The 72,089-nt window shown below is 39.8% G+C and overlaps 1 protein-coding gene, 3 long non-coding RNA genes and 1 pseudogene across 8 annotated transcripts; 3 read left to right on the plus strand and 2 right to left on the minus strand.

Moving 5' to 3' along the window:
- The first annotated feature begins 626 nt into the window (after positions 1-626).
- On the plus strand, positions 627-2,689 carry LOC102956584 (annotated as a pseudogene).
- A 13,786-nt stretch (positions 2,690-16,475) lies between these two features.
- LOC102956400 lies at positions 16,476-35,552 on the plus strand. Of its 5 annotated transcripts, none has more exons than XR_006219783.1 (5): positions 16,476-16,638; positions 16,775-17,178; positions 29,396-29,864; positions 30,301-30,463; positions 35,468-35,552. It is a non-coding gene; the product is annotated as an uncharacterized LOC102956400 (long non-coding RNA). The 5 variants fall into 5 exon arrangements; XR_006219781.1 differs by having other exon boundaries at positions 16,480-17,178; positions 29,396-29,494; positions 29,616-29,864; XR_006219780.1 differs by having other exon boundaries at positions 16,478-17,178.
- Positions 18,896-23,213, minus strand: LOC122240295. The gene is made up of 2 exons (XR_006219785.1): positions 21,308-23,213; positions 18,896-19,420 (listed from the first exon to the last, which is right to left on the minus strand). It is a non-coding gene; the product is annotated as an uncharacterized LOC122240295 (long non-coding RNA).
- LOC122240294 lies at positions 33,132-42,589 on the minus strand. Its single transcript, XR_006219784.1, has 3 exons — positions 42,519-42,589; positions 35,434-36,528; positions 33,132-33,220 (listed from the first exon to the last, which is right to left on the minus strand). It is a non-coding gene; the product is annotated as an uncharacterized LOC122240294 (long non-coding RNA).
- Positions 42,579-58,517, plus strand: LOC102955934 (C-type lectin domain family 2 member D). The gene is made up of 5 exons (XM_007090565.3): positions 42,579-42,738; positions 45,579-45,689; positions 52,247-52,431; positions 56,451-56,554; positions 58,110-58,517. The coding sequence occupies exons 1-5, from the start codon at positions 42,678-42,680 to the stop codon at positions 58,246-58,248; spliced, it is 600 nt and encodes a 199-aa protein (XP_007090627.1). The 5' UTR covers positions 42,579-42,677; the 3' UTR covers positions 58,249-58,517.
- The last annotated feature ends 13,572 nt before the right edge of the window (positions 58,518-72,089 follow it).

Below are 72,089 nucleotides of genomic sequence, written 5' to 3' on the forward strand. Positions count from 1 at the left end.
ATTGAAGTACCCTGGAAAAAAATTAAAAAGGGGGGGGAGGTGGCAGAAAAAGCCTTATCCCCTACAAAGAGAGAAATGACAGGGGTGGGGAAAGAGAGAAGAGGAAAAAACATATTGACCAGGCAGAGAATTAGAAGAACTATATGGCTTAATCCAGAGAGAGAGGAAAATAAAGGAGGAGATACAGAAGTGGTGCAAAACAATAGATCAAAAATGTCTGCTTAAACAAACCACAACTAGAATAGAGAAGGGAAGAAACAAGAGGAAGAAAAGGAAATATATACATATATATGTATATATAAAGAATTGACCGAGAATCAAATCAGAAAATGCAAAACCATTGGACCAATATCTGATGGTGACTTGGAACAAGTGGCTGCTCTGGTCTAGAGGAGGGGCCATCTGGCTGGGTCAGGGTCAGTCTTTCTCCATTAGATACGCAGGTTACCAGAAGGGGCATGGTTTGTGTAGGTTGGCCCCGCCTCCACTGTGGACCCTCTGTCCCATTCCCTGAAGCCCCACTTTGTTGGTGATGGGGAGAAAAATCGTGACACCCCCGTCTCTCCTCCCCTGACCGGGTGTCCCAGACCACTCTGTTCAGGCCGTCCTCACAGTGCCTCGTGGGCATGAATCAGGTGGTTTATCCTGCTCCACAGTCTCCCATGCCTCCCAGGTGCTTGGTTGGATTGCAAACCCCAGTGTCTTAAAGGATCCTGATCTGTGTGCCCCTGTTCCAGGGTAGTGCCACTCCACCCAGCAAGCTGACAAAGGGCCTCTGGCTGGTGGGCTGGTGAGTGGCTACATGTTTTTTCCCCATAGCACTTAAGGGAGAGGACTGCTCTGTCCAACTATACCTCTGAGCTCACTACAGATCCCAGAGCTGGTCCTTCTTCTCCCATAGGCACGCATACAGGATGGCAGGCCCCAGTTCGGAGAAAGTCCTGCAACCCTGGATCATGTTAGAAATTGGTTCTCTCTCTCTCTCTCTCTCTCTCTCTCTCTCTCTCTCTCTCTTTTTTTCCGTTCCCTGTTCCATGATTTTTCTCTTGTCCAAATACAATCCTACACTTCCACAGCCTTTTTTTCTCTTCCTTGTGTCTCTCCACAGAAGGGGATCCCTCCTCTCTGTGCCTACACCACCCATTTTATTTTTCCCAACTTGCAATCATGCACCTATGGACCGCCAAGGTGTTCCCGTGGGCCCCTGGAGATGTTTCTGTCACTCTGTAGCCTGGATGCCCAGAATTCCAAGTCTTCTGGCCTCTATACTGCTGTGTTTGAGGGATGAGGAAACTTCGGGTCCCCCTATTTTTCTACCATGTTGACTCCTCACCTCACGATCTATTTCCCCTTCAGCTGTCTTTTTCTTCCCTGCATCTTGTCAGACACGTCAGGTCCTATGCTTGTCCGAAGGGTGTTTTTGCTTGCATCACACCTTCCTTAAAATTTTTAAGTGAAACTACCATATGACATCTTAACCCCACTTCTGGGGATACATTCAAAAAAATTGAAAGCAGAGGCCCAAAGAGATATTTGCATAATCATGTTCAGAACAACCCTACTCACAATAACCAAGAGTTGGAAGCAACCCATAGAGTCATTGAGAGATGAATGGATAAAGAAAATATGATACATTGACACCTTGAATGGTTAGAATCAAAAAGATAAGAAATAGCAAATGTTGGTGAGGATGTAGAGGGGAAAAAAAAAAGCAAAACTTCATGTGAGATGGGTGGGAAGGTAAATTGGTGCAGCCACTGTGGGAAACTGGGTTTTTTATGGAGGTTCCTCAAAAAATTAAAAACAGAAATACCATACGATCCAGTAATCCTACTACTGGGTATTTACCCAAAGAAAACAAAAGCACTAATTTGAAAAGATACATGCCTTCCTACATTTATAGCAGCATCATTTACAAGACCCAAGATATGGAAGCAACCCAAGAAGTAGCCATAGATAGATGAATGGATAAAGATATTAATCAGCCATAAGAAAGAATGAGGGCTTGCTGTTTTCAACAACATTGATGGTCCTGGAGGGCTGGAGGGTATTATGCTAAGTGAAATGAGTCAGTCAGAGAAAGACAAATACTACCTGATTTCACCCATATGTGGGCCCTAAAAAACAAAACAAAAAAATAAATGAATAAAAAAACACTGTTCAAGAACTGGGTCCTATGAGGCCAGGAGTGAGGATTTCGCCACGGATGAGGACAGTGAGGAAAGCATTCACAAACTGAAAGAAAAGGTGAAGAAATGGAAGGGACATGGCTTTGGCTTCAAAGAAGGGTCTCAAGCACGGACGTGGGAGGATTATGACAGTGTGGAACAGGATGGCCATGAACCTGGACCACAGCACTCTATTGAAAGCTGAATTCTATTTGTCACTGGAGTCCAGGAGGAAGCCACCGGAGAAGACACCCATGACAAATTTGGAGAGTGTGCGGAAATAAAAAAACATCCACCTCAACGTGGACAGGCACACAGGATACCTGAAGGGGTATATTCTAGTTGAGTAAGAAACATTCAAGGAGACCCAGGTTGCTATGGAGGAACTCAGTGGCCAGCATTTTATGGGACAGCATTTATGTGCCACCAGTGTGGACTGGTGTTTTGTTCAAGGTCCACCCAAGGGCAAGGGGAGAGGTGACCGAAGACGCAGCAGGAGTCCAGACTAGAGGCAGCACTGACTGCAACTCTGTTGTCCAGATATTCTCTCCAGAGATTCTATTTGACCATGGAGGCTTGGAGAAATAAGGGTGGGGTGGAACTTGCTGTGTTTATATTTCATCTCTCACTCTGTGTGTTTGGAGGGTTTTTTTTGTTTTTGTTTTGTTTTTGTTTTAGTTATAAATAAATGTCCCATTTTTGTTTCGTAAAAACAAAAGAAACAACAACCACAAAAAAACCCACTCTTAAACACAGAACAAATTGATGGTTGCCAGAGGGAAGATGGGTGGGGGAATGGGTAAAATAGATAAAGGGATTAAGAGGCATAAACTTCTAGTTATAAAATAAAGAGTCATGAAGACAAAAAGTACACCATAGGGGATATAGTCAAGAATATTGTAATAATGTTATATGGTGACCACACTTACCGTGGTTAAGCACCAAGTAATGTAGGAAATCGTTGAATCAATATGTTGTATTCCTGAAATGAATATAACATTGTATGTTAACTACACTTCAATTAAAAGAAAGAAAAAAAGAAAGGACCTCAACATATGGTATATACATGCAATAGAATATTATGCAACCTTGCAAAGGAAGGGCGTTCTGGCACATAGCACAACACCGTATGGTAAATCTTAAGGATGTTATGTTAAGTGAAGTAAGCCAGTTTCAAAAAAGACAAATAGTGTATTGGCTCACTTATATGAATTATCTAAAGTAGTAAAGTTCACGGAAACAGCAAGGAGACCACTTGGTTACCAGTGGCTGGAGGTGGGCGGGGGGGGGGGGCAGTGGGCAGTACTTTGTTTAATGGGTTTGGAGTTGCAGATTTGCAAGATGAAATGATTCACAATGCAAATATAGTTAACAGACACTACCGAACCATATGCTTAAAAACTGTTAAGAAGGTAAATTTTTGGTGTTATTACCACAATAGAAAAAAAAAAAAATTTCTGACCTGGTGTTCAGTAATGAGAAACAGGGGAACAGAGGTGACCTTATCCAAAAATCCTCAAGATGCAAGGACGGTGTTTTCAGTAGAGTGTCTTCCCCCTTCCCTCCCAGAGAATTGGAGAATGGTCGATTGTTGGAGGAATGCAGAGGGGTATTGGAAGGTGAGAGAGAAGTGAAGAGTGCAGCACTATCACCCCACTCACGTTCCCCTCATTTAACAATGACACATGGGCCTGTACGCACCATTCACTAGCTTTTTTCAGATACGGAAATGTGAACAAAATGATTCCTGCCGGATTCAAACAGTTAAACCTATTGCCTTTTGAGAATGTTTTAAGATATTAAGAGCGTTAGGCATGGTTTCAGAGAACTGAGAGAAATAAATGCTAACCACTAAACAACTTATCAGTTGGCTGTGGGTTGTCATCGCTTTGCTTTGCTTTCTCGCTCATTCCTGTCCGGCTGCCCTGCTTAAGTAGCAATTTTGTTCTTGTTGTTGTGTAAGTCTCAGGACTTCAGTGTTCCATGAAAACAGGTACACTTGGTGTCTTCTTCTGTGTGCCTGCAGAGTTTGCATGCAAAGCACATTTATAATTTATTTGCAATATGGTAGTATCTATGTTTTGGCTGTTAGATTGAAATTTTCCCTTGAACCATGACTGTTTTGTAATGCCAGAGGATAACTACATGCGTACATACTGAAGGGATGAATGAATGCATGATGCACTTGTTGTGATTGTCCTGTGCTGTGTATTTGCAGTGGGGATTAGATGCATAACACTGCCTGTATTGGTTGCTAGGGCTGCACTAAAAAGGTGCCACAGACCGGAAGGCTTAGTTCTGGCAGCTGGATGTCCAAGATCAAGATGTCAGCAGGGTTCATTTCTTCTAAGGCCGCTCTCCTTGGGTTGGAAACGGCTGTCTTTTCTCCATTTCTTCACGTGATCTCCTCTCTGCATCTATGTCCTAATCTCCTCTATTGACAACAACACCAGTCATTGGAAACAGGCTCACCCTAAAAGCCTCATTTTAACTTAATTATTTCTTTAAAGACCATTTTTCCAAACAGTCACAACTGGGGCGCTAGGGCTAGGATTTGAATATATGGATATTTTGGCAGGGAGGGGAGTATAGTTCAGCTCATAAAATATCCTAATAAGTTTTGCACTTTTAAATCAGGGTAATGGTTATATTTGACTGTAGATGGTTTGTGTGTGTGTGTGTGACTAAATTTGGAATTATTAATATAAGCTGATCATCCTGCAAAAATTAAAGATATCTAAACACCAACTGAACCTACTGATTAACCCAAGGCAAAATACAAACTCTTCCAAATTGTTCATGCACTGTCTATAGCTCGTTTCATAAGGAGTTACGCCAATGCTGAGAATGTTTTCAACATTATAATGAAATAATGATACTGCACACAAATGATTTCTGTTCGAGGTTCAGAAATTTCCACTGCGAACAAAATTAGGCCAGTTGCCTTGATGCACAGGAAATACATACCACAAATAACTTCCTAGAAACATTTACACATTTTACCCTTCAAAAAAATGTTTGTTTATTTTTGAGAGAGTGAGAGTGCATGCGCAGAGAGGGGCAGAGAGAGAGGGGGACAGAGGATTTGAAGCAGGCTCTGTGCTGATCCAGACAGACCAATGTGGGGCTCAAACTCAAGAGCTGTGAGATCATGACCTGAGCCAAAGTCAGACGCTTAACTGACTAGGGCCACTCAGGTGCCCTGAAACATTTACGTTGTTTTTTTTTTTTTTATTTAGTTTTTTAATGTTTATTTAATTTTGAGAGAGAGAATGAGAGAGAGACAGAGCAGGAGCAGGGGAGGAGGAGAGAGAGAGGGAGAGACAAAATCTGAAGCAGGCTCCAGGCTCCAGTTGTCAGCACAGAGCCCGAAGTGGGGCTCGAACCAATAAACTGTGGGATCATGACCTGAGCCGAAGTCGGACGCTTAACTGACTGAGCCACCCAGGCGCTGCCCATTCACTTTATTTATTTATTTATTTATTTACTTACTTACTTATTTATTTATTTAAATATAATTGGCTGTCAGGTTAGCTAACCTACAGTGTATACAGTGTGCTCTTGACTTTGGGAGTAGATTCCCATGATTCATTGCTTACATACAACATCCAGTGCTCATCCTGACAAGTGCCCTCCTCAATGCCCATCACCCATTTTTCCCCTCCCCTGCACCCCGCCCAAAAAAAAAGTCAGTTTATTCTCTGTATTTAAGAGACTCTTATGGGTTTGCTTCCTTCTCTGTTTGAAACTATTTCTTCCCCTTCCCTTCCTCCATTGTCTTCTAAGTTTCTGAGATTCCACATATGAGTGGAAACATATGATATTTGTCTTTTTCTGACTGACTTATTTCACTTACCATAATAGGCTCCAGTTCCATCCACATTGTTGCAAATGGCAGGATTTCATTCTTTCTCACGGCCAAATTGTATCCCATTGTATATATATACCACCTCTTCATTATGCATTCATCAGTTGAAGGACATTTGGGTTCTTTCCATGATTTGGCTGTTGTTGAAAGCGCTGCTATAAACAATGGGGTACATGTGCCTCTATGCATTGGCACTCCTGTATCCCTTGGGTAAATTCCTAGCAGTGCTCTTGCTGGGTCATAGGGTAATTCTATTTTTGAATTTTTGAGGAACCTCTACCTTGTTTTCCAGAGTGGCTGCACCAGTTTGCATTCCCACCAACAGTGCAAGAGGGTTTCCGTTTCTTCACATCCTTGCCAACATCTGTTGTTTCCTGAGTTGATAATTTCAGCCACTCTGACCAGTGTGAAGTGGTATCTCAATGTGGTTTTGGTTTGTATTTCCTTGATGATGAGTGATGTTGAGCATCTTTTCATGTGTCTGTTGGCCACCTGGATATTTTCTTTGGAAAATGTCTATTCATGTCTTTTGCTCATTTTGTCACTGGGTTATTTGTTTTTCAGGTGTTGAGCTTGGTAAGTTCTTTATATACTTTGGATGCTAACCCTTTATCTGATCTTTCATTTGCAAATATCATCTCCCATTTCATTGGTTGCCTTTTAGTTTTGTTGATAGTTTCTTTTGCAATGCAGAAGTTTTTAATCTTGATGAGGTCCCAATAGCTCATTTTTGCTTTTACTTCCCTTGCCTTTGGAGATGTGTCAAGTAAGATGTTGCTGTGGCTGAGGTCAAACAGGTTGTTGCCTGTTTTCTCCACTAGGGTTTTGATGGTTTCCTGTATCACAGTTAGGTCTTTCATCCATTTTGAGTTATTTTTGTGTGTGGTGTAAGAAAGTGGTCCAATTTCATTCTTCTGCATGTTGCTGTCCCAACCTCCCAACACCATTTGCCAAAGAGACTGTCTTTTTTCCATTGGATACTCTCTCCTGCTTTGTCAAAGAGTAGTTGGCCATACCTCTGTGGGTCCATTTCTGGGTTCTCTATTCTATTCCATTGGTCTGTGTGTCTGTTCATGTGCCAATAGCATACTGTCTTGGTGATTACAGCTTTGTAGTAGAGGTTAAAGTCCAGGATTGTGATGCCTCCCACTTTGGTTTTCTTTTTCAACATAACTTTGGCTATTTGGGGTCTTTTGTCATTCCATGCAAATTTTAGGATTGTTTGTTCTAGCTCTGAGAAGAAGGCTGGTGCAATTTGGATTGGGATTGCATTGAATGTGTAGATTGCTTTGGTAGTATTGACATTTTAACGCTACTTGTGCTTCCAACCCATGAACACGGAATGTTTTTCCATTTCTTTGCGTCTTCTTCAATTTCTTTCATAAGTTTTCTATAGTTTTCAGCATATGGATCTTTTACATCGTTGCTTAGGTTGATTCCTAGGTATCTCATGGTTCTTGGTGCAATTGTAAATGGGATCGATTTCTTGATTGCTCTTTGTGCTGTTTCATTAATTGTGTATAGAAATGCAACTGACTTCTGTACATTGCTTTTGTATCCTTCAACTTTGCTGAATTCATGTATCGGTCCTAGCAGCTTTTTGGTGGAGTCTTTTGGGTTTTCCATGGAGAGTATCATGTCGTCTGTGGAAAGTGAAAGTTTGACTTCTTTGCCAAACTGGATGTGTTTTATTTCATTTTGTTGTCTGATTGCTGAGGCTAGGACTTTCCAACACTATGTGAAACAAGGGTGGTGACAGTGCACATCCCTGTCGTGTTCCTAATCTCAGGGAAAAGGTCTCAGTTTTTCCTGTTTGAAGATGATATGAGCTGTGGGCTTTTCATATATGGCTATTATGATATTAAGGTATGTTCCTTCTATCGTGACTTTTTTTTTAGTAAGAAAGGATTCTATGTTTTGTCAAATGCTTTTTTTTGCATCTATTGACAGGATCCTATGGTTCTTATCCTCTCTTCTATTAAAGTGTTGTATCGCATTGATTGATTTGCAAATATGGAACCAGTCCTGCAGCCCAAGAATGAATCCCGCTTGATCATGTGAAAAATTCTTTTATTATGCTGTTGAATTTGATTTGCTAGTATCTTGTTGAGAATTTCTGCATCCTTGTTCATCAGTGATATTGGCCTGTAAGTCTCCTTTTTGATGGGGTCTCTATCTGGTTTGGGAATCAAGGAAATGCTGGTTTCATAGAATGAGCCCAGAAGCTTTCCTTCCATGTCTATTTTTGGAAGAGCTCGAGAAAGATAGGTATGAACTCTGCTCTAAATGTCTGGTAGGATTCCCCTGGGAAGCCATCTGGCTCAGGACTCTTATTTGTTGGGAGATTTTTGCTCCGTCATTCAATTTCTTCACTTGGTCTGTTATGGGTTATGGGTCTGTTCAAATTTTCTATTTCTTGACATTTGAGTTTTGGGAGTGTGTAGGTGTGTAGGAATTTGTCCATTTCCTCCAGGTTGTCCAGTTTGTTGGCATATAATTTTTCATAGGATTCTCTAATCATTGTTTGTATTTCTGTGGTGTTGGTTTTGATCTCTCCTCTATCATTCATGATTTTATCTGTTTGGGTTCTCTCTCTTTTCCCAGACTTGAGAGATGTCTGGCTAGTGGGTTATCAATTTTGTTTATTTTTCAAAAAGAAAAATCAGCTGTTACATTCATTGATTTGTTCTAATGGTCTTTTTTTATTAATCTATATTGTTTATTTCTGCTCTAGTCTTTATTATTTCTCTTCTTCTGCAGGCTTTGCAGTTTCTTTGCTGTTCTGCTGCTAGTTCCGTTAGGTGTGTGGTTAGGTTTTGTATTTGGGATTTTTCTTGTTTCCTGAGCTAGGCCTGGATTGCAATGTATTTTCTTTTGATGACTGTCTTTGCTGCATCCCAGAGTTTGGACTGTCGTGTTTTCATTTCATTTGCTTCCATATATTTTAAATTTTCTTCTTTAATTGCCTGGTTGACTCATTCATTCTTTAGTAAGATGTTCCTTAGCCTCCATGCATTTGGAGGCCTTCCAAATTTTTCCTTGTGACTGGTTTCAAGTTTCATAGCATTATGATCTGGTATGCAGACTCCTTTATCCAGCAAGGCTGTTATTCAGAATAGAAGGAGAGATAAAGACTTTCCCGGACAAACAAAAACTAAAGGATAAGCCAGCCCTACAAGAGATTCTACAGGGGGCTCTGTGAGTGGAACACTGCAAAGACTACAAAGGACCAGAGACATCATCACATGCATGAAACCTACAGATAACACAAGGACATTAAATCCATAGCTTTCAATAATTACTCTGAATTTAAATGGATTACCAAATTCTCAAAGTCTTTTTTAAAAATATTTATTTATTTTGAGAGAGGGAGAGAGAGAGAGAACAGGGAAGGGACAGAGGGAGAGCAAGAGAGAGAATCTCAAACAGGCTCCGTTCTGTCAGTGCAGAGCTGGATGCAGGTCTCGAACTCACCAACCATGAGATCATGACCTGAGCCAAAATCAAGATGGATGCTTAACTGCCTGAACCACCGAGGCACCCCACAAATTCTTTCTTTTATAAAGTTATATGATCCCCTTGTCATGTGAATCCTTCTACTGGTATTTGGTCCATATTCATGAAGGATTTACTATGTTATGCTTCATGTTATTTGCTTGGAGGGTTATATAAGTAAAATTTAAATATAAAATACAAATACACAATACAAAGTTAGCAACAGCAAATGTTAAGCACAATTTAGGTTTTCAAAAAAAAAAAGAAATAAAAGCGTTGGGTAAATTCACAGCTGATGTTGGGTAAATTCGCAGCTGATGTTGGGTGGGTGGTTGTGGTATAGGAAATGGTGGTGAAAGTAAGAGAATTTATCTGAAGAAAAAAAGTCTTAAAATAAAAGAGCCTTGGGTTTTGAACACGATGCAATGTAAAAAAATACATAAAATGGTTTTCTGTGTTATTTATTAATAAATATTTATGGTAAATGCATAAAAAACATGCCTGCAAATTATCTGCACCAACCTCAGTTTAGATGGTAACTTTGGGAGAAAGAAAAGGAAAAACAAATCGCTTTAGTGGTATCTGTAAATTTTGTTCAGTTTTTAACTTGACGCAAGTGAACTGTGTGCAAAAGTGTTGATTTCTTACATATGCGAGGCATTATTTTATTGAATCACTAATTTATTTAATTTTTTTACTATAAATCCCAAACAGGTATTGGCCATATTTTTATTTTCAATATCATTAGTCATTTTGCTTACATGCATTTCATAATCAGCAATTTTTATTTTATACAAGCAGCAACTTCAACGGATGCTTTATCCCATTTATTTTTGTTGATGTAACAGCTTACCCATAATTTCATCTCCTTATTTTGTGTGTGTATTTGTGCATATGTGTTTTATGATTATTTTTTGCTATATGATCTATGTTTTCTTTGTTTGTCTAGGACATAGGTGCACATCTTTTGGAAATTTGAAAGTTTTATAATGTTATTAAGGTCTTTAGTGGTAATATTGAATCTATTTATTTTATTTATTTTGTTAAGTTTACGTTGCTTTTATTCTGAGGGAGCTGAGTATCTGCTCAATGCTTTAGAGCCATTTGTAGATCCTTCTGGTAAATGTTCTGTTTTGGTCATTTGACTATTTCTATATTGAATTACTAGAGGTTTCCTCAGTGAATATTTAAGGCTCTTAATATATTAAAGAAATGAACCCATTTAACCCAGATTGATATGTAACAGTTATTCTGTTTGTACTCAAACAGTTAAGGGACATGATAATGTGGGTGTCCATTTTTTCCCCATACCATTTATTGAACAGAATATTGTTTCCCCATTGCATCTTCTTGGCTACCTCACTTTGTTCAAGCTCTTCTAATTTATAACTTTTATATCAGGAATCAAGGAATGTGTCAAATCTTCCTGCCACCTGCTTTTTTATAGCCAGCAAACTGGAAACATTTTTTATTTTTACCTTTTTCATTGCTGAAAAAAATTTTTAAAGAATGTTTCGTGGTATATGACTTTCATACTTAATTCACATTTAAATATCTGGAAATAAAGAGCTTTTTATTTGAGTTTTTTTTTTAATTGAGATAAGATCAACATATAACACTGTGTAAGTTTAAAGCGTAAAACATGCTGATTTGATACATTTATATATTGCAATATGATTACCTCATAGCATTTCTGACATATCATATGATTATTATTACTTTTGTGTAGTGAGAATTTTTAAGATTTAGTCTCTTAACAGCTTTAAACTACATAATACAGCATTGGCTATAAGTGCTATGCTGTGCTTTGATCTCCATAGTGAATTCATTTTCTAACTGCAGGTTTGAAACCCAATTTCCTGAAACCCAGCCCTTGATAACCACCATTCTATTCTCTGTTTCTACAAGTTTGACTTCTTTAGATTCCACATAGGGATTGCTATCATATAGTATTTGTCTTTCTGTGTGATTTACCTTACTTATCATAAGGTCCATCCATGCTGTCGCAAGGGGCAGGATTTCCTTCTTTCTCCTGGCCGACTAATAAATCCCATCTTAAATACCACATCTTGTGTATCCATTCATCCATTGATGGACATTTAGGTTATTTCCATAGCTTGGCTTTTGTGAATAAGGCTGCAATAAACATGGGCCTGCAGCTATCTTGTCTTTTTTCTCCCCACTTTTCTTGAGATATAATGGGTATATAACATTGTATTACTTTAGGTATCCAACATAATGAGTTCATAAATGTATCTATTTTGAAATGATTACCATGATGGATCTAGTTAATGTATATCACCTCATGTGGTTGTAACTTTTGTCCTGTGGTTAAATCTTTTACCTTAGCAACTGTCAAATGTATATTATTGTTAACTGTAGTCACCATGCTGTGCATTATATATCCAGAACCTACTTATTTTGTAACTGTTAGTTTGTATCTTTTTGACCACCTTCCCTCGTTTCTCTCAACCCACATTTCCTGCCTCTGGGAACCACCAGTATATTATCTGTTTCTATGAATTCAGTTTTTTTTAGATTGTACATATAAGTAATATCATACAGTATTTGTCTTTCACTGTTTGACTTAACTCCTTTGCATACTGCCCTTAAGTTTCATTCATGTTGTCACAAATGGTAGGATTTCCGTATTTTCGTGGCTGAATAATATATTCCATTAGGTAGGTAGATAGATGGATAGAGAGGTAGATAGATAGATAGATAGATGGTTAGATAGGTAATAGTTGGATAGATAAATGATAGATAGATACATCTACCTGTCTATATAATATCATTTATAATATCTGTCTACTTCATATTTCTTTACCCATTCATCTGTTGACGGACAGTTAGTTTGTTTCTATACCATGGCTATTGTGAATAATGCTACAGTGAACATTGGAGTGCAGATATCTCTTCAACATAATGATTTTGGGGTGCCTGGGTGGCTCAGTCAGTTGAGCTTCCGACTTCAGCTTAGGTCATGATCTCATGGTTCTTGGGTTCGGGCCCCTTATCAGGCTGTGTTGACCACTTGTTCAGAGCCTGGAGGCTGCTTCAGATTCTGTGTCTGCTTCTCTCTCTGCCCCTCCCCTGCTCACGCTCTGTCTCACTCTGTCTCTTAAAAATAAATAAATGTAAAAAAAAAATAAAAATTAAAGATAATGATTTCTTTTCCTTGGATATATAACTCAAAATGGGATTCCTGGATCATATGGTAGTTCTATCTTTAATTGTTTGAGGAACCTCCATACTGTTTTCCATAGTGGCTAAACCATTAGTTTACATTTCCAACAATAGGGCACAAGTGTTCCCTTTTCTCCACATCCTCACTAAAACTTGTTATTTCTTGGCCTTTTGATGGTATCCATTCTAACAGGTCTGAGGCGATATCTTATTGTAGTTTTCATTTGCATTACTCTGATGATTAGTGACATTGAATATCTTTTCACTGACCTGTTGGCCATGTGTATGTCTTCTTTGGAAAAAAAAAAAAATTCTATCCAGATCCTCTCCCCATTTTGTTTGCTTGTTTTCATTTTGTATTGAGTTGTATGAGTTTTTTTTTAAATATATTTTGAATACTAACCCCTTATCAGCTAGATGGTTTACAAATATTTTCTCTAGTTCTATAGGTTGCTTTTCATTTTGTTGATCATTACTTTTGCTCTATAGGAACTTTTGATAGCACCAAGCCCCATTCAGGGCTTGAACCCATGAACCATGAGATCATGATCCAAGCTGAAGTTGGATGCTCAACCGACTTGAGCCACCCAGGTGCCCCTGTACAGGAACTTTTTAATTTGCTGTAGTCTTGCTTGTTGATTTCTCTTTGGTTGCTCGTGCTTTTGGTGTCATATCCAAAATACTATTTTGAAGACCAATGTAAAGGAGATTCTTCCCTATGTTTTCTTTTAGATGTTTTATAGTTAGGGGTCTTATGTTTAAGCCCTTTATCCATTTTTAGTTAACTGTTGAGAGGTATAAGTGTTTACCTAATTTTATTTCCTGCATGTGGGTATCCATTTTCTCCCCATACTATTCATTGAAAAGAATATTGTTTCCCCACTGGATCTTCTTGGCTACCTTGTCAAATATTGGTAGACATTAATTGGAGGGTTATTTCTGAGCCTCCATTCTGTTCCATTGGTCTATGTCTCCATATTATGCTGGTAGCACGTCATTTTGATTATTATTGCATTACAGTATACTTTTAAATAAGAAATGTGATACCTCCAGTTTTGTTCTTTCTGAAGATTACTTTGGCTATTTGGCTAGCCATACAAATTCTAGGATTTTTTTTTCTGTTTCTTTGGAAAATGCCCCTTGGAATTTTAATAGGGATGGCATAGAATCTATAGGTGACTTTGGGTATTATGGACATTTTGACAATATTAATTCTTTCAATCCATGAACACGGGATATCTTTCCATTTGTTTGTGACTTCTTCAATTTGTTTCATTAAAGTCTTGTAGTTTTCATTGGGCAGGTCTTTTATTTTTTGGTTAAATTTATTCCTAAGTACTTTATGTTTTCGATGTTATTATACATGGGATTGTTTTCCTGATTTCTTTTTCACACATTTCATTGTTGGTAGATAGAAATGCAACTAATTTCTTTATGTTAATTTTATATCCTATGACTTTACCGAATTTGTTGATCAGTTCCAACAGTTTTTTCGGTTGAGTCTTTAGGATTTTCTGTATATAATAAGATCATATGATCTGCAAATAGAGACAGTTTTGCTTTTCCCTTTCTGTTGTGGATACTTTTTATTTCTTTATCTTACCTGATTGCTCTAGCCAGTACTTGTGGTACTATGTTGAGTGAGTGGTGAGAATGACACCCTTGTATTCTTTCTGATCTTAGAGGAAAAGCTTTTAACCTTTCACCATAGACTATGATGCTAGCTCTGGGATTGCTGCATATGGCCTTTATTATATTGAGATACCTTCTTTCTATGCCCAATTGTTGAGTCTTTTTATGGAATGATGTTGTATTGTGTCAAATGCTTTTTCTGCCTCTATTGAGATGATCATATAATTTTTAAAATTATTATATTAGTGTGGGGTATCACATTTATTGATTTACTTATGTTAGACCATTCTTGCATCTCAGGAATAAATCCCACTTGATCATGCCATGGGATCCTTTTCATGTGCTGTTGATCATGTTTTGCTAATATTTTGTTGAGAGAGTTTGTATCTATATTCATCAGGGATGTTGGTCAGTTTTCATCAGGGTAATGCTGGATTTGTGAAGAGAATTTGGGAGTAGTCTCTCCTGACCAATTTTTAAAAAAAAGTTTGAGAAAGATTGGTATTAATTCTTCTTTACTTTTTTTTTAACGTTTATTTATTTTTGAGAGAGAGAGAGACAGAGTGTGAGCAGGGGAGGGACAGAGAGAGAAGGAGGCACAGAATCGGAAGCAGGCTCCGAGATGTCAGCACAGAACCCAACGCGGGGCTCGAACTCACAGACTGTGAGATCATGACCCGAGCTGAAGTCAGACACGCAACCGACTGAGCCACTCAGGCATCCCGGTATTAACTTTTTTTTAAATGTTTGGTAGAATTCACCAGTGCGATCATCTGGTCTTCGGCTTTCCTGTGTTGGGAAGCTTTTGATTCCTGATATTCTCTTTACTTGCTATTGGTCTGTTCAGACATTCTAATTTTTTGTGCTTCATTTCTGGTAGAAAGGAATTTATCCATTTCTTCCTTGTTATCCAGCTTGCTAGCATATAATTGTTCATAGTAGTCTTTTAGGATTCTTGTATTTCTGTGCTATCAGAAGCTGAAGTGAATCTCGTACAGCATATTGTTGGGTCGTCTTTTTTTTTTTTTTTCCATCTAGCCACTCTGTATCTTTTAATTGGAGAATGAAATCCATTTATTTTTAAAGTAAATATTGATATGTTAGGACTTCATAATGCCATCTTATTAACTGCTTTCTATTTTGTAGTTCCAAAATATTTTGTTCTTCTTTTTTCTCACCTGCTGCTTACCTTGGTGAAATGGTGATTTTCTATGGCAGCGTGCTCTGATTTCCTTCTCTTTGTTTTTTGTGAATCTACTATAGTTTTTTTTTTTTTTTTTTTTTTTTTGCTTTGTAGTTACTATGAGACTTAAATAAAATGTCTTACAGATATAATAGTCCATCTTATGCTGATAGCAACTTAACTTAGATTGCATACAGAAACTCTACCCTTTCAGCTCTCCTTTTTTGTTTTTAATGTCACAATTTGCCTCTTTTTACATTTTGTATTTAAGTAAGTATAGTAGCTCTAATTGATTTTAATACTCTTTTGCTTTGACTTTTGTAATGTAGTTAAGTGATTAACACACTATCATGTTACAGAATTGAAGTTTTCTGAATCTGATTACACATTTACCTTTACCAGTGAGTTGTATAACTTAGTATATTTTCATGGTACTAATTAGCATCTTTTCATTTTCAGTTTGAAGAACTCCTTTCAGCATTTTTTATGAGGTAGTTTTAATGGTGATGAACTGCCTTAGTTTTTGTTTGCCTAAAAAATCTCGATTTCTCCATTTCTAAAGGACAGTTTAGCCAGCTTGTGTATTCTTGGTTGGCAACTTTTTTTTTCAGCACTTTGTTTGTTTTTTTAACTGTTTATTTATTGAGAGAGAGAGAGAGCACAAGCAGGGGAGGGGCAGAGAGAGATCGAGAGAGAGAATCCCAAGCCCACTGCATGCTCACCATGGAGCCCAACACGGGGCTCAATCTCACGAACCATGGGGATCATGACCTGAGCCAAAATCAAGAGTCCGGGGCTTAAGGGACTGAGCCACCCAGGCGCTCCTAGTTTGGCAAAATTCTTAAATTTGTATATCTTCTTTTCACCTTATAACAAACAGAGCAAGCTGGCTTTGGTAACCTTTCTTTTCTTTTCCTGAAGGTGGTGCTACAGCTGAAGCTTGTGTTTCCTCCCTTGCGTCAAACTCTGGCTTGTTTTCTGCACATCCTCTCTTTGTCTATTTAGCTGCCTCTTGCTTCCACCCTGGGAAGTGCACACACAATGCCAGTCACGGAGTGGGATGAAGTGTGAGTTTGGTACTTAGGGCCAGCTCGGGGAGTGCCCAGGTGAGGTTTTCCCAGCTCTTGGCCAGATGTCCTGCTGGAGCCTCGAAGGCAATTGGCAAGATCAGTGTCACTTTAAGATCAGTGTCTCTGATATTCTCATCTCCCTCTCTCCCAATCTCCCTTCTCGGACTCACAGAATTCGTACGTTTATGCTCTGGGTTGTGTGGGAGAGAAGGCCTTCTCTAGCAGTGTCCTGCATAAATTGGGTAAGCCAGGCGCTCACTTGGTCTTCCTTTTTTTCTCATGGGAGGAATACCAGCTTTCTTTTTTTTCTCTAAAGTGTGCCACCTTCTGGGAGGAATAATGCTTGCAAAGTTCCTCCCACCCACTCCAAGGCATCCAAACTCTTCTGGGTTGTTTTTTGTTTTTTCGCGCTGGAACTTTTCCTCCATAAACCTGAACTTTCACGAAGGCACTCTTGTCTGTAAATATCTGCCCAAGTCTGTGTTTTCCAGGCACCACGACCAAAAGGGATTGGATCTGGTTCACAGGATCCTGCTGGTTCCACTGGGGTCTATCTGCCTATTATCCTGTTCACAGGTGAGTAAGGCTTCTCCTAAATCCCTTGGCATGTGGTGCTAGGTAACACAGGCCCCCACGGAAGCACTTTCGTTCCTGGATAGATGCCCAATTTTAGATGTTGAGAGAGGGCAAATGAGGAATGTCTTACGCTGCTATGATGTTGCTCTGTAACTTTTATGATTTAAATTGATTTTCTTAATTTCATATTTGTTGGCTGACCAAACGTCTATCCCACGAATTTCTACCTTTGCCAGAAGAAGAATTTAGCCACATTTACAATATATATTATCTATCTATCTATCTATCATCTATATATATTTAGGTCACGATAATTTCAATTGTAGCTCAGCCTTAGTTCTTACTTCATCATACATAGTGTTGATATTCGTTATACAGCACCTACTTGAAACTTCATATTAAATACAGTCATTAACCCCAGTGAACAATTTGCATTTCCAGTCATTTCATACGACGTCTTTATCCTTTCTGAGATCCTTAGTTTTAATCATCCGTTAGTTGGCTGGGCTTATTCATCAAGTTGTTTATTTTTAGAACGATATATGTTATATTTATCATATTCAATAAGTTCTTAATGTTAAGTTTTGGTTTTAATTTGCATGACAACTCAATGGATATAAGCACTTGCCTCTTTCGCTGTTTTTCTCAGACAGTGTAGACATTATTCTTCTATTTCCCGCCATTGATGGGCCTGCGGCAAAGTCTAGGGTGGGGTTCACATTCTGCATTATAAACAACAGATTTTTCTTTGTACCGAAAAATAAGAAACTTTACCCAGACTGCTTTATTTATTTATTCAATGCTCGGATTTAGTTGTCTTCTTATTTCAATGAAGTTTTCTTCTATTAATGCTTAGCCGTTTTCCATTGTAGGCTGGTCTTCAGGAACACCGATTCTATGCATGTCAGAACTGCTTACTCTTTCTTAACAACCATTTTCTCATTGCTTTGACTTGGTTCACAGAGTCACTTTGACATCATGATATCTCTAACGTAGTTTCCCTTTATGAGATATCAGAAGGCATTCTTATCTTTCTGATAAAAATATCAGAGGTATTTTTCACCTCCCTTTTCTGTGCTGACTGCCTCCAGCTCATGTTTCGTCTCTCTGTTATGTCTTTACCCTTTCCATTTTACCTGTTAGAGGAGTTCTATTTCCAGTCTGAGTTGTCCATAATTTCTTCAAGTATGAAAAAGTATTTCTATGCAATTACCTAATTTCTCCCGAAACATGGATTCTCATACAAAGTGTTCACCTGCTTTTCTATGCTAATTTTAGTGGGGACAGCAATAAAACAGGTGAAGAGGGTGTCTATGCATGGATCCCCTGGAACTTCTTTCTGGACATTGTTCATGTTGTATGGGGTAGCTTGGCTTGAAAAGATTTGTTCAAAGATAGTTTTGGAAGGGATGGGTATAATAATATAGACGATCTGGAAATTTCCAATTTTATACCAGGGATGGTATGAAACCATCAAAAGATTTTAGTAAAGAGGGAAATCATATAGACACACATTAAGAACAATGCAAGCAGAATTTGTGTGGAATAGAGAAGGAAAAAACATATAAATAAATATGATACCATTTTGAAACAACTGATAGGGAAAAAAATCCATTGTTTGTCTCTAAATACCTATGGAGAGCTCTTAAAATCAGCTCATTTTCCAAACTTTTCAACCACCCCCCACCATTTTCTGATGGTATTCAAATGGTCTTCACCTCCAGAACCCTGAGTGAATTCTTTTATTTTATTCCAACTAGTTATTTCATTGAGATATAGTGGACATACCCAAGTGATTTCTTTAACACTTAATGTCTCATTTATGAGAAAAGTATTTTAAGTATTAATAATAATACTATTCGAATTTGGAAACTTTGGCAGTCCATAACCTACATTTAATCCTCTCCTAACCCACTTCACATTTTCTATTTCTTGACTCCTCTTTGATGGGTTTTTTGGTTTCCTTGTTGTTTAACAAATCACCTCCAAAATTTAGCCTCTTAAAACAACAAACATTTATTATATTGCAGTCTTTCTAGATCAAGAACCTGAGTGTCCCTCAGTGAGATGCTCTGCCTGAGAGTTTCCCAAGATGTTGGACAGGGCGACAGGCATGTCAAGGTTCAACTGGAGGACGTTCTGTTTCCAACCTCATTCACATGGCTGCTAGCTGGCTTCCGATCTTCAATGCCTTTTGGCTGTAGATATCAGTTGTTTGACATGTGGATCTCTCCATAGGGTCCTAGCAATAAAGAGGAAGAAAGTTTATGGCACACAGAATTCAGTTTTTTGTAGCCTAATGTCAAAAGTGACATTCCATCATTTTGTTGTATTCTGTGCATTAGAAGTTAGTTACCAGGTCCAGCCCATGCTCCTACGTGCAAAATACATTCACCCTCCCAAGAGCCCCAAACATCTAATCCCACTAAAATATCAGCTCCTAGTGTGGAATCTTATCAGATAAATCAGGTTCTTAGGTGGATGTTTCTTTGGACATAGTTCTTTTTTTTTTTTCTTTTTTTTTTTTAACGTTTATTTATTTTTGAGACAGAGAGAGACAGAGCATGAATGGGGGAGGGGCAGAGAGAGAGGGAGACACAGAACCGGAAGCAGGCTCCAGGCTCTGAGCCATCAGCCCAGAGCCCGATGCGGGGCTCAAACTCACAGACCGCGAGATCGTGACCTGAGCTGAAGTCGGCGCTTAACCGACTGAGCCACCCAGGCGCCCCATGGACATAGTTCTTTAAGTACAGTTTCTCTAGGTATACAGATCTGAGAAATTAAGGAGACAAGCTTCCCATAAACAAAATGTACACTGTCATACAAATGAGGAGAGATGGATTTTTGTCCACACTGTTTATCTTCGGGTCTTTAAGGTCTCAAAAATTTTAAGATCCTCGATCTCTTGCCAATTGTTTTCTACAAAGGTTGTGTCAATTAAATTCCATGCTGATTAAGCATAACAGTGCCACTTCTCATTCTTAACATCCCCAAGAACTTTCCTTTCATTTCTCTAATATTTGCCAGCTTAATAGGTGAAAATGGTACTCACTTATTTGGTACTTTATTCTAGTCATTTTGTTGTCATAGGGATCATTCATTCATACTTTTAGCTTGAATGTACCTTAGTAGAGTGTAAAGGATTGAGCCTAGTTGTGGTTCAGACCCACAGAATTGTGCCTGACTTAGGTTTCACTTAGTAGTTACAACATACTAGGTCTTTCAACTGTCAGTTTGTATAAACCCTAGAATCAAATTGTGAGGATTCACGCCCTCCCTTTCCTGTTTACTTATTTTGTTGCCTTGGACAAGATATAGTAATCTTTTCAGACCTATTTCTTAGTACGATGAGGAGATTTCTTAGTACAACCAGTACAATCGGGAGATAAGGGTGCTTTGTGGAGACTGAGACCACATGTGTAATGGGTTTAAGAAAGTTTCTGGGGGGTGCCTGGGTGGCTCGGTTGGTTGAACGTCCGACTTCAGCTCAGGTCATGATCTCACAGTTTGTGGGTTCGAGCCCCGCATCGGGCTCTGTGCTGCCGGCTCGGAGCCCGGAGCCTGCTTCAAATTCTGTGTCTCCCTCTCTCTCTGCCCCTTCCCCGCTCATGATCTGTCTCTCAAAAATGAATAAACGTTAAAAAAAAAATAAAAAAAAAAATAAAAAGAAAGTTTCTGGCTGGTGGTAGGTTCACTCCTCTGTTGGCCTAATATATGTTGCCTATGCTAAGTTACAGTCTCTACAAAAATAAACACACACACACACACACACACACACACACACACACACAAATTATCCATAAAAGTATATATAACGTCCTTTGATCATTCAAAAAAAGTCATGGAAAAGGGTGTTATTGTTATCTTTTAAGTAATTTGTGAAGTAGGGAGGAAAGTCATTATTGTGCATATCGGATTTTTAATCTGCAAAGGCTTCTTTGCAGTTTTGCACAGGAAGCACTAAACTTTATCACAGGGTGTAGCCCTCATCTGCACAGTCAACAACACAGTTATTGGTGCATCAAACTAAATAATGTGGATTTAGGCACTTGGCAGGTAGCTTTAACTTTCTTACTTCGGTATACAGCTATGCAAAACTCAGGTACAAGGAGGGATGCAGATTACTTACCTAACAAAGATTTCAGAGTCAGTTTCAGACTTCTTTAAAGCCCAAGAAGTTTTTTCTCTTTAAAACTACACTTCTTTCTGTGCCTGGCAATGGGGAAAGAGGGAAAGAGCAACTGAATGGTTTTGAAGGTGATGGAGACAGACGTGGGAAGCAACTTTCTCACTGGGTGAGGAGTCTATAAGGAAAGTGAGTTAAGGGAGGAGGTATGGTTGGCAGTTATGGGTACTCCCCCCCTGCCTCTGGGCTATCTGGGACGCGCATAAAGGGAAATTTACTTCAAGAGTATGTGGAAAGAATTAGAGGTTTATGGAATGGCATTCGTGGTGTTAAGAACAAAACAACAGGTCCCAAATGGAGTCACTTGTGTTAAGCTCCACATTACCGAAAAGACTTAATTATAATTTCAGATTTCCCAGAAATGGCATATTAAGCCAGGCAATCAGAAATCGCCTGATCAGTGCTAGCGAGGTTATTTGCCTGATAGACCCCTGCGATCCCCTAAAGGAAGGTAACTTTGTGAAGATCGACCTAACTTTTTTTCCTAATACAACTTCCTTGATGCTACTCCCTTCTTTTATCTTGTAGAGTCTTTCATTTTGTAAAACTCTTCAAAGCTTCCTTCCGTCTGCTAGACTGGATGCTGCTGACTCGAATCCATTTTCGTTCAAATAAACCCTCAGCATTTTAAATATGTTTCAGTTTACCTTTCAACAATGGGGTGATATCTCCAGGGAGCCGGTCATAGGAGAAGGTCGGAGTTTTAGAGGTCAGGGTATGTCCACTTACCAACCTACGTCCACATAGTAACAGATGAAAATAAGTTCCCATATGCCAACTTTCCCCTCCCTTCCCATTTTCCCCTCTTACTGACATCTTGCATTAGCGTGGTGCATTTGTTGCCAAAAAAATCCATACTTTCCATTAAGGCTGTCTCTATTTATATATTCTCTGTGTTTTGACAAATCTATAAGAACATGTCCAGCATTACAGTATCAGAATAGTTTCACTGCCCTGAAAATCCCGTGGGTTCTGCCTCTTTATCCCTCCCTTCTCTTACCCCTCAGCCTTGTGAATCACAGATCTTTTCACTGTCTCCATAGTTCTGCCTTTTCCAGGATGCCAAATTGTTGGGGTTTTATAGTATGTAGCCTTGTCAGATCGTCTTCTTTCACTTAGCAACATGCATTACAGTTTCTTTTAGGTCTTTTCTTGACCTAAGGACTGCCCCCCCCCCCCCCCACTCCTTATTTAAGTCCCTAGATAATATGCCATTGTTTGGATGTTCCACACTGCTTATCCATCCATCTACTGACAGACATGGTGGCTGTGGGACAGACAGACAAACAAGCTGCTACAAACAAGCTTGGGCAGGTATTTCGTGGACATCGGTTTTCAACTCCATTTTCAACTCATTTGTGAAATGCCCAGAGAATGAAACTCATTTGTGAAATGCCGAGGTCTGGATCCTAAGATAAGCATATTTAGTTTCTTAAGAAACTGCTGCCTTTCACAGTCAAGTGCTTTGTTATTATCATCACCTGCTGAAACTTCTAAAATGTATCAGAAATTAAAACAGTCCACGGAGGGGAAAAGTGTTGAAACTAAGACCGATTTCCTCAGTTACTGTCTTGTTTTAATAGAAACACGTGTCATTGCTGCTCCAACTGGACAAATCTCACTGTGGACCATCGTCGGCTTTGAAATCTAATCCCCCCCCCCCAAGAAAATCCAAGAGAGGGTGATGGAGACAGACTTAACCCAAAGAGGCAGAGCCCTGTCGCCATCTTTGCTAGGCCAGGCCACGCCCACGATGTAGAGTCCGGAGCAGACTTTTCCCCTGCAGTGAGTGGCCCAGCAGGGCATGGCAGGGGCCTTGGGAGGAGCTCCGTCCCCACTCAGGACAAGGGTAAAGGCGTCCCCACAGTTGTCCACCAGGACCCCAAACAGCAGGTCGAGCGGCCCAGCTGGATGTGGCAAGGAGCCAGTGAACCGCTTTGGCTTCCTGTTTACAGGCTTGCGCGGCTCCGTTCTTCCTCTTTGTCTATTTCAAAACTCGTCGCAGCGAATAGAAACACAAAGAAGTGAAACTGAGAGTAAGAACCCGACCAAGTGGCAGTCAGGCCCCGTTCGTGGTTTGGGCGGCTGCCGGCGCCACCTGGCACGGCCCTGGACAGGCCTGTGCGGCCTAGAAGCTGGGGCGCGGAGCACAGGGCTTCTGCAGACGCCAAGGCAAGGCCTGCCGAGGTGGGCAGCCCTAAGACTCCTCCGTCCCCACTTTTCCTCTTTCTCCGGAGTTCCCAGAGAGTGAAGGAGGAACCAGCATCGGGAGCCAAAAAAGGCGGAAGAAGAAAAGGCTACCCGGGTTTCTCCCAGGGTGTGACCTCGGAGGGCCTTCTTAGCCTGGTGAACATGCCTTGGCCAGGCCACTTGAAAAAATACGACCTAAGACCCCCACCCCAGACGTCCTGAGCCCCTGACCTATTCTGTTCATCAGAGTTTGCAGAACTTAGGGGCGGGGTGGGGGGGGGGGGCGAGTAACGGAGTCCCTGGGACAGACCCCATGGGCTGAGGCTTCAGGACTTTTGGAAAGGCTGCAGGGGGAAACAAGTGTTTAGTGTTCCAGTTCAGGGTCCCTGCCCTTCTTATTTCTCAATATCGTCCTCCCCCCACTTGTCCCCAACTCCTTGGCCTTCCTGGGTGGAAAATCTGTGAAAGCTGCTCAAGAAGCGTTGGTATTTTAAGTGGAAGGTAGAGATCCACTTGGAACTGGTCCCTGTCTCCTTTTCCACGAACACAAATACCCTAACTTTTGGGGGGAGACTTGTTTTTAAAGTGGGTCTTGGGGCGCCTGGGTGGCTCAGTCGGTTAAGCGTCCGACTTCGGCTCAGGTCATGATCTCACGGTCCCTGAGTTCAAGTCCCGCATGGGGCTCTGTGCTGACAGCTCAGAGCCTGGAGCCTGCTTCAGATTCTGTGTCTCCCTCTCTCTCTGACCCTCCCCCGTTCATGCTCTGTGTCTCTCTGTCTCAAAAATAAATAAACATTAAAAAAATAATAATAAAAATAAAGTGGGTCTGGGTGTCCTCAAGCCCCTGGTGGCAGAGCAGGGGTGTGTTAAAAAAAAAAAAGTTCCTTTATCAGGCAGCTTATCTGTGCCACTGTTTTCCTAACGTATTGCTCTTGGCTTTGCCATGGTTTTCAGGGTACGATCTAATCATGACCTTTTGAGATATCCTTCTCTTGACTAGACACCACCCACCTTGCCTGGCTCATTCTGGAAAATCTGTCCAGCCCTCTCTTGCAGAGGTCAAAGGTGCTTGCTCCCCTTCTCTCCCCGCCCCCCTCAGAGTATGCAAAACTTTCCTTTCTCAAGCCACAACAGTAAACATTCTACAAATATTTGGTGATTGGATAAGAAATGACCAGTTGCAACTTGTTTTTAAATCCTTTTTAGCGACTCTGTGCCTTTTGATTGGAGAATTAAAGTAATTACTGATAAGTAAGGGCTTGCTAACACCGTCCTGTTGTTTTCTGACTGTTTTTGGAGTTCTGTGTTCCTTTCTTTGTCTTTTGTTGGCTTTCTTTGTAGGTGATTGATTTTCTCTAGGGGTATGCAGTGGATTTGGTCTGTTTATGCTTGATGAATTTACCATGGGTTTGGGTCTGTGGTTACCATGAAGGTTACATAACATGTGTTGCATATAAAACAGAGCATTTTATGCTGAAAACTTGGCTCGCTCACAAAAACTTTACCCTTTTACTTACCCCTCAATGATTTGTGTTCTCAGTGTCCTAATTTATTTCTTTTTATGATGTGGGTCCATGAAAACAGTCTCGTAACTATAGTTATTTCTTAACAGTTTTGCCCATTAAGCCTTTATGCTAAAGCCATGGTTACATAGCACCATAGTACAGTATTTGAATATTCTGAACTTGACTATATATATTTACTGTATATGTCTTTACCAGGATGTTTTACAATTTCATGTTTTCTTGTTACTAATTAGCATCCTTTTGTTTCATCCTGAGGAACTCTTTTTTCAGCATTTCTTGTGAGGTAGGTCCAGTGGTGGTGAACACCACCAGTTTATGATGGTTTGGGAAAGTCTTTATCTCTCCTTTATTCCTGAAAGACAAATTTGCCCTGTAAAGTAATTTTGGTTTGCAGGTTTTTTCTTTTGCTCTTTAAATATGTCATCGCAGTCTCTCTTGGCTCGCAAGGCGTTTGATGAGAAATCTAATAACGTTATGGGGGTTACTTTATTTGTGAAAAACTCATTTTCTCTTGCTCCTTTAAAGATTCTCTCTTTGTGATTTTATACCGTTTTGTTATTTTGTGGTTTGGAGAAGATTGTTTTAGGTTGAAAGTGTGGGGTGACTTAATTGCTTCGTGAACTTGGATATCTAAGTTCCTCCCCATATTTGGGAAGTTCTCAGATGTTCTTTCTTTAAACAAACTTTCTGGGGTGCCTGGGTGGCTCAGTCGGTTAAGTGTCCGACTTTGGCTCAGGTCATGATCTCACGGTCCGTGAGTTCGAGCCCCGCATCAGGCTCTGTGCTGATAGCTCAGAGCCTGGAGCCTGTTTCAGATTCTGTGCCTCCCTCTTTCTCTGCCCCTCCCCTGTTCATGCTCTCTCTCTCTGTCTCAAAAATAAATAAACATTAAAAAAAATTAAAAAAATAAAAATTAAAAAAAAATAAACAAACTTTCTGTTCCTTTTGCCCACTCTTCTCCTTTGGAGGGTCCAGCAATGCACAGATTATTTCTTTGCATGATATCCTATAATTCATATAGGCTTTCTTCACTCTTTTTTTCATTATTTTTCATTTTGCTTCTCTGGCCATATGATTTTAATAGACCTGTATTGTAGTTCACTACTCCTGCTTGTTGCAGTCTCCTGTTGAAGCTCTCTTTGAGTTCTTTAGCGCAGGCATTGCAGTCTTGGACTCTAGAATTTCTGCTTGACTTATTATAATGTTTTCTGTTCCTTTGTTGAACATCTCGTTTTGTCTATGCATTGTTTTTTGAATTTTCTTTAGTTGTCTATCTGTGTTTTCTTAGAGTTCACTGGATTTCTTTAGGAGGATTCTTCTGAATTCTTCATCAGACAGTCCATAGATCTCCATTTCTTTAGGGTCCATGGTGTCATGTTTCCTTGCTTATTCATGATTACTGTGGCCTTGTATTGGTGTCTGTACATTTGAGGATATAGGCACCTCTCCAGTCTTCACAAACTAGTATTGGAAGGCCAGCCTTTCACTACTCAGCTTGTCCAGAGATTCAGGTGGGCAGTCTAGTGTTATCCAGGGGTGGGCTTGCTATTGGAGTCCTTGGGTGACCTGATGCTGAAAATGGTTGTATGTCTGGACCAGCTGTATTCACCCTGATGTTGAGCCCTAGTGGGACCTTGGGTTCATAGGTGTTGCTCCCATGGAGCTAGGGTTTGTGGGTATTGATTGGGAGCCTGAGTTCATAGGAGTCACCCAGAGCCATGGGAGCCAGCTGGAGCTACCTGGGGCCATAGGGGCCTGATAGGTGATGGAGTGGATCAGGGGCCCGAACTCATGAGAACAGTAAAAGATACCTGGAGTTATGGGGGCTCCCTGTGGCCACTGAGCCACTAGGGGCTACTGGAGCTAGCTGGCATAAAGGTGGGCCAGGAGCCTCATTTCCCAGGGGCCCTCTGTGAGGCCGGGCCAGTGAAGCTGCCTAGAGCGTGTAGCCTGCCTGGGGTCACTGGAACTGGAAGGTTCCAGAGTGAACCAGGGTCTGTTCTCATGGGAGCGTCATAGAACCTGGTGCCATGGGAGCTGCCTAGGGCCACGGGTGCTTCCCTGCCTGAGTCAAGGATTCCACGTGGGGCTGCTGGAGCCACATGGGGCTGCTGGGGCTGCCAGATTCCTGGATGCAGTGAAGGCCTAGATTCTTGGGAGCCTGCAGGGAACCTTGCCTTGGCAGCTGCCTGGAGCCGTGGATGGTGTCTGGGACCTCTGGATCAGGCAGGTGCTGGATGAGCTGGTTTCATGATTCCTGGGAGCCTGCAGGGGAGTCACAGGAGTGGCTTTGGGGCCATTGGAGACAGCAGGTGCCTGGATGAAATGACGCCTGGGTTTCCGGGACCCTGCCCGGATCCTGGTCACTGGAGCTGGCTGGCACTGGTGGGGGGGGAGGCCCTAGGTTAGTGGGAACCTGCAGGGAGCCACTTAGACCTTCTGTGACTCAAGCTGCCATGGTTCAGTTTGAAACCCTGGAAGAACTGGTAAAAAATGTTTTTGGATCATTCTGTTTGTTGAATACTTCGCCCTCTGAGAGGGGTAGACTGCATAGGATTAAAGCTGAAGGATAAGGAAGAACCCTATTCCAGCAGACTTGGGAGCCTGGGTGCATATTAGTACCTAACATTTATTGTATTCTCTTCCTGGAACCCTGTGAGGTATTTTAGATCAACTCTTTCATGTAATCTGCATAATTAGCCTACAAGACTAGCTCTGTCGCTCCCACTGTATGAAGAAGTATGGTGATCATATAGTTTGTCATCTAAATATCATCTTAATCATCTTCATTTAAGAAGTGAAAATGACCAGAGGGTTCTGTAGCACAACAGGCATAAACTGGGACTTCCCTGAGCTGGGATTTTTGGTCAGTTTCACAAAAGTAAGCTGGAATCAGAGACATTGAATGAGTTAAGCTCGAAATTGGGAAGTCAAACCTCAAAGTCCGTGCTTCTCCTTATTACCATGCTACCACCCACAAAGAGAGAAGGCTGTAGAGAAGAGAGGCCCAAGAGCAATGTGACAGAAAGATAACACATGTACTTACTTCCTGTAAGTAGAATTTCCTTTTAGAATAGAATTTCCTGTAAAGATAAAAAGCCCTTCTGACCTTCAGATAGGCCTTAGCAGAGAATCATCCCATCACACTTGGAAATGTACAGACAACACTGAATATAGCGTCTGGTATATTTTGAGCTTTCTTTTCTTTCTACTGGGATTATGTATGGCTCACACATGGACATTGTATTTATGGGAAAAATTTAACCTCATGGAACACGTATTGCACAATGGGATAAGATATATAAATTCTTTTTGCGCTCTTCCATTTATTAAATTATTTTGATAACCAATGAGAAAAATTACAAACTGGCCTGCGACTGGCCTTTAAAAAGTGTTAACACATTCAAAATTCTCTCATTGTCCATTACAGTTATATAGGAAAATTTGAAAAGTGCTGAAACTCTTTACTTTGTCCTCTGTATGTTAAAAACTTAGAAACACTGAAAAGTGCTTTTTGCACTTTAATTCTTGGTGTTTATGTCTTAAATTACAGGGTGCTAAATAAATATACCTATAAACCAATAGCACTCTTTATTTTACCTTTTCTTGGCTTTAAAATTCTGTTTTTATCCCAGATTAAATCACAAAGAGTTAATTTCTTGAACGCTTTATGCATTCAGCACCCAATGTCAAGGCTGTTTCTATACTATTGAGTTTTAAAAAACAAAATGTTAAAAATCCTTATAGTGTTAGCTACACGGGACTGACGGATCCCCAAAAGAACAAATAGGAATTGACACTGCAATTTTCCCTTATTCCATTTCTCCTCCTTTGTTGGTGTATCTGTCAATTTCTTCTTGTAATTCCATGAAATTTTTATTATATATCCTTTAAGGCTATGTTATTAGCTGCATACAAATACATTTCATTCAGGGATTAAATCTTTTTTTCCAGTGAGTAGTAACTTTATTTCACCCTGAATATGATGCTTTTTGCCATCCAATCTGTTATAGCTCAGGGTTTCCAAGAGGCACGAACTCCCATCTAGTTCACGTCTGTATCCTCAGAGACTAGCAATGTGTCTCAAATATAGCACATGTTCGAGACTGGTCTGTGGACATGCCTTCATTATTATAAGACTCTTCCTGTGAACTTTTTGACGAAGACGGGTAAATTTCTCCAGATGTCTGGAGAGTAAAAAACAGAACAAAGCAAAAAACCCCAAGACTTTACGTTGATAAACTGTGTGTGACTGACTCACAGATGAAATTTGAGTCAAAGCGTGGCCCTAACCTGGTGTTCTTTCACAAACTAGGTTCCGAGGCATATATCTAAAGCATGGATTCCATTTCTCAACCGGCTGTGACCTTGATCCATGACCAAGCCCCTTGAGCAGAATGTTTTCATATGAACAGTAAGTATAAGAAGAGCAGTTTCACTGCCTAGGGACAAGGTTCAAATGAGATAACATGAAAGTCTTTGCCAGCATGTGAAGCTCATAGTAAATGTTAAAATGTGTTGTTCTTCCATTATAGCTCTATGGAAATAAAAATAAAATACCAGCAATAGTTCTGCTACCAGCGTGGGGAATTCAAAGTGACGTTAAGTTCATCGTCCGTCTTCTGCTCCTCCCAGCAGGAAGTCAGTGAGCTGTTTAAGTCAATTGCTGATACTTCTGTGGAAATCATGATTAGTTCAATTAATCATTCAAAGTGCATGTGTGAAACATGTCCTTATAAGAACAAGCTTGCAAAAGTACACGGTTTATAACAGAAAAAGTCTAGGTAATTTGGGACTTACCCAGTTCCCTAATTTAAATACATTCTGATTCATTCTTCACATTGTGACCAGAGAGATCATTTTAATACGGATAGGATCAGGTCACGTTCTTGCATAAAATCTTTCTATAATTCCTCCTCTGCTCTCAGTGTGCAACCCAAACTCCTAACAGTAGCTAAGGCCACATGATAGAGTTATGTCACTGTTTCCTTTCCATCTCTAAAATGCCTGTGCCCCATCTCCCCGACCTTGTTACCAAAAAATAAATAAATAAAAGAAATCGTACCCTAAATACATTTCCGGCCACTAGATACCTCCGGACTGGTGGAAGCGTTCCAGAATGTGCAGTAGTCAAGCCAGAGCTCCGTGGTGTTCACGTCCACTGGAAATGATAGCAGGAGTTGCCCACTTACACACGGTCTCTTTATTCTGTGGTTTCAGAGACCCTTGGTAAACTGTGGTCTGGAAGTAGACGATTGTCCTGACATAACATCGGAAGGTCAGCAGTAGCCTAACACTACATCTCCCTGCCTGCCTACATCATTCACCTCAGTTCATCTCATCACATAGGCATTTTATCGTCTCAACCATCGCACGAGGAAGGGTGAGTATAAGAAAAGCAGATCAATTGAAAGAGAGACCGCAGCAGCGTAACTTTTATTACAGCGTGTTGTTCCAGTTGTTCTCTTTTCTTATTGTTATTGCTTATCTCTTGCTGTGCATAGTTTATAAGTTAACCTCTGTCGTAGGGGTGTGTGTGTGTGTGTGTGTGCGCCCAGTACTATCTGCAGTTGCAGGCATCCACTGGGGATCTTAGAACGTGTTCCCTGTGGATACAGGGGGACTGCTGCATTGCTTTTTTAGCAACTTGAGAAGCATTCAGGGCGCAGCCGTCTAGGAGTAATTGGGATTATAGTCGCGTCAGCAGCTGGGGTTCCATAGACCTGAATTCTGGCGTAGACGATGGAGAGAGACTGAAGGAGTGGATCAACTGGGGGTGTGGTTTATGTGTAGAGAGCTGCAACCACAAAGGAGTTTTGTCAACTCATCCTTAGTCTTCATTTAATCATGGCCTTTCGTGGAGATACTTTCTGAGTTTCTCGACATGCTTGTGTTCCCAAAGCTGTTACTTCCCCAACAGAAACCTCATTACACTGTTTCTGTTACTTACCCAGTTTTCTTATTTCCCAATAACAGTGTTGCAGCATGCAAGGAGAAGTCACAGTGACTTCTTGCTTATGTTCTCATTGTTTTGTGAGGTCCCTGACAGTAGTAATTCAATTAAGTTAATTAATATTTTGGGGTACGTATTGTGGTTTCCTTCAGTTTCGTGATCACAATAAAAAGGGAAAGGATTACATTTTTTCCTAAATATTTATTTATTTATTTAAATCCAAGTTAGTTAACATATAGTGTAATAATGATTTCGGGGATAGAATTTGGTGATTTATCACTTACACAGAACACCCAGTGCTCATCCCAACAAGTGCCCTCCTTCATGCCCATCACTCACTTAGCCCATCCCCCCCCAACACCTCCAGCAACCCTTAGCTTGTTCTCTGTATTTAAGAGTCTCTTATGGTTTGTCTCCTTCTCTGTTTTTATCTTATTTTTCCTTCCCTTCTCCTATGTTCATCTGTTTTGTTTCTTAAATTCCACATGTGAGTGAAATAATATGATATTTGTTTTTCTCTGCCTAACTTACTTCACTTAGCATCGTCAATCCTAATTTCATCCACGTTGTTGCAAATGTTAAGATTTCATTCTTTTTGATTGCCAAGTAATATTCCATTGTGTATATATACTACTTCTTTATCCATTCATCAGTCGATGGACATTTGGGTTCTTTACATAATTTGGCTAATGTTGATAGCACTGCTATAAACGTTGGGGTGCATGTTCTCCTTCAAATCAGCAGTTTTGTATCCTTCAGATAAATACCCAGTAATGCAATTGCTGGGTCATAGGGTAGTTCTATTTTTAATTTTTTGAGGAACCTCCATATTGTTTTCCAGAGTGGCTGCACCAGCTTGCACTTCCACCAGCTGTGCAAAAGGGTTCCGCTTTCTCCACATGCTCACCAACATACGCTGTTCATTTTAGCCATTCTGACAGATATGAGGTGGTATCTCATGGTGGTTTTGACTAGTATTTCCCTGATGATGAGTGATGTTGAGCATCTTTTCATGTGTCCATTAGCCATCCGGATGTCTTCTTTGGAAAAGTGTCTATTTATGTCTTTTGCCCATTTCTTCGCTGGATTATTTGTTTTTTGGGTGTTGAGTTTGACAAGTCCTTTATAGATTTTGGATACTAACCCTTTATCACATATGTCATTTGCAAATATCTTCTCCCATTTCGTCGGTTGCCTTTTAATTGTGCTGATTGTTTGCTGTGCAGAAGCTTTTAATCTTGATGAAGTCCCATAGTTCATTTTTGCTTTAGTTTCTCTTTCCTCTGAAGATACGTCAAGTAAGAAGTTGCTATGGCTGAGATCAAAGAAGTTGTTGCCTATTTTCTTCTCTAGGATTTTGATGGCTTCCCCTCTTACATTTAGGTATTTCATCCATTTTGAGTTTATTTTTATGTATGGTGTAAGAAAGTGCTCCAGATTCATTCTTCTGCATGTCACTGTCCAGTTTACCCAACACCATTTGCTAAAGAGACTGCCTCTTTTCCATTGGGTATTCTTTCTTGCTTTGTCAAAGATTAGTTAGCCATATGTATGTGGGTCCGTTTCTGGGTTTTCTCTTCTGTTCCCTTGATCTATTCTATGCGTCTGTTTCTGTGTCAGTACCATACTGCCTTGATGATTACAGCTTTGTAATATAGATTGAAGTCTGGAATTGTGATGCCTCCCACTTTTGGTTTTCTTTTTCAACATTACTTTAGCTATTTGGGGTCTTTTCTGGTTCCATACAAATTTTAGGATTGTTTGTTCTAGCTCTGTGAAGAATGCTGGTGTTCTTTGGTAGGGATTGCATTGAATATGTAGATTGCTTTGGGTCGGATCAACATTTCAACAATATTTGTTTTTCCAAACCCATGAGAATAGAATGTTTTTCCATTTTTCTGTGTCTTCTTCAATTCCATTCATAAGCTTTCTATAGTTTTCAGTGCATAGATATTTCACCTCTTTGGTTAGGCTTATTCCTAGGTATCTTATGGTTTTTGGTTCATTTATAAATGGGATCGATTCCTTGATTTCTCTTTCTGCTGCTTCATTATTGGTGTATTGAAATGCAATAGATTTTTGTGTGTTGATTTTATATCCTGTGACTTTTAAAAGATTAAAAACAAAACAAAAAAAATCAAAGGAAGCTAGATTTTAGGTGTGTTTCAGTGTCCTTGTTGAAAGAAGCTTGATAGAGAAAAAAAGGGAAAGGAAAGAAAAAATTAAAAAATTTAAAAAAATGTATAATACAATAGAATATAAAATGAAATCGAATAAAACTTTTTAAAAAATAAAAAATAAAATAAAAGGAAATACATTTTTCTCTTTCTGTGTCCAAGAGAAAGAAAGAAGGAAAGAAAAAAAGAAAACAATTTAAGCAAAAACAGAAGCAAAGAGAATGAACGAATAAATGAACCAGCAAACAGAATGAAACCCAAATGAAGTTACATCCTGTTTCCCCTAGAACTGAAACTATGAAGCATTCTATAGTCCATACGCTAAGCAGGTGGAGGGACTGTGCTGGTCTTCTGGGGGATGTGCTTGGATTAATGGTATAATGGCTTGGTATAATAGCTCCTTTCTCCACTAAGTGTTGCTGCTTAACTTACTGCGGTGGATCTGTGTGCGTGTGAGAGGTGAAAATGGCTTCACCCAGCTCCCTAGTCTCTGGGGAAGGAACTTCTTGCTCTCACTGACCTGCATTCAAGCACCTCCCCTTTGGCTCAGGCCTCCGTCTACTCCCCACCTCTACCCTGTCCATGTCCAAGCTGTTTGCCTGTCAGGTGGCAGTTCACTCCAGAGCTTTATCTCAGATGGGGTTGTGTTCCAAACCCCACACTTCAGAGATCCCCGTGGCTTGGACCCCCACTGACTCTCTGGGGGAGGGTCTCGCTGAACAATGGCTTGCCCCAGAAAATGTTCTTATGATCACGTAGTAGCGGAGGTTCAGAGATACCAAGTCACAACCCGCAGCCCAATACCAGGTTTCGCCGCACTCTGGTTTCTTTGTCCCAATACCAGCAAATGTGGCTGCTTTCCAGGGTCCGCTGGGACCTTTGACTGTAGGGGGGCAAAGGCCCTCCAAGCAGGGGAACCGCTTCTCTCCGGCATACAGACCCCTCAGACCCCACTGCTTGCTCCTGGGAATTCACCCTAGTTCCTCACCAGAGCACCGCCAGTTACTAACCTCTGAAACTTCAGACTCTGCACTCCACTGTTTATAGAATCTTGGTGGTATTGAATCCCTCTCCTTTCTCCCCATCGATGATTTTGGGGAAAAGTTTTCTTATTTAGTCCCTTGCGAGCATTTTCACTCTTTCTCTCCAGATACTTTCAGGGGGAGTACTTTTCTTGCACAATCCCAGTGTGCCACAATTCCCCCCTTTCTCTTTCTCTCTGTCCTCTCCCTGTGAAAGTGGCTCCCTACTTTTTGTGGCTTTTCTCTCCCCCAGTTCACCTCTCTACACCAGGTACCTGCTGAGTTCTGTGGCTCAAGTTATACGGATTGTTACGTTAATCCTCAGATCAATTTCCTAGGTGTTGAGAATGGTTTGGTACTGATCTAGCTGCGTTTCAGGGACAAAGACAAGCTCAGCGTCTCCAAGCTGCTCTGCCATATTAACTCACCATCCGTTTATTTTTCAGAGAGAGAGAGAGAGTGGGGAGGAGGAGCAGAGAGAGAGAGAGAGAAAGAATCCCAAGCAAGCTCCACGGTGTCATGAACCGTGAGATCACAATCGAAGCCCAAACCAAGAGTCGGACACTGAGCCACTAGGCATCCCAGAAAATCGGATTCTTTCAGCATTCCCGTTAGGTCTAAGATTGGACTTCTGTGTCTCTCAGAATACAATGTAATAACCAGAGAGACCACTGAGACCTCAAGAGCAGGGATAACCACAGAATAGGTGGAGAGCAAGACGTGGGAAGACACAAAGTAATAAAAATGGAAAAGGAGAGAAAGACAAAGGAAGTGAACTTGGATAAGATTTATCACAACAGGAACTCAGATAGAAAATGTGGATGGGGCCATAACTTCTGTTAGGACAAGCTGGGCTAGCATTATCTGTCCATGATCCCCGTCTGAAAATCACACCAGGGATAGGCAGTCGAGAATTTTTAAAGATGGTGAGATGGAAGGGAGCTGGTTTGGGATCCTAGAACTGGAGAACTAACACAGTGGCAGGGCACCTTGTATGCCCTTTCCACTGTACCTAAAAGAAGTCAACTACAGCTTGGTATTTCCTGACTCCCAACCTAACAATAAAAGACAACCCAAGTAGATTCTTCTCTTGCACTGATGGATGGCTTCCCACTAACACTACCAGGCAAGTCCAGTAGGGCTAGTGAAAGGGATCTACTGGGATCCCCACTGTCAGTAAGCAGCTGAAGAAAGCACTCACCCTTCCAGACCTGAGACTCTCCTCTCCCATGCAGAGACACCACAAGGCCAGGAACGCCAGCAGGGGTGAACACACCCTAATGAGCACACTGTCCAGGCAGTTTTCTTCATTTCTGTGGCTGAAGGCTCCCTTCTTCCAGCTGGATGCACCAGGCTGGGCGGGTTGAGAACGCTCCTTCAGCCCCCCTCCTGCAGCACCAGGAGAGACCACGGGAGCCCCTGTGGTACCAGATAAACCAAGACCAAAACAACCCTGACTCTGAAAATTGTCACTGGAACCACAGAACTCAAAAGGGGGCCAGAGTGTGCATGCTACATCTAAAGAAGCTGACTCCCTACTAAAATAAGGACGTATAGCTCCCAGAGTCTCCAAACGTAATGGTCAGAATAGAGAATCATGTTCCTTAGTATTGACCCAAAGAAGCTGGAATCTTACATCCGCATAAAAACCTGCACAAGGACGTCAGCAGCCTTATTCATAATTGCCAAAATTGGGAAGCAATCAAATGTCCTTCAGTGGCTGAGTGGTTAAACAAACTACGGAACATTCAGACAAGGCAGCATTATTCACAGCTATGAAGAAATAAGCTATCAGTGCATGAAAATACTTGGAGGAAACTTAAGTGCGCATTACTAAGTGAAAGAAATCAATTTGAAAAAGTTTATGATCCCAACTATACGACTTTCTGGAAAAAGCAAAACTATGGAGACAATAAAAAGGTCAGTGGTTATGGTAGTGGGGGGCTAGAAGGTGATAAATTAGCAGAGCAAAGAGGTTTGCCCTATTATTGTGGTTGAGATGTGTTTGCCTTCAGTCTAGTTGTCTGCAATGGCTCTCTTGGCCTGTCATAGGCAGGGTTTGGTCTCCATGATGTTAAAGGGCCAGTCTTAGGCCACCTTGGGCTTGAGTTGGGTCAGACCAGATAGACGCCCGGTCTCAGCCCACTGCTGGGGCTAGAGTCATACTTACGTGTGTGGTTATCTTACCCTCTCCCCAGGACAAGTCACTTTGGAGTGGTGCTGGCCATTGTTGGGGATGAGACCTGCATCCACTTTAGAGGGACTCTGCTGAATGAGGATGGTTGGAGGGTGTAGTCTGCAGGAGAATGTGGGGGCAGGGTGCACCGTTAGCAAAGCTAGGTGGAGAGTCTTTGGGCTGATTCCCACAGGTGTCCATGTATCTAGGCTAGTGGGCCGAGGAGAGAGATGGCACCAGCCAGATGGCACTTCTTAGAGAAGTGTCCCAAAGATATCTGCCCCTCCTGTACATGCTCTGAGGCCAGGAAATAAGTCTACCTTACTGTATACCCCATATGCTATGCTTTTCAAACTGCTGCTCTTATGCTATATCTGTGTAGATGGGGTTGTTTCTTATGCTTTTTTTTTTTTAAGGGTTGGAACTCAGTTTCCCTGTCACCCTCAAGCTCCCTCAGAACCAAACCTGCTAACTGTTAGAGTTTCCGGTGTTAAGCCCTGCTGATTATAAAAACGTGTGAAGTTAAGCCCCTGTGATTTTCTTTCTTTTTTTTTTTTATTTTTTTTTTAACATTTATTTATTTTTGAGACAGAGAGAGACAGAGCATGAACAGGGGAGGGGCAGAGAGAGAGGGAGACACAGAATCTGAAACAGGCTCCAGGCTCTGAGCTGTCAGCACAGAGCCCGACGCGGGGCTCGAACTCACAGACCGCGAGATCATGACCTGAGCTGAAGTCGGACGCTTAACCGACTGAGCCACCCAGGCGCCCCAGCCCCTGTGATTTTCAAAGGCAGACATGATGGGGATTCATCTTCTCAGTGCAAGTCCCCCTTGTCTGGGGTCCCCGGCGTGGGTCTCTTCCTCTCCCTTCTCCATGCCTATGGTGTACCTCCCTATTGCGGTGAGCCTTGCAGGTTAGTTTGGTTCCCAGCCTGTCTCCAGGCCATCTTTCCAGTTTTGATGTGGCCTCCTCCCTATGATTAAGAGTGGAGAGGGGCGCCTGGGGGGCTCAGTCAGTTGTGCATCCAACTTCGGCTCAGGTCATGATCTCACCGTCCGTGAGTTCGAGCCCCACGTCAGGCTCTGTGCTGACAGCTTAGAGCCTGGAGCCTGTTTCAGATTCTGTGCCTCCCTCTCTCTCTGTCCTTCCCCTGCTCGCATTCTGTCTGTCTCTCTCTCTCTCTCAAAAAATAAATAAACATAAAAAAATTAAAAAGAGTCTGTTGAGCAAGTTTGGGATCATTTTCTAGGTGAGCTACACTGATGTGTGTGTTATTTAGGTGTACCAATGGGACCAGGTGAGCTCAGTATTCTCCTACTCCACCAGTCTTTCTGGAAGTCACAATATTTTCGTTTTTTTTAATGTTTATTTTTTTTTTGAGACAGAGACAGAGCATGAGAGGGGGAGGGGTAGAGAGCGAGAGGGAGACACAGAATCCGAAGCAGGTTCCAGGCCCTGAGCTGTCAGCACAGAGCTCGACGTGGGGCTCGAACTCATAAGCTGCAAGGTCATGGCCTGAGCCTGAAGTTGGACGCTTAACCGACTGGAAGTCACAGTATTTTAAACTCTGTTGCTCATTAAACCCTGGTCTTTGTTCTTAGTGACCCCCGGAAGTTTCAGGTATGCCAAACTCCATCAGAATTAGCATCTTATTGGCCTCATTAGCTTTCTGAGGCAGGCAAGTTAGACATTGATGGTAACATGTCAAAGCGAGCAGGCAAAGTGGTCATGTGATTTGTGTGGTCCAACTCCTTTTAATGGAAAGCTGACGTGGGGCTTGATCCCACAAACCATGAGATCATGACCTGAGCTGAAACCAAGAATCTGAAGCTTAACCAACCGAGTCACCCAGGTGTGCCTAAAAACGTGTAATTAAAAAAAAAAAAAAAGAAAGCTATATTGGACGAGACAAAAACTACGCCACCTCTTTTATGCACAAAGGGTCAGGGTCCGCTACATAATTTGCACGGTCACGTGCAAAATAAAAGCGTGGAGTGTCTTGTTTAGATATTAGTAATAAGTTGAAGGCATTGAAGGTAGCATATTAAACTGAGTATAAAGCCCCTTTGAGCATGGAGATCGGCTCCTGGACAGACTGGATGTCCATGTACCTGGTCCTGCACAGAGTCATTTTTCTCCCCAGTTACAATTCATCATTAACTGCTCATGTTCAGTGTTTTTGCTTCTTGAAGAGGGTGCTTTCTTTACTGAGCTACTTAGCAATAATCGCTTTGTCTGGAAGGCTTCCCTCATTTTTCTCAGATTCTTTTCAAGATGCACTAGGATGAAACACACCATTTCTCTTACCCTCCCCCGGCTTTTTCTAATATTTATTTTTGAGAGGGAGGTGGGAAGGGTAGAGAGAGAGGGAGACAGAGAATCCAAAGCAGGTTCCAGGCTCCGAGCCGTTGGTGCAGAGCTCGACACAGGGCTTAAACTCACAAACCATGAGATCGTGACCTGAGCTGAAGTTGGACGCTCAACTGACTGAGCCACCCAGGCGCCACCCCCCCACCATGACTCTTACCCTTGAAGAAACATTGATGTTCAGAATATTCTAACCCAGGCATGAGCCAATCAGAGTAATCTCTGGCCAGTGGTCCACTTGGGGAAAATGGCTTTATCTGAACCCGGCAGAAAAAAGGTTGTCGGTATTCTCCAGACCAAAGCTTCAGCAGGAAGATGTTAGATACTAAAGTTCATAATGTTTCCTGAAGCAGGCATAAATTAATAGTTATTGGATACTAAGTATTAAGCTGAAGTTTATTGGACACCTTTACCTAAATCATAGATTTCGTTTTTCAGAGCAAACCTGTCACCATATAGATCTTGCGGGTGAGAGAATTTAGTTAATGTGCTGTAATAATTTGTGAAATAATGAATTACCACACATTGTGGTTTAAAAACAATATGAATTATTATCTTATAGTTGTGGAGGTCAGAGTTTCAAAATGGATCTTAATAGGCAAAAGTCAGGGTGTTGGTAGAGCTCTGTTTTCTTTGGAACTCTGGGGGAGAATCGATTTCCTTGCTTTTTGCGGCTTCTAGAAGCCACTTGCATTCATTGGCTTGTGGCCTCTTGCTTCATCTTCAAAGATGGCAGCACAGCTCCTTCAAGCCTTTCTCTGGGTAACGCTACCACCTTCCTCGAACAAAGATCCCCATGTGATTAAATTGAGCCACTCACATATTCCAGAATAATTCTCCATCTTAACAGTCTTCATTTAAAAAAAAAATTTTTTTAACATTTATTTATTTTTGAGACAGAGAGAGACAGAGCATGAATGGGGGAGGGTCAGAGAGAGAGGGAGACACAGAATCCGAAACAGGCTCCAGGCTCTGAGCTGTCAGCACAGAGCCTGACGCGGGGCTTGAACTCACGGACCGCGAGATCACAACCTGAACCGAAGTCAGATGTTTAACCGACTGAGCCACCCAGGCGCCCCAACAGTCTTCATTTTTTAAAAAATTTTTAATTTTTCAAAAATCTAATTATTTAAATTCAAGTTAGTTAACATATAATGTTGTATTGGTTTCAAGGGTAGAACCCAGCGGTTCATCACTTCCATATAACACCCAGTGCTCATCCCAACAAGTGCCCTCCTTAATACCCATCACCCATTTAGGCCATTCCCCATGCACCTTCCCTCCAGCAAGTCTAGGTTTATTCTCTATAGTTAAGTCTCTTATGGTTTGCTTCCCTCTTTTTTCCCCTTCCCCTATGTTCATCTAATTTGTTTCATAAGTTCCACATATGAGTGAAATCATATGATGTTTGTCTTTTTCTGACTGGCTCATTTTGCTTAGCATAATACCTTCTAGTTCTATCCACATTGTTGCAAATGGCAAGATTTCATTCTTTTTGACCATTGAGTAATATTTCATTGTATATATGGACCACATTTCTGGATTCTTAACCACATCTTCAAAGACCTTTTTTGGTTTTTAATTTAGTTTTATTTTTTTTAATGTTTATTTATTTTTGAGAGAGAGAGAGAGAGAGACAGAGTGCCAGCAGGGGAGGGGCAGAGAAAGAGGGAGACACAGAATCTGAAACAGGCTTCAGGCTCTGAACTGTCAGCACAGAACCCGATGTGGGGCTCGAACCCATGAACTGTGAGATCATGACCTGAGCTGCAGTCAGATGCTTAACTGACTGAGCCACCCAGGTGCCTCAACTTTCTTTATTTTAAATAAAAAATTTATTTAGAGGGAGAGAGAGTGTGAGTAGGGCAGAGGGGCAGAGGGAGAGAGAGAGAGAGAGAGAGAGAGAGAGAGAGAGAGAGAGAGAGAATCTCAAGCAGGCTCCATGCTCAACATGGAGACCCATGAGGGCCACGATCCCATAGCCTTGGATCATGAGCTGAACTGAAGTCAAAAGTTGGATGCTTAATTGACTGAGCCATCCAGACACCCCTCTTAAAGACATTTTTAAATTTTTTTCCATGTAAGGTAACATATCCACAGGCTTGGAGATTAGGACGGGGAATCTTTGAGGGGCCAATATTCTGCCTACCATATACACGTAAAGTTAAACAACTACCAGGCTATAAGACTTGTGTTTGAGTTGAGAGTATTTTGCTCCAAAGGCCATGTTCTTTCACACAATCTTTTATGTTTCCTCACATTGAATACATCTGTCATCTGTTCTGTTGTCAAAACCAGAAAGGCCAAAGAAAAGTGGGGCAGAGGTAAAGTAGGACTAAATACTTTTCATGAGGTTTTGCTCTTTCCTATAGTTTCTTATCAGTGAGCTGTTCCAACAAAACAAAATCTGTTAAAATTAATTTTACATTAGTCACTTGAGAGAGTCCCTTCTATTGAGTAGCGATGGGAACCTTGAAGGGCTTTTTGCCACAGCCAGACAGTCACTCATTTGTGCCTTTTAAATATATGCCTCATTTTAAAAAATCTTGTTTGGGGAAAGAAAAAAAAATCCTTTTTTCTAAGTGAAATTTGAAATAACTGTCTGGGTACTCTGTCTTTTCACCGTGTAAAAACATGCCAGTATATCGTGTATAGGGTAACACCTGTTAGACACAGGATTTCATAAGAAGAGTGAACAGAATCCTAGGGCTTATAAGTCATGAAATTCACACAGTTTAATATAGAGCCCTTGTATTTTAGAAATGTAGTTTTTCATGTAGCTAACACATTATCAGGACTGTATGCACTAGTTTTCCGTTTCTTTTGCTCATTAAGAGGAGCTGTTTCAGGAACAGAAACTGAGAGGGTTTTTTGTGGCTTTTTGACTAACAAGGTCAACATTTGACCTTTACTGACTATGGAGGGTCTTAGTTTCAAACTAGTTCCTCAGACAGATCATTTAATCATGGCATCTATCAGTAACTGAATGTAGACAAATGCCTTTGCCCTTAACTTGAGGAGCTCATTTTAAAATAAAAGTAATAATGTCAGCCCCGTTATTTAGCGGCACCAGTTAAATGAGAACACGTGTGTAAATCTTTTCTGCGTGTTCCTAGATCATGGTAAAGGGTAATAAACTGTAGGTTTTTGTTATCATGCCATGATAATAATAGTAAAACTGATGTTTTTAATTGTGCCACCTATGTAGGAACTCCAGTATAGTGTGAAACCTATCAAAGTTTACTTTCTGTCCCCTTTGATGACAAAATCGTGAAAAAATACAAAAAGGGCCAGCTTGACAATTCATATTTACTCTGCCGATGGTATTACAAGCTGAGAGACCCCAAGCTTACACTGAGAACCAGAAGGGGCTGATTAAAAAAAAAAAACAAAAACAAACCAGAAACACCTCTTTGAGGGCATTGGAGCAAACGTCTTTTAAGGTATTGGAGAGTTTTCAGGGTTAACTGGAAGACCAGCAAAGATTCTGGATTTAAAAAAAAAAATTTTTTTAAGGGAGAATGAGCTCTTGAGAATAAGTTTTAATTGGAGATTAGGATTGCCCTTGCTTTTTTATGTGCATCATATTTACTGCCCCTGAGAATCACCTCCTCCATCCTCACAGCAATACTTCTGGTAATGCTCAAGCATTAACAAATTTGTTCCCATGACCGAGTTTTAAAGAAATTTTTGCAGAAAAAAAAAGAAAGAAAAGAAAAGAAATTTTTGCTAAGCACCCACCTTCTCTGAAGGCAAGCTGCTTTCTGACTCATGTGGTCCCCTGTCTTTTTGTGAGGCGGGTGTGTAAATGAGGAAGTTCTAAACTGAAAGGAGAGGTTGTTCTCTTGGCTTGGAAGCGATCTGAAGCCACTTGTTAGCTGTCTGCGATGTAGGGGCAAAATGCGTGATAGCAGTTGTGTGGAGAAAGCCTGTGTGCCGGTGGAATTGCTGAGAAACCCAAGTAAGAAGCTGGTCTGTATGCAGTGACTGTGGGAATTGGGGCGGTAAGATAAGAGCAGTAATGCGGGTCTGGTTTCTGCACAGGGAAGACAGTCTTTTGGAGAGAGTTTTCAAGGCTGAGAGATGGAATGCTAGAGGTTATAAATTGCAGGTTTACTATTGGTATAAAAATATGCAGCTACTTGGGTACACTTGCGCCAACAAGTGAGGAGGGAGAACTGTTAAGGAAAGATGTCAGAGAGTCGAGTCCGGTTCCATTGATGACAGAGGATAAACCTTGTAACAATGAATCTCACTGACATATACAGTCATATTTTATTAATAAATATCAGTTCACAAATAGTAAAAATTCAAACTTAAGAAAATGGAATTAAAAATTAAATTACGAGGTTAAAACTTAGTAAATGTTAATAACAGTGAATTTCACTGAAAAGAACAATGCACATTTTAAAGTGTCATACAGATGCAGGGTATTATCATTGGTAAATAAGGTAGAAAATAAGGGTGCCTGGGTGGCTCAGTCAGTTAAGCGTCCGACTCTTTATTTTGGCTCAGGGCATGATCTGAAGGTGGTGAGTTTGAGCCCCATGTAGGGCTCCATGCCCAGCAGGGAGCTTGTTTTGGATTCTTTCTCTCTCCCTCTACTCACTGTCTCTCTCTCTCTCTCTAAAAATAAATAAATAAACAAACAAATAAATAAAATGAGGTGGAAATCTACAATGGAAGCTCATACATAGGAAAGATGGAAATAAAAAGCAAAGAAAAGGCAAACAGTATGGAGTTTTTTAGCAAGTAAAAAAAGTAAACAGAAGGCAAAGGAAAAACAGTACAGCATTCAAATGGAATTATCTAAAATTGGAGGCACAGTAAGAAGAAAATAATGTATATACACACATATAATCTCATATATATTATATGAGATACGTTATATATTATATATATTATACATTATATGTATATTATATATATTATACATTTATACAAAGCTTGAAACTATAAAAAACCACTTGTATTCAAGGCTTTATGTGATGACTTAGTAAGTGGGGGAAAAAAAAAACGTTTGGACCAGCTGCAGAAAATCGAAGTGGCATAATTTAGGAGTGAAAAAAATTTCTTTTGTCTTTGATAAAAGTTGTCCTCGACTTAGAGAAAAGGCAGTTCATATGAGGGGAAGACGATGTCTAATCCTTGTTGAGTGACTTCATTTATTTCTTTATTCCTTTGGGATTTTTGCATATTTCCATAAGAGCTGCTTTAAAGTATATGTTAGATAATTCCAACATCTTGTCATCGCAGCATTGGCTTCCGTTGACTGTCTTTGGCCACGTTCGTTGAAATTTTCATGGCATCTGGACATTTTGAATGAACATTTTGTTACGAGACTTTTGATTTTGTTTAAATTTTGGGGTGTATTGATATTTTTGGTTTTAGCCGGCAATTACTCTGGCTTGGTTCAGCATTCTGTGGGCTCTAATTCCAATGTCGGCTCGGTGTTTGGATCCTTTGTAGTGTTATTCAGATCTTTCCTGGGTGTGCATCAACCATTGATCGTTCTGGGAAACATTAACGAGAAACTTTCTAGTGTGGATAGAATGTTACAGGAAAATATGCCTGTTTCATCAAGAAAGTCTTTAAAAGAAGTAGCTAAAAGTGTGTATGGTGGCCACGTGATGGACTCTGAAGAGGGTTCCAACAGGAAATTTTACAAGAGGGTTTAGGGGCACCTGGGTGGCTCAGTCAGTTAAGTGTCTGACTTTGGCTCAGGTCATGTTTTCATGGTTCGTAAGTTCAGGCCCTCCATCGGGCTCTCTGCTGTCAGCACAGAGCCTGCTTCAGATCCTCTGTCCCCCTCTCTCTGTGCCCCTCCCCTGCTCATGGTGTCTCTCTCAAAAATAAACATTTAAAAAAAAAAACATTTACAACAGGTTTTAGATAACATAGGATCTTTTGAGATACAACACAAATATAGAAAAGTGTACAAAACACATATACAGCTTAATGAATTATTCTAAGGTGAGCATCCTTGTTAAATGCTATCTTTGTCTGGGGTGCCTGGGTGGCTCATTTGGTTGGGCAGCTGACTCTTGATTTTGGCTCAGATCATGATCTCACAATCCATGCTGGGTGTGGAGCCTGCTTGGGATTCTCTCTCTCCCTCTCCCTCTGCCCCATCTCTGCTCACACACTCTCTCTCTCCCTCCCTCCCTCTCTCTCTCTCTCAATAAAAAAAAAAAAAAATACTATCTTTGTCAGATAAAGAAGCTTGCCACCCATCTCAGCCCTCTAGGCAGTCTTTAGGAATAACACTAAATTGACTTTTATGAGAATCATTTTCTCACTTTAATTTTGACTTAAATAAAAAGACTTTTAAGTCCCTTTTAATGAAAAGATACCCCCGTGATTGCTTTTTAAAATGCGCTTTCCATGTTTTTTTAAGTTTCAAGATAATTTATCACGTAGAATTTACAACAGTCTCAACTTTGTTGATTTCGTTCCTGTCATTTAATTAACATGATTCTCCCTCTCTTACATTTCTGTTAAATTGGTAGCTGGATCTGGAAATAGAATAAGATTTGTATTTAGTTTTGGGGGACAGGTGCAAAGCCACTTCATGGCTTGTGCACTAAGATCAGTTCTTCTGTGAGTAAGTAAACTCCAGAGACAAAATTGTACATTCATAAAATGACAGGCCAGTTGTCCCCTGTAGTGAAAAGGAATGAAGAGGAAGTAACATTTTGACGGTTAATGCTTCTAGCAGTCTGACGTCTGTTCTGCAGTTAACATGGAAAAAAAAAAAACAAACCTAAAACAAAAACGTGTTTTTCATTATGTTTTTTCCAGATTACCTGCCTTCAAAAAAGCATTCTACTAAAGTTAAACCAAATAGAGCCTTTTCCTTCATCATCACATGTTTCATACTTACATTGAGTGGAATAATTATATATGTTGTAGGTAAGTAATTTGTAATCTTTGTTCATCTAGAGAAGTCCACTTTCCAAAAGAAGAGAGGACTTATTGATGATTTCCCTGTTCTTTACAGTTCCTAAGTTGGTTTTTTTTTTTCATTTCACCAGTTGAGTTAAATTCCAATAACCTTGTAAGTGGGGTCTAAGATTTTAGTTGTGTAACATAAAGGTCACATTATTACAAACTTAATAGAATGCTCAGAGTTTGCAGAAGGTAGAACCCAATTGCCAGTTATATTGTGCTTTAATTTATATTATTGCTAGGCCTTTTATCAAGTAGTCTTACTATATATATGTATACATTTATATATATATTATATATGTATAAATATTTACTTACAAATATATATTTATATATTTAATATATTTATATATAAATTTACTCTCAAATTACATTTTCTTTTTAAAAATTTTCTTAGGTTAAGGATATATCAAAAAAGAGCTATAGTTGGCATAAAACATTATGTAAGTTTCAGACATACAATATAATTGAAATCGGGGCGCCTGGGTGGCGCAGTCGGTTGAGCGTCCGACTTCAGCCAGGTCACGATCTCACGCTCCGTGAGTTCGAGCCCCGCGTCGGGCTCTGTGCTGACTGCTCAGAGCCTGGAGCCTGTTTCCGATTCTGTGTCTCCCTCTCTCTCTGTCCCTCCCCCGTTCATGCTCTGTCTCTCTCTGTCCCAAAAAAAAAAATAAAATAAACGTTGAAAAAAAAAAAAAATTGAAATTACATTTTCAATTAAAATTACTTCAAAGATCTTGTGTGTAGGTCCTGATGGAGGACGCATCCAAAGAGAGCTGTAGAAACTGATGTGTTTGATTCATGAAATTGCATTTGTGCTTGAATATTTGCCAAGAATTCAGTAATTTTCTTTAATGTTGACTTTTTTGAGGGACAGAGACAGAGCGTGAGCAGGGGAGGGGCAGAGAGAGAGGGAGACACAGAATCTGAAGCAGGCTCCAGGCTCTGAGCTGTCAGCACGGAGCCTGACTTGGGGCTCGAATTTCTGAACCGTGAGATCATGACCCGAGCTGAAGTCAGATGCTTAAACTGACTGACCTCCCTAGGCACCCACAGTAATTTTTAAACAATGTATTAATAGGATCTAGGCTGAGATAATATTCAAAAAATAGAGGACCACAAAACCATGGTGGCTTAAAAAATAGAGACTTCTTTGACCTCTCAATGCTGTCGTGAGTGAATAAGACCGTGGGGCTGCTATTTTCCATCATTCTCTTAAGATATCATTGGCTTCTGTAAGGTGCCACCATCAAGGCTGGGTTTCCTGAAAGAAAGGAATAGGGTACAATGAGGAGGGCTGCTCAGTCTTTTAAGGTCCAGGACAGAAAGTAGCATAAATCCCTTCCAACTCAAGTTTCATTTGTGGAAACTTAGTAAGAAAGCCCCACGGAAATGAAACTCTGTCTCTGTCTTTGACCTGACAATTTATTAGGATTTGTCTCAGGGTGAGGTTTGGGCGTATTTATCCTACTGGGCATTGGCTGAGTTTTTGAATGTTTAGATCATGTATTTCATCACATTTGGGAAGTTTACAGCCATTACTTTCTCCAGTAATCTCTCTGCCACTCTTTGTCTCCCTACTTCTTCTGAGACCCCTGTGATGCATATGTGGGTTTGCTTCATGGCATCCAACAAGTGCCTTAAGCTCTGTTCATTTTCTTCATTCTTTTTTTTTGTCCGCTCCTCCTACTTGATAATTTCAGTTGTCCTACTGGTAACTTCCCTGAATCTTTCTTCTGCTGCTCAAATCTGATATTAAGTCCTTCTGAAATTTTTCCTTTTTAGTAAGAGAAATGTCTGTCCTGCTCCCTCCATTTTGAGAGAAGGAACAGGGGACGGGGCTGCCTTCTACTTTAGGCCCAAACTGCCGCTGCACTAGTCAGAAGGTATTCCATGCATGAGAAGAAAACACGTTTTCCTACCATTTTGAAGATGGCCTTTATTGATTGGGTGTTGGCTTGATTTGTGTAGACTTTTATAAACCTTTGTTTTCCCGAGGTCTTACCAGTTTCAGTCAGCTAATTTCTTGGGCTTTTTTTGGTTTGTTTTTATTTTTTAAGTTGTTCTTGTGGAGGAACAAGAACTTGGGGTTTCCCAGTTCACCATCGTACTGCCCTCTACTCCTGGGGATGGGGAGATACTTTTGAGGGAAGTATGCAAGTGCATGCTGCCTTCCACTGTTTTCTCCTTCTGACTGCAAAGAATATTTGAGAATTACTGTGATAGAAGAACAGTCCGCCAAAGAAAGTTATTCATTCATTTTCTCAGTGAAAGGTCTACTGTTGAATCATAGCCTTGTCAAACTTACATGCCCCAGGAGACAGTGATGGTTCACAGAAGGTCAGACTCCCTGATAAGCCCTGGCATTAGCAGAACAATATGGAAAATTATGCCCTTGAGTAACATAAAACAAAATCCGTGATGCAATTCACACGCAGGTAATAATTGGTTAAAGTACTACGTTCACGTCCGCCTCCATTTTTATGTCTTTTCTCATCCTCATCACACCTAATTACCTACTTCTTAGTCCTTCATAGGTCGATCAGAGTACAGAGTTTAAAAGCACAAATATGAGTACAGAGTCTGGATTTAGATGGCTTGGGTTTGAATTCTAGCTCTCTCGTCTGTGCAGCTTTGTAAACTTGGACAGCTCTAACACCCTCTCGGTGCTTCAGTTTGCTTACTGTTGTTGAAATAATGAAGTAAATTTGTGTATGATTGAACTTGGACAATGTCTGGAGCACAGCTGGTAGACGATGACTACTGCTACTTGTTAGAAAACTCAAATTTTTTTCAGTTAAAACACAGTAGCGGACTCTGCATGTTGGTAAAAAATTTAAAATTTCATAGAATCATGTGAATCCACCATAAATGTGATGAAAATCAGAAATGGTTGAATAATTGTCCCAAAGTCATGTATTTCATCTATGGCATAGGCAGGACTCTGACTAATTATTTTGGCTCCATTAGAATTGACTTCCTTTTAAAGCAGGTGTACGTTCAGACAAATTTATAAAGTGCTTCCATTTTTCAGGAATAATATATTAATATTGATTGCACCCCTGAGTTCTCATAGCATTTGTTATCTGATGGTTATAATTATTAATTTATATGTGCTTTTTTTACGTTTGCGTGAGCAACTTGAGGGAAAAATACCATTTTTTTCCTATATCATTAGTCCCTAGCTTAGTACAGAATAACTGTTCCATAGATGATCACTGATTGTATAGATTTCTAATATTTTTATCCTTTTGAATATAATCTTAAATATGTAGCTTCACTTCCAGTTTTCCAACTTCTCTAATCATACTATCCATACTATAATTTTGGATAGGGATTTTTCCTTCTAAAAGTTAGAAAAGTGGTGTAGTCTAGTGATAAGGCACATCCACATTTTCGCCACCAAACTATCTGAGTTCAAATCCCAAATCTGCACTTGTGAGCTGTGGAACTTTCAGAAAATTAAATGTCTATTCCTAATTTCTTCATCTGTGAAATAGGGATGATAAATCAAACCACTTCATAAGGCTGTTATGAGCATTAATAAGTTAATATAAATAAAGTATATAAACCAGTAAATAAAGTATATAAAGATTTTTTTTTTTTTTTTAATCATTTTCTGCTCTGGTTTTCTTCTGCATGTTCTGTATAGCCACTATGGCTGATAGGTGAGGGACTAATTTTTCAATCCTATGTAGACTACTGCACTTTTATTTGTTTTTAAATTTCTCATATTATTTTGACAGAAAACTAATTTTGAGCCCTGTGATCCAAACCACTCAGCATGGTTGATGGGTAAAATAACTTAATACTGCCCTACCTTGGACTGTGAATTTTGCTATTATTCAGTCATATCAGACGTTTTGAAATCTGTGACTGCCCTCTGGTGTCAGTAAGAGATTATACAGGCTCTGTTAGCTGAAAACAAGTCTGCTTTTATTAATTTATTTTTAATTTTTATTTTAATCCCAGTATAGTTAAGATACTGTGTTATATTAATTTCAGGTGTACAATAGAGTGATTCAACATTTCTGTAATTACTCAGTACTTGTCAAACTAAATATACTCTTAAAAAATTTTTTGGGGGGGCACCTGGGTGGCTCAGTCGGTTAAGCGTCCGACTTCAGCTCAGGGCACGATCTCGCGGTCCGCAAGTTCGAGCCCCGCGTCGGGCTCTGGGCTGATGGCTCAGAGCCTGGAGCCTGCTTCCGATTCTGTGTCTCCCTCTCTCTCTGCCCCTCCCCCATTCATGCTGTGTCTCTCTCTGTCTCAAAAATAAATAAACGTTAAAAAAAATTTTTTTTCTTTAATGTTCAGACAGAGCATGAGCAGGGGAGAGGCAGAGAGAGAGGGAGACACAGAATCGGAAGCAGGCTCCAGGCTGTGAGGTGTCAGCACAGAGCAGGATGTGGGCCTCGAACTCATGCACCATGAGATCATGAACTGAGCCAAGGTGGGCCGCTCAACCCACTGAGCCACCCAGGCCCTCCAAGATACACTCTTAATCCCTTTCACTTATTTCACCCATGTCCTCACTCACCTCCCCTCTGGTAACCATCTGTTCCCTATAGTTAAGCGTCTATTTTTTGGGAGCACATGGGTGGCTCAGTCAGTTAAGTGTCTGACTCTTGATTTTGGTTCAGGTCATGAGCTCACGATTCGTGAGATCGAGCCCCATGTCCACAGAGCCTGCTTGGGATCCTCTCTCTCCCTCTCTCTGCCCTTCCCTGCACATACACGTGTAAACACGCTCTCCCTCAGAATAAATAAAGGAGCATTAAAAAATGAATCTGTGGGGCGCCTGGGTGGCTCAGTCGGTTAAGCATCCGACTTCGGCTCAGGTCACGATCTCCCAGTCCGTGAGTTCGAGCCCCGTGTCGGGCTCTGGGCTGATGGCTCAGAGCCTGGAGCCTGCTTCAGATTCTGTGTCTCCCTCTCTCTCTGCCCCTCCCCCGTTCATGCTCTGTCTCTCTCTGTCTCAAAAATAAATAAAAACGTTAAAACAAAAAAATTAAAAAAAAAATGAATCTGCTTTTTGTTCGTCTCTTTACCTTTCTTTTGTTCCTTTGGTTTTGTTTCTTAAATTCCACGTATGAGTGAAATCATATGGTATTTTTCTTTCTTTGCTTTTAAATATCTGGGTTGCAAAAGGCCACTAATAGACAAGACGCGTGGAATTTACCTTTAACTCTAAAATGGAAAGGTAATGGAGTAAGTAATTGTAAATTTCGTGTATTGAAATATAATCAGGATTAAATAATTTGATGCATTAAATAACTGGATACACCTAATAAAAAATAAAATCTTCAAAAACTGTTTGCTGCTATTTTGTTATCATAAACGGTATCACTATCACCATTACCATCTTTAATGGAAATGTTAGAAGCTTACAGATAAAGAAAAGATAAAACAAGTAATAATCCACCGTGGTCATCCTCGGTTTAAAGATTTCTCAGTGTGACAGTTGCTCAGGATTACCTCCGGACAGAAACCCCGAGTAGAGTGATTGCTTATCACTTTCTCTGCCTAAACTTGAACTTTGCAAAACAAAGACGAAGAGGGGAGACTCGTTTGAAATTGGTCAACAAGCGCAGCAGTCTCTAGTTTGAAAGTTGGGGACAAAGATTTGATTTTACTTTGGACTCTCCCATGTTCCAGGTGATCCATATTTCTTTTTTAATATTTTTATGATTCCACAGAGAATGATCTATTCTTGCCATTCTGTTACCAAAAAGAAAATCTCTTATACATTGATGAAGCAAAAATAAAGCTACAGAGATTTAAATTAACATTACTTATTTAAGAAAGAAGCTGTGAGGTTACTTAGAGAAAATGGTTATAGAAATAAAAGTCTCACCTACTAGCAAATCAGTAAAGGCCACCTGGAGAGACTTTTCTTCTTTTTAATCTCACCTTTAGAGAGCATCTCTCCTGGTTATATGGGAAGTGTATCAGAAAAGCTTACCCCATGGAGTACTATCAGCTTCAAAATAGAGAAAGCCTCACAAAACTTCCTTAGTTGAAGGAAGTTCTTTAGTAGAAGGACACGCAGGGTAAACCCACTTCTTTCGTCATCATGGGACTCTTTACACATCTATCCGACCATTTCATTTCCAGAAACTTTATTCACAAAAGGTATCTATGCCCTGTCCCTCATTTTATTTAGGAAGGCGTCTAGAGCTCTTGAACTATCTGTTCTCTAAGGCTGGTAAAATGTTACTGATGTGCCTAGTATTTTAAGAAAGGTAGCATTGTTGAAATCTAAGTAGGCAGGTCTATAGTCCAGATTTTAAGACATTAGTAATTCTTTATTCAACTCATCCACTAACTAAGGCATTAGTTTGAATCTCAGCTTTGACATTTGCTGTGTAATATATGCAATGACTTGCAGAATCATATTCCTTGTTTGAAAAATAAGGATCATATATTTAGCCTATCACACAACTATGGAAAAATGTATTAGAAAGCACTTGATAATGTACATATAGGAACATATAAAAGTAAGTTGTTTTTATTTTTAGTAACTAGAAGAAAATTCCATCAAATACCGCCAGAGTGCCTTGAAGCTGCATGCCCAGAAAACTGGATTGGTTTCCAAAGAAAGTGTTTCTATTTTTCTGATGACATCAAAAATTGGACATTCAGCCAGAGGTTTTGTGTCTCACACGGTGCTGATCTTGTTCAGATTGAAACTCTCCAGGAACTGGTAAGAAAATAGTTCTGTCTAGAATAAAATAATGTGCCCCATCAATACACTACGTAATTCTATGTGAGAATGTCTAAGGTGCAGGTTTAGACACTTGCCTAGACATTGATTTTTTTAACATAAGGAGAGAAAACCAGCAGGTGCTACATTCTGCAGCAGATCATCTACAGTTACCTTAACATTCATAGCAGAAAAGTGGCCAGAGAGCAAGACAGTGCTTTCTCTGACTAATGAGCAAGGACTGTGCAAACAGAATTAGAAAATTAAAGAGGGAAACATCATTTTAAATCTGCATGAAGTTAACATTGCTTCAAAATAAATCAGGCTGGAGTGATGTCAGAGAAGATGGCAGAGTAGGAAGCTTTGAAATCTGTACCTACACCTAAACACCTATTGGACTGGCAGAAACTCTCAACGAATCTGGAGCTCTGGAGTCTTGCAGCATCCAAGGGATAACTTAATGAAGAGGTTAGTAAATTTCAGTTAATCTCCATGAATTTCAGCCTTCCCACTCAGTGGTTACCATTCCCCATACACCATCATGTTCTACAGTCATGGGGACTCCTGGCCATGTTCCTGGTAAAGCTTGCTGGAGCCAGGATGGTGAATAAGAACATTGTGCTTCAAATATTGTGGTTTTGTGGTGTTATTTTTTATTGCTGCTTTTCTTTGCTGAGGGACAGACACAGAGGTGGGCTGCCATTTTTCATTCAACTCCTACCAAATGAAGTGATTTTCAGAGCATTTAAAGAAACAGTACTTGTTTCCCGACCCCCCCCCACCCCTTTTGGGAGCTAGACATTTAAGAAAACCTGTGGCAGTTAACTGGCTGACCATAAAAATAACAGAATAGAAATTTCAGTGACCACACACAGTAGGTAATGCACATTTTGCAAAAATTGTTTGGAAAAGTCACAACCAGGTGGCTCTGAATCTCAGTGATCGAAATTCAACAATCACTGAAGAAAAGAAGTATATTCCCAGAGTTAACACAATAAAGTATTCATAATGTCCAGTTTTTAACAAAGAAATTACAAAACATATAAAGGAATAGGAAGGCATAGCTTATTCGCAGGAAGAAATATCTGACAGAAACCATCCGTGAGGGAGTCCAGACATTTGAAATATAGTCAAAGATGTTAAATCTATTGTATTAAATATGTTCAATGAGCTAAGGGAAACAATACACCAAAAAAGTAAAAGAAATCAGGAAAAATGATATGTAAATAAAGTAAGAATATCAATAAAGTGGTAGAAATTATTAAAAGGAACCAAATAGAAATTCTGGACCTGAAAAGTAAAATAATTGAAATGAAAAACTCACTAGAGGAGTCAAAAGAATATTTGAACAGGAAGAAGAAAGAGTCAGCAAACTTGAAGATAAGAAAGTTGAAAGTATCCTCTCTAGCAATAGAAAGAAAATTTAAAAATAAAAACAAACATCCTGAAGGAAGTGTAGTATACCGCCAAGCAAACCAACATATACATTGTGGGAATCCTAGACGGAAAAGAGAAAAAGAAGTAGAAGAAATATGTAAAGAAATAATGGACAGAAACTTCCCAAAGTTGAGGAAAAAGATGAATATACATGTCCAAGAATCTCAACAAACTCCAAGCAGGATAAATTCAAAGAAAACTACATGAAGACTAAAATTAGAGTCAAGTTATCAAAGCCTAAAGAGAGAAGTTTGAAAGCAGCAAGAGAAGGGACTAGTCATGTACCTAGGATCCTCAATAAAATTAACAGTTGATTTATCCTGAGATACCATAGAATCCAGAAAACAGTGGAATGATGTATTTTAAATTCTAAAAAAAACCCTGCCAGTCTAGAATTCTGTATGTGTCCAAACTATCTTTAGTAATGGGAAAAAATTTAAGGAACTTCTAAAAGAACAGCAAAGTGAGTTTCTTATCAGTAGACCCATCCTATAAACAATGGTAAAGGCTGAAATTAAAGTGCATTAGATAGTAACTCAGAGCCAAAGGAAGAAACAACACTCATAAAAGTAACCACATAGATCAATATAAAAGCCAGAATTAATATACTTTTGGTTTACTTTGTAACTTATCTCCTTTCATATATGATTTAACAGGTGAATTCATAATACAATAATTATAAATCTATGTTAATGGGTATATAGCATATACATATATAGTCTATGACAATATTATGAAGAGAGGGTTGGAGATGGGGCAAAATGTTCATTTGCCATTATAACCAAGTTCATATTGTAAACTATGTTGTTATAAGTTTAAAATGTTAATGGCAATCCCCAAGGTAACCACTAATAAAATTACTAAAATATATACAGTAAAAGAAGGAGGGAATAAAAATGGTACTTACAAAAACTCAATTAAATAAAAATCACAATAGTAGAGGAATTAGAGAATAAAAAACATATAAGACATATAAAAAATAAATAAATGGTAGAACTAAGTCTTTTAATGATAATCACATTAAATGTAAATGGATGAAACTATCTGATTAAAAAGCAGAGACTGGCAGTTGGCTAAAAACAAAACAAGATCCTTCTATATGCTATTAGAGACTCACCATAGATCTAAGGACTCAAAGAAGTTTAAAGTAAAAGGCTGGAAAAAGATATGGCATGCAAACAGTAACCAAAATAGAGCTGTGTGACTATATTTTTGTTGGACAAAACAGATAAAAGCAAAAAAGTTTACAAGAAACAAGGAATATTATATCTTGATAAAAATTTTGTTACAGCAAGGAGATATAACCATTATGAACATAGTGTACCCACAGCACCAAAATATATGAAGGAACAATTGATAGAATTGAAATGAGAAATAGATAGTTTTATAATAATATTTGAAGACTTCATGATTCCACTTTCAATAATGGATAGAAAAACCAGACAAAGGAACAATGAGGACATACAAGTCTTAAACAGTACTGCAAACCAATTCGACCTAAAAGACCTGCAGAGAACATCTCCCAACAATAGCAGAGTACGTATTCTTCTCATGTGTGTGTGGAACATTTTTCTGGATAGTTCATATGATAGGCCACAAAACAAGTTAGTAAGTTTGAAAAGATTGAAGTCATGCAAAGTTCCTTTTGTAAACACAATGGAATGAAACTAGAAATCAACAACAGAAGGAAAATTGGAAAATTCACAAATACATAGAAATTAAACAGCCCACTGTTAAACATTCAGTGAGCAAAAAAAGAAATCACAGGGGGAAATTAGAATTGAAACAAACGAAACGAAAACATGCAAAACATAAGTGTTTTGTAACATACCGAAACCTATGGTATGCAGCAGAAGCAATACTAAGTGGGAAATTTATAACTGTAAATGCATCCCTTAAAGAAAAAAATAAATAAATACTTGAAGTCAGTATCCCAACTGTACATGTCAAGGAACTAAAAATGGAGAAGTCAAAATAAATGTCATCTTCAAAGAGTAAAGATTTCCCCGAGAAGTCCACTAATCGTAAAGGAAAATGATACATTGAATTATATAGAAATTAATACTCGTAATCATAAAAAGACACTCTGCCTGTTGACAGAGATGTGTAACGTGGAAAACTGCAATGCTGGTATGAATACGATTTGTTACAATTATAGAATCAGAAAATAATTAGGTGTCATTTGGTAAAATTGACAATAACCGTTACTGTGACCTAATCATTCATTCCAGGACAGGAGGACAGGGGCCACGAATGCCATGAAAGCATTCATAATAGCTTCAAACTTGAAATAATACTAGTGGAAATCAATAATAGAATAGATAAACAAATTATGAAGTAGTAAGACAAAGTGGCACTATGCTGAATTAAAAGCAAACAAGTTATCAGCAATTTCTCTCCGTTTTAATATTCGTTTGTGTGTGCTACTGTAGCATATCTATTCTGTATGTATTATCAAACAATACAAAATTAAAAAGAAGAAAATTGTGAGAGCAGTTGAGAAGATAGCATAGAAGCAACATTTCTTCTGGGAGAGGCCAGATAATGTCGGGTTAATGCATATCATCTTTGTTTTCTGAAAGGATTTCCTGTTGCGGTATAAAGGCCCCTCTGACCACTGGATTGGGCTCAGCAGAGAAGAAGGCCAACCATGGAAATGGATAAATGGCACTGAATGGACCAGATGGTGAGTTCTGAAAGATATGGTGGCAATATTTGTACCATACTGTGCACATATCTAGTGTTTAAAGGAGCAAATATTTTGAATTCACTTTGCAGGAAACCAAACACAGAAACCAGTGTGTTCTCTAAAAATTTTTATTTTGCGATTAGTCATAAAGGAACAAAGTGAAAAAGTGTAGACTGCAAAGGTTTTGCAACGTCCTCAAACCGCTACAAAATCTATCATAGGTGGCACAGTAGAATGGTGGTGAACTTGACTCCAGCCTCGGCTATGTCATTTACCAGCTCTTTCACTTTGAGCAAACTACACACTATCTTTAAGTCCATTGCTTACTCCACAACAAAATTAGTCGTACTTGCCCAATTGATTTCACAGGGTTGATATGAGAATCAGAGATTTTGATATTTACCATGGCACCATTTAACTTTAAATGTCATATCAATGCAAGGTAAATTACTATTTTCGTTGATCGCTGCATCAGTCTTCAACCATTTACATAGGGATTATGAGGGATGGTAATAACGTCTATTATTTATAAGATCATCATTACAATGTTTAGGACAGGTGCAGTTAGCATTGTCACATTTAATCTCAACTGCATATCTGTTGGATCTTTATATCACTAGAAGAATTTTGGATAATGTCGGAAGTCTTGGATTCAGGCAGCCTCACTACATGTTTTCTTATCTGAAGATAATGAGGAGGTTTTGAAAAGTTGCTTTATGATGATAAAGTAGTCAGCATTGGAAATGTCACTTTATTTAGTGGAAAGAGCAATGGATCAGACATTGGTAATTTTGAAAACTGGTTCTTACCTATTAGCTTTTTGATCTTGGACAGACACTAAGTTTTAGGAATTAGAGCTTATATTTATACACTGTTGCATCTGCAGTGCCTAGCCCATTGTGGGTGCTTGATAAATATTTAGGATTGACCTTTACTTCTCCCTTTATAATAGTGAAACAGTAATGTTTACTTCATCTAATTCTCTAGTGTTTAAGGAGCAAATATATTGCTAACTGTTCAGTCATTGAAAATGGTTCATCACCATAGAAGTGAAAAATACATTTATTAAGGGCTAGCATGTCTTAACAAAAGGCAAATCATGTCACCCTGAGCAATTTCAAACAGTACAGGGGAAAAACTTCTAGTCTAAATGCTGACCCAGATGTCTGAGCCAGGCTGCTTAAATGCTGAGTAGACAAGCATTCTCTCTCCTCTTTCCCAAAGGGAAGAAGGTGGGAATAGCGTGGACCCTGTATTTTCACTGATTTAGTTATGAATCCTCGTTTCATTTGTTATAGAATCCTGGGAAATTCTGTGAATTTTGTGTGTTGGCTTGTTGTGGGTTTTTTTTTTTTTTTTTTTCCGGCCTGTAAAAAGAGATGATCTGTATCTCACAGGGTAATCTTTAATATCGAAGAGAGAATACGGGGCGATGCACCTTATATTTTAGAGGCTGAATTAATGTTAGTTTCCTGATTTCCTCATCTGTGTTCCCTGTGCTTTTGAAGAACTATCCGGCGGCCAACTGAGCGACTCTGCTTTTTCATTGCAGTTTTCCTATTAGAGGAGGAGGAGAGTGTGCCTATTTGAATGACAACGGTGCCAGTAGTGCTAGGCACTACACGGAGAGAAAGTGGATCTGTGCCAAAGAGGACACATACACCAAGATCAGGAGGCAAAATGCAACGTAACTCTTCCCTTGTGAATTGCACTCCTTCCCTAATGTGTCTTAGCTCTGACAGTGTGGAACCTGCTGCGGATTCTCTCTCTTGCTCCCCATCAAAAAGAAACATTATAAAAAATGAGCACCCGGAGAGACTGCCACATATAATTGCTTTGTATCCGGGTGCTGTTGTGTTACTCAACTTTGTAACTTTTTTCCGAAAACCCCGAGCAACCCAAAAAGCTTTCCTTCTAGAATCCTCATTGAGAGAATAAAAGCGGTTTCTTTTGTACATAACTTCTTGGCCTGATTGCACTTTCAGAACATTCCCTAGTGTTGGCAACATAAGGTGACATTCTTTACGTGCCTTCTCACTTACATAAAATATGAGACTGAATGAAAAGGGAAACATCTTTTGAAAAGTCCTTGCGTACTTTACAAGTTTTAATTCCTCTTGATTGGAAGATACTCCTTAAACATCAAAAATCTCAGCATTTTTTTTCTCCTCAACCTCATTAAAATGTTAACTTTTTTTTCATTTTTATTGAGTTTTAATTTTAATTCCAGTAGAGTTAACACACAGTGTCATATTAGTTTCAGGTGTAAATACAGTGATTCAACGATTGTGTACATTACTCAGGGTTCATCATGGTAAGTATACTTCCTAAAGGAGGACACTTGTGAGGAGCACTGGGTGTTGTATGTAATTTAGTGATGAATTACTAAGTTCTGCTCCTGAAAATATTATTACACTATATGATAACTGACTAGAATTTAAATAAAAATGTGAAACAAACAAAAAAGAGATTAAAAAGTGATAAATGTACTCTTAATCCCTTTCACCTATTTCACCCATGCCCCCACCTATCTCCCCTGAGCTAACCATCGGTTTGCTCTCTATAGTTAAGAGTCTGTCTCTCTTTTATCCTTTGATCATTTGTTTCATTTCTTACATTCCACATATGAGTGAAACCTATGGTATTTTCTTTCTCTGACTTCTTTTGCTTACATTATACTGTAGCCCCATCTCTGTTATTACACATGGCAAGATTTCATTCTTTTTTATGGCTGAATTGTTTTTTGAGTTTGATAACTTCATTATAGATTTTGAATACTAACCCTGTATCAGATATATTGTTTGCAAATATCTTATCCCATTCCATAGATTGCCTTTTAGTTTTGTTGATTGTTCCTTTGCTGTGGAGAAAATTTTTATCTTGACAAAATCCCAGTAGTGCATTTTTGCTGTTTACCTTGCCTCTAGAGACATGCCAAGTATTCATTGATAGATAAGTGGTTAAAGAAGAAGTGGTCTGTGTGTGTGTGTGTGTGTGTGTGTGTGTGTGTATATATAATGGAATATTACTTGCTAACAAAAGAATGAAATCTTGCCGTTTGCAACAACACAGATGGAGCTAGAGGATATGATAACCTAGTGAAATAAGTCAGAGAAAGACAAATGCCATATGATTCACTCATATGTGGAGATGAAGAAACAAAAAAAAAAAAAACTAAGAAAGAGACGAACAAAAAAACAGAGTCTTCTCCCTCCTGGTGCTGCAGGGTCCCCCCCACAGGGGACCACCGATGGCAAAGCTAGCTAAGCTTGCCTCTCCTGCCCTTGTGCACCTTGCGGATCCACCCCGTCTAATATGCCCTTGGCCAGATCCCATTGAAGCAGCACCACAAGCCTGGCAGTGTGCAAGCAGCCCAGACAGGGACCACACCACTCCACAATGAGTCCTGCCCCTGGAAGAGGGGGCGATAAGGTACACACTGGTCTGACTGTGGCCACAGCGGGGGGCTGGGGGCAGACATCAGGTCTGACTGCGGCCCACCCAACAGCACCAGTTACTCCAGACAGCACAGGGGAAGTGCCCTGCAGTTTGGAGCTACCGCAGGGACTGCCCAAAATGATGAAACGGAAGAATTCTCCTCAAAAGAAACTCCAGGAAGTAGCGACAGCTAACAAATTGATCAAAACCGATTTAAGCAATATAACAGAACAAGAATTTAGAATGATAGTCATAAGATTAATCGCTGGCCTTGAAAAAATCATAGAGGACAGCAGAGAATCTATTGCTACAAAGATCAAGGGACCAAAAAATAGTCATGAGGAATTAAAAAAATGCTATAAATGAGGTGCAAATAAAATGGAGCAGCCATTGCACAGATCGAAGAGGCAGAGGAGAGAATAGGTGCATTAGAAGATAAAATTATGGAAAAAGAGGAAGCTGAAAGAAAGAGAGATAAAATAATCCAGGAGTATGAGGGGAGAATTAGAGAACTAAGTGATGCAATCAAAGGGAACAATATCCGTATCATAGGAATTCCAGAAGAAGAAGAGAGAGAAAGGGGCTGAAGGTGTACTTGAGCAAATCATAGCTGAGAACTTCCCTGATCTGGGGAAGGAAACAGGCATTGAAATTCAAGAGGTACAGAGAACTCCCTTCAGACATAACTTGAATCGATCTTCTGCATGACTTTCATAGTGAAACTGGCAAAATACAAGGATAAAGAGAGAATTCTGAAAGCAGCTAGGGATAAACAAGCCCTAACATCCAAAGGTAGACACATAAGAATAGTAGCAGACTTATCTACTGAAACTTAGCAGGCCAGTAAGGAATGGCAGGAAATCTTCAATGTGATGAACAGAAAAAAATACACAGCCAAGAATCCTTTAGCCAGCAAGTCTGTCATTTAGAATAGAAGGAAAGATAAAGGTTTTCCCAAACAAGCAAAAACTGAAGGAATTCATCACCACTAAACCAGCCCTACAAGAGATACTAAGGGATACTCTGTGAGTGAAGTGTTGCAAGGACCACAAAGTACAGAGACATCACTACAAGCATGAAACCTACAGATATCACAATGACTCAAAACCCATATCTTTCAATAATAACACTGAATGTAAATGGACTAAATGCTTCAACTAAAAGACATAGGGTATCAGAATGGATAAAAAAACAAGACCCATCTATTTGCTGTCTACAAGAGACTCATTTTAGACCTGAGAACACCTTCAGATTGAAAGTGAGGGGATGGAGAACTATCTATCATGCTACTGGAAGTCAAAAGAGAGCTGGAGTAGCCATACTTATATCAGAAAAACTAGACTTTAAATTAAAGGCTGTAACAAGAGATGAAGAAGGGCATTGTATAGTTATTACAGGGCATTATATAATAATTCCATCAGGAAGAACTAACAATTATAAATGTCTATGCGCTGAATATGGGAGCCCCCAAATATACAAAACAATTAATTACAAACATAAGCAACCTAATTCATAAGAATTTGGTAATTGCAGGGGACTTTAATACTCCACTTACAACAATGGATAGATCATTTAGACACAGAATCAATTAAGAAACAAGGGCCCTGAATAATACATTGGATCAGATGGACTTGAAAGATATATTTAGAACTCTGCATCCCAAAGCAACAGAATATACTTTTGTCTCGAGTGCATATGGAACATTCTCCAAGATAGATCACATACTGGGTCACAAAACAGCCCTCCATAAGTATACAAGAATTGAAATCATACCATGCACACTTTCAGACCACAATGCTATGAAACTTGAAATCAACCACGGGAAAAAGTCTAGAAAACCTCCAAAAGCATAGAGGTTAAAGAACACCCTACTAAAGAATGAATGGGTCAACCAGGCAATTAGAGAAGAAATTTAAAAGTATATGGAAACAAATGAAAATGAAAATACAACGATTCAAACGCTTTGGGATGCAGCGAAGGCAGTCCTGAGAGGAAAATACATTGCAATCCAGGCCTATCTCCAGAAACAAGAAAAATCCCAAATAAAAAATCTAACAGCACACCTAAAGGAACTAGAAGAAGGACAGCAAAGACACCCAAAACCCAGCAGAAGAAGAGAAATAATAAAAACTAGAGCAGAAATAAACAATATAGAATCTAAAAAAACCAGTAGAGCAGATAAATGAAACCAAGAGTTAGTTTTTTGAAAAAATAAACAAAATTGATAAACCTCTAGCCAGGCCTCTCAAAAAGAAAAGGGAGAGGACCCAAATAGATAAAATCATGACTGAAAATGGAATGATTACAACCAATCCTTCAGAGATACAAGCAATTATCAGGGAATCCTATGAAAAATTATATGCCAACAAACTGGACAACCTGGAAGAAATGGACAAATTCCTAAGCACCCACACACTTCCAAAATTCAAACAGGAAGAAATAGAAAACTTGAACAGGCCCATAACCAGTGAAGAAATTGAATCAGTTATCAAAAATCTCCCAACAAATAAGAGTCCAGGACCAGATGGCTTCTCTGGGGAATTCTACCAGACATTTAAAGCAGAGATAATACGTATCCTTCTCAAGCTGTTCCAAAAAATAGAAAGGGAAGGAAAACTTCCAGACTCATTCTATGAAGCCAGCGTTACTTTGATTCCCAAACCAGACAGAGACCCAGCAAAAAAAAAAAAAAAAAAAAAAAAAAAGAGAACTACAGGTCAGTATTACTGATGAATATGGATGCAAAAATTCTCAACAAGATACTAGCAAATCGAATTCAAGAGCATGTAAAAAGAATTATTCACCATGATCAAGTAGGATTCATTCCTGGACTGCAGGGCTGGTTCAACAGTTGCAAATCAATCAATGTGATACATCACATTAATAAAAGAAAAGAACCATATGATCCTGACAATCGATGCAGAAAAAGCACTTGACAAAATTCAGCATCCTTTCTTAATGAAAACCCTCGAGAAAGTCGGGATAGAAGGAACATATTTAAACATCATAAAAGCCATTTATGAAAAGCCCACAGCTAATATCATCCTCAATGGGGAAAAACTGAGAGCATTCCCCCTGAGATCAGGAACACGACAGGGATGTCCACTCTCATCGCTGTTGTTTAACATAGTGTTGGAAGTTCTAGCATCAGCAATCAGACAACAAAAGGAAATCAAAGGCATCCAAATTGACAAAGATGAAGTCGAGCTTTCACTTTTTGCAGATGACATGATACTATACATGGAAAACCCGATAGATTCCACCAAAAGTCTGCTAGAACTGATACATGAATTCAGCAAAGTCTCAGGATACAACATTAATGTACACAAATCAGTTGCATTTCTATACACAATTAATGAGGCAGCAGAAAGACAAATAAAGAAACTGATCCCATTCACAATTGCACCAAGAATCATAAAACACCTAGGAATAAACCTAACCAAAGATTTAAAAGATCTGTGTGATGAAAACTATAGAAAGCTTATGAAGGGAATTGAAGAAGATACAAAGAAATCAAAAAACATTCCGTGCTCATGGATTGGAAGAATACATATTGTTAAAATGTTAATACTACCTAAAGCTATCTACACATTCAATGCAATCCCAATCAAAATTGCACCAGCATTCTTCTCTAAGCTAGAACAAGTAATCCTGACATTCATATGAAACCACAAAACCCCCAAATAACCAAAGTAATATTGAAGAAGAAGACCAAAGTGGGAGGCATCACAACCCCAGACTTTAGCCTCTACTACAAAGCTGTAATCATCAAGACAGCATGGTATTGGCACAAAAACAGACACATAGACCAATGGAATAGAATAGACACTCCAGAATTTGCCCCACAAAAGTATGGCCAACTCATCTTTGACAAAGCAGGAAAGAATATTCAATGGAAAAAAGACATCCTCTTTAACAAATGGTGCTGGGAGAACTGCAGATTTTTGTGTGTTGATTTTATATCCTGCAACTTTGCTGAATTCATGAATCAGTTCTATCAGTTTTTTGGTGGAATCTTTTGGGTTTTCCATATAGAATATCATGTCATCTGTGAAGAGTGAAAGCTTGACCTCCTCCTGGCTGATTTGGATTCCCTTTATTTCTTTGTGTTGTCTGATTGCAGAGGCTAAGACTTCCAATAATATGTTGAATAACAGTGGTGGGAGTGGACATCCCTGTCTTCCTGACCTTAGAGGGGAAGCTCTCAGTTTTTCCCCATTGAGGATGATATTAACGTTGGGTCGTTCATATATGCCTTTATGATCTTAAGGTATGCTCCTTCTATCCCTACGTTCTTGAGGGTTTTTATCAAGAAAGGATGCTGTATTTTGTCAAATGCTTTCTCTGCATCTATTGAGTGGATCATATGGTTCTTGTCGTTTCTTTTATTGATATGATGAATCACGTTAATTGTCTTGCGGATATTGAACCAGCCCTGCATCCCAGGAATAAATCCCACTTGGTCGTGGTGAACAATTTTTTTAATGTATTGTTGGATCCGGTTGGCTAATACCTTGTTGAGGATCTTTGCATCCATGTTCATCAGGGAAATTGGTCTATATTCTCCTTTTTAGTGGGGTCTCTGTCTGGTTTTAGAATCAAGGTAATGCTGGCTTCATAGAAAGAGTTTGGAAGTTTTCTTTCCATTTCTATTTTTTGGAACAGGTTCAAGAGAATAGGTGTTAGCTCTTCCTTAAATGTTTGGTAGAATTCCCCTGGAAAGCTGTCTGACCCTGGACTCTTGTTTTTGGGGAGATTTTTAATTACTAATGTGATTTTTTTTACTGGTTATGGGTCTGTTCACATTTTCTATTTCTTCCTGTTTCAGTTTTGGTAGTGTATATTTTTCTAGGAATTTGTCTGTTTCTTCCAGATTGCCCATTTTATTGGCATATAATTGCTCATAATATTCTCTTTTATTGTTTTTATTTCTGCTGTGTTAGTTGTGATCTCTCCTCGTTCATTCTTGATTTTATTTATTTGGGTCCTCTCCGTTTTCTTTTTGATCACACTGGCTAGTGGCTTATCAATTTTGTTAATTCTTTCGAAGAACCAGCTTCTGATTTTATTGATCTGTTCTACTGTTTTTTTTTTGTTTGTTTGTTTCGATAGCATTAATTTCTGCTCTTATCTTTATTATTTCCTGTCTTCTGCTGGTTTTGGGTTTTATTTGCTGTTCTTTTTCCAGCTCTTTAAGGTGTAAGTTTAGGTTGTGTATCTGAGATCTTTCTTCCTTCTTTAGGAAGGCCTGGATTGCTATATAATTTCATCTTATGACTGCCTTTGCTGAATCCCAGAGGTTTTGGGTTGTGGTGTTATCATTTTCATTGGCTTCCATACACTTTTTAATTTCCTCTTTACCTTCTTGGTTGGACCATTCATTCTTTAGTAGGATGTTCTTTAGTCTCCAAGTATTTGTTACTTTTCCAAATTTTTTCTTGTGGTTGATTTTGAGTTTCATAGGGTTGTGGTCTGAAAATATGCACGGTATAATCTTGATCTTTTTGTACTTGCTGAGGGCTGATTTGTGTCCCACTATGTGGTCTATTCTGGAGAACGTTCCACTTGCACTGGAGAAGAATGTATATTCCGCTGCTTTAGGATGAAATATTCTATTAAGTCCTTCTGGTCCAGTGTGTCATTCAAAGCCATTGTTTCCTTGTTGATTTTTTGATTAGATGATCTGTCCATTGCTGTGAGTGGGTGTTGAAGTCTCTTACTATTATGGTATGACTATCGATGAGTTTCTTTATGTTTGTGATTAATTGATTTATATATTTGGGTGTTCTCACATTTGGTGCATAAATGTTTACAACTGTTAGGTCTTCTTGATGGATAGACCCCTTGATTGTGGTATAATGCCCTTCTGCATCTCTTGATAAAGTCTTTACTTTAAAGTGTAAATTGTCTGACATAAGTATGGCTACTCCGGCTTTCTTTTGTTGACCATTAGGGTGATAGATGGTTCTCCATCCCCTTATTTTCAATCTGAAGGTGTCTTTAGGTCTCAAGTGGGTCTCTTGTCAACAGCATATAGATGGATCTTGCTTTCTTAGCCATTCTGGTACCCTATGTCTTTTGATTGGAACATTGAGTCCATTGATGTTTAGAGTGAGTACTAAAAGATATGAATTTATTGCTATTATGTTGCTTGTAGAGTTGGAGTTTCTGGTGGTGTTCTCTGGTCCTTTCTAATCTTTGTTGATTTTGGTATTTATTTATTTATTTGTTATTCATTCATTCATTCATTCATTTATCTTTTTTTTTTTTTTCATCTTTTCTTCCCTCAGAGAGTCCCCCTGAAAATTTCTTGCAGGGCTGGTTTAGCGGTCAAATTCCTTTAATTTTTGTTTGTCTGGGAAACTTTTTATCTCTCCTTTTATTTTGAATGACAGTCTTGCTGGATAAAGAATTCTTGGCCGCAGGGGCGCCTGGGTGGCTTGGTCAGTTAAGCATCCGACTTCAGCTCAGGTCACGATCTCACGGTCCGTGAGTTCGAGCCCCGCGCGTCTGGAGCCTGCTTCAGATTCTGTGTCTCCCTCTCTCTCTGCCCCTCCCCTGTTCATGCTCTGTCATCTCTCTGTCTCAATAATAAATAAACGTTAAAAAAAAAAAAGAATTCTTGGCTGCATATTTTTCTGATTCAGCACATTGAATATATCCCGCCACTCCTTTCTGGCATGCCAAGTTTCTGTGGATAGGTCTGCTGCAAACCTGATCTGTCGTCCCTTGTAGGTTAGGGACTCTTTTTCCCTTGCTGCTTTCATGATTCTCTTCTTGCCTGAGTATTTTGTGAATTTGACTATGATATGCCTTGTTGATGCTTGGTTTTTGTTGAATCTAATGGGAGTCCTCTGTGCTTCCTGGATTTCGATGTCTGTGTCTTTCCCCAGGTTAGGAAAGCTTTCCACTATGATTTGCTCACATAACCCTTCTACCTTTATTTCTCTCTCTTCCTCTTCTGGGACCCCTATGATTCTGATGTTGTTCCTTTTTAATGAGTCACTGTTTTCTCTAATACTTAAATTGTGCTCTTTTGCCTTAATCTCCCTCTTTTTTTCTGCTTCATTATTTTCCATAAGTTTGTCCTCTATATCACTGATTCTCTGTTCTGCCTCATCCATCCTTGCCACAACAGCATCCATTCGAGATTGCAGCTCAGTTATAGCAGTTTTTATTTCATCCTGACTAGTTTTTACTTCTTTTATCTCTGCAGAAAGGGATTCTAATCTATTTTCAACTCCAGCTAGTATTGTTATTATCTTGATTCTAAATTCTGGTTCAGACATCTTGCTTGTTTCTCTGTTGGTTAAGTCCCTGGCTGTCGTGTATTCCTGCTCTTTCTTTTAGGGTGAATTCCTTCGTTTCATCATTTTTAAGGGAAAAAAGGAATTAATGAGGTAGAAAAATTAAAATTAAAAAAATTAAAGTTAAAAACCTATTAAAATTAAAAAATTAAAAACAAACACACACACACAAAAGTGAATAAATGATGCTAGAACCTAGGTATGTTTGGTCTGGGTGTTGAAAGTGGTTTGATAGATTAGAGAAAAAAGGGTAAAAAAAGAAAAATAAAGGAAATCATTTGAAAATTTGAAAAAATGAATACACTGAAGTAGACTAAAATGAAATGATGGAAGTAAAATAGAATTTGAAAAAATTTACACATAAGTTAAAAATATAGTAGAAAAAAATCAAAGGAAATATTTTTAATAAAAATTAAAAATAAAAATGAATTTTTTCTCTTTCTGTATTCAAGAAAAAGGAAAGAAACGAAAAAGAGAAAAAAAAAGAAAAGAAAATAAATTGAATGGTTGGACCAGCTAACAAACTGAAGTATGACTGAAATTACTTTGTTTTCCCCTAGAAGTCAAACAATGAAGTGCTTTATAGTCCATAAACTAAGCGAGCAGTGAGACTTGTGTTCTTTTTTTTTTTTTTTTAATTTTTTTTTTTCAACGTTTTTTTATTTATTTATTTTTTGGGACAGAGAGAGACAGAGCATGAATGGGGGAGGGTCAGAGAGAGAGGGAGACACAGAATCGGAAACAGGCTCCAGGCTCCGAGCCATCAGCCCAGAGCCTGACACGGGGCTCGAACTCACGGACCACGAGATCGTGACCTGGCTGAAGTTGGACGCTTAACCGACTACGCCACCCAGGCGCCCCGAGACTTGTGTTCTTGAAGAGGGAGGTTGGCCCAGTTGGGCGGGGCTCCATGTAATGGCTCCGTTCTCCACTAGATGGCGCTGCTAGCCTACTGGGGTGGATTGTTGTGGTGCTTGTAGGTGTGTATGTGCATGTGCGGGAGCGGTGAAAATGATGTCACCCAGCTATCCAGTCTCTAGCATCAGAACTCTGTTCTCCCCGATCAGTAATCATGCACCCATCCTTCATCTTCAGCTTCTCTCTACTCCCCACTTCCACCGCTGTCTGTGACTAAGCCCCAGGTAGCACCTCCCTCCCGTGTTTTGTCTCAGATGTGGCTGCCTTCCCCGGTCCCCCACTTCTGAAGGACTGTAGCTTTGACCCGCTCCGCCCCTCTGCGGAGGGTCTCACCGAGCAATGGCTGGGTGCTGGCCACACCCCGGAACGCTTGCAGAACCGTGCTGCTGCTGATGCCCAGAGACTGCAGCCAGGTGCCATCCCGCCCCAGAAAAAGTTCGTGAGACAGTGTAGCAGCAGCTTTTCAGAGATTATGGAAAATCACAACACACATCTGGCACCCCAACGACCTTGTTCTAGCACCAGCGAATGTGGCTGTTCTCTGGGGTCTGCTGGGCCCAGGTGGCCTCACAGCCTCTACCAAATGTGCTTCCAACAGTGGAACCACTTCTCCCAGTGTGGCCCGAGAACCTCCTGGACTTACTCTGCTCCTGGGGATTTGCCTTTCCCACCAGATCAGCACCACGTATTGAGCTGTGGAGTTTCAGACTCTGTACTCCCCCTGTTTATAGTCTTAATGGAATTTAAACCCTATCCTTTCTCCTTTCTCCCTTTTTAGTTCAGTCCCTGTGGCTGTTTCCAATTTTCAACTTCTCTCCAGCTGCTTTTGGGGAGTGGTGCTTCTCCCGTATTCTCCCCGCCTCCCCCCCCCGCCCCGCCCCATCTCCATCCTCTCTCTGCATGCAAAAGTGGCTCCCTGCCCTCCGCGTCTTCTGTCTTCCCAACTTCACCTCTCCACACCATGTACCTGCTGAATTCTGTGGTTCAGGTTTTGCAGATTGTTGTGTTAATCCTCCAATCAGTTTTGTAGGTGTGTAGGATGGTTTAGTGTTGGTCTGGCTATATTTCATGGACACGAGACACACAAAAACTTCCTTGCTGTTCTGCTATCTTGGCTCCTCCCTGTTGGGCCTTACATTTAAGAGCATGGTCCCTGTAGGGGTGTTTGGGTGGCTCAGTCGGTTAAGTGTCCCACTTTGGCTCAGGTCATGATCTCGTGGTCCCGAGTTTGAGCCCCACATTGGGCTCTGTGCTGACAGCTCAGAGCCTGGAGCCTGCTTCAGATTCTGTGTCTTCCTCTCTCTCTGCCCCTGCCCCACTCACGTGACATTTTTGTCCAAGAGGATATCCACAGAGTACCTTGTGGGCACAAGCTGATTGTAGTTACAAACTTTCACCTAAGACTTGAACTTGGTCTTTGACCTCTAGGCGTTTTCTTCTTGCCCATGGCAGCTGTCACTTTGAGCAGATAGCAGTCAATTCCAGCCAACAGAACATGGCTCTATGAACAGTCTGAGGCGCCATTATCAATGGTCTTCACCATAACTACTCTGTGTCCAGAGTAATGTCCAGCCAGGAACAGCACCACTTTTCTGGGTTCCATGAACTTGCCCATCTTGACATAAGGCACTCGAGCTTACAGCAGAAAGCAAAAAAGGGCCGGAGCTTCTCCTCTTGATTTTGATATTTATGTTTTGTTTGCTTTTGGTCTTGCCACACAGGGGCATGAAACTGACACACACACGCACACACACACACACACACACACACAATGATGTTAAACCATCGATAAGTCCACGGTGATGAGCAGAAACAAATACAAAGCGATTCTGGAATTGGAGTATTATTTAGACATAAAAAAAAAATGAAGCACTGACACACGCTACAATGTGGATGATCCTTGAAAACATTATGCTAAGTGGAGGAAGCCACACAAAAAAGGTCACCCAGTGTAGGATTCCGTATATATGAAATATCCAGAGAGATGAAAACACAGAAACAGATGCAGCTTGGTGGTTGGCAGGGGCTACCTGTGGTGGTGAGAAATGGGGTGCAACTGCTTAACGAGTATGAGGGTTCCTCTTGTGATAATCGAAATGATTTTGAACCAGGTAGGGGTGGTGGTTTAGCAATGTTGTGAATGAACTAAATGCCACTGAGTTATTCACTTTAACTTGTTTTTTTAATGTTTATTTATTTTGACACAGAGAGAGTATGAGCAGGGAAGGGGCGGAAAGAGAGAGGGAGACACAGAATCGGAAGCAGGATCCTGGCTCTGAGCTGTCAGCACAGAGCCCGATGTGGGGCTTGAACTCACGAACCGTGAGATCACGTCCTGAGCCGAAGCTGGATGCTCAACCGACTGAGCCACCCAGGAGCCCTGAGTTATTCACTTTAAAAGAGTTGATTTTACATTATGCCGATTTTACATCAATTAAAAAAAAAATTAAAAAAAAAACAACCATTCTGGAGTGACACTTCCACAATGTGGGAAAATTCATACTGAAGGTTAGTTCATAATAGAAAACCAAAAACACTATCTGAATCAAGAGAAGCAACAAACAGGAGGATTAGAAACAGAAGAACCCACAACAAGAACTTATTTATTTATTTACTTATTTATTTTTAGAGAGACAGAGAATGTGAGCAGCAGAGAGGGGCAGAGAGAGAATCTCAAGCAGGCTCCGTGCTTAGCACGGAGCCTGAGGTGAGGCTCAAGCACATGACCCTGAGATCATGACCTGGGCTAAAATCAAGAGTTGGATGCTCAACCAACTGAGCCACCCAGGCACCTCAAGAATAACATTTTTACATAAGTGAATACAGCTTTCACAAATGAAAAACATAATAGTAAATTTTTTAATGAAGTGGAGAACAACTGATTCAGTTAAAACGGAGGATAATGAAAAGATTAAAAATATGTAAGACATTTCAAAACTTGAATGATGAATGAGAACATTCCAGAAAATGTCTAATAAAAATTCTAGGGGAAAAAAATAAAAGAAAAAAATAAGAGAGGCAATATTTGAGGAGTCAAGGATCAATCATTTTCTATAATTCTCATTATTGTCTAATAAAAGTATAAATGATTACTGTCAGCCCAGAGGCCAACACGGGGCTTGAACCCACAAACTGTGAGATCATGACCTCAGCTGAACCAAGGGTCAGACATTTAATAGACTCAATTATACAGGTGTCCCAGTTAAATTACTTTTAAGAAAAATTTGTCAATATCTAATAAAGTTGAAGAACATATATATATATATATATACTTTCTACAAATATAGATATAGATATAGATATCGAAGAATATATATACTTGTACTTTTTAAGAAAAATTTGTCAATATCCAATAAAGTTGAAGAATGTACTTGCAATATGTGTGTGTGTGTGTGTGTGTGTGTGTGTGTGTGTATATATATATATATATGAATGTATATATACTTGTACTTTTCTAATGGGGAGAAAATCTCAGAATAAGTACCCATGCAGTAATGTATCTTGCAGCCTTATCTGTTTTTTCCTTTTACATTTTATGTTTATTTATTTTTGAGGAGAGAATCAGAGTGCAAACAAGGGAGGGGCAGAGACAGAAGGAGACACAGAATCTGAAGCAGGCTCCAGGTTCTGGGATGTCGGCACAGAGCCCAACCTGGGGCTGGAACTCACAAACCACGAGATCATGACCTGAGCCAAAGTCGGATGCTTAGCTGACTGAGCCACCCAGGTGCCCCGCAGCCTTATTTGTAAAAGGGAAAATATGGGACCCTATTAACTGAATCACTCCCAGGACATCTTTGACACACGCTGCTTCTGTACATTAGGAAATGTGCATTCAGTCACCAGAAACTGTATACTACTCAAGAGTT

This window comes from Panthera tigris, chromosome B4, assembly GCF_018350195.1.
Source record: "Panthera tigris isolate Pti1 chromosome B4, P.tigris_Pti1_mat1.1, whole genome shotgun sequence".
Classification (NCBI taxonomy): Eukaryota; Metazoa; Chordata; class Mammalia; order Carnivora; family Felidae; genus Panthera; species Panthera tigris.

What these genes read in the sequence shown, in the direction of transcription:
- LOC102955934 (XM_007090565.3), top strand. Translation starts at nt 42,678, where the DNA reads ATGCGTGATAGCAGTTGTGTGGAGAAAGCCTGTGTGCCGGTGGAATTG. An exon ending in AATAATTATATATGTTGTAG is followed by an intron (nt 45,690 to 52,246) that starts GTAAGTAATTTG and finishes TTTTATTTTTAG; the next exon opens with TAACTAGAAGAAAATTCCAT. An exon ending in TTGAAACTCTCCAGGAACTG is followed by an intron (nt 52,432 to 56,450) that starts GTAAGAAAATAG and finishes GTTTTCTGAAAG; the next exon opens with GATTTCCTGTTGCGGTATAA.